Below are 72,089 nucleotides of genomic sequence, written 5' to 3'. Positions count from 1 at the left end.
CAACCAGCAAAAGCCGAGGTTCCAGCCCACATTATAGTTCAAAGCCTCCGGATCTCAACCGACCCAGCAGGCTCCAACTTGCCGGAGCCAGGGCTCCATGAACCAGCAAAAGGACAACAATGGTGGGGCAAGTTAATTGGCGAGCACGGACAGGACCTGTTTCAACTGTCGAGAGCTTGGCCACTATGCCACCAACTACCCCTAAAAACTTACCAAATAAATCACACGCTAAAAATAATTTTAAAAATAATTTTCATCGTTGACCTCAGTTCACCCTAAACCCTAATCTGAATTTTCCACCGTCCCAACCCCTGAGTTCATTCAACGTTCTGTCTTTCCTTTTCCTTTATTTCCGCCGACCGTACCCCTCCCCTTTTTCCTCGTCGTCGTCCCGTCCCGTGCCGCTCGGCGGCTTGTCGCCCATGCGCGACCACCCACCACGATCGGCGCCGGCGCACTCGCTCTCTCTCTTTCTCTCCCCCTCCTTTTCTTTTTCCCTCCTTTTTTCTTTTTTTCATTTTTCTTTTCTTTTCCTTTTTCTTTTTCTTTTCCTTTTCTCCTCCCTCCTCCCTTCTCCTTCTCCCTCCTCTGCCCCGCTCCGGCACGCCTCCGAGTGCCGCGCTCAGCCCGCGCTCACGCCCGGCCCGGCTCACCCTCCCCTCTTCCGCGCGCCGCGCCGGCCCGGCCTGCCCGCACGCGCACGCACGCACACGCGCGGCGCTCGGCGCGCCAGGACGCGACGCCCGCACCATGCCACGGCCGCCCACGCGCCGTCCCTGCTCCTCAGCCCACACGCGCGCGCGCACCGCCCCGGCCGACCCCTCGCGCGGCCGCACCGCAGCTGCCGCCCGCTGCCCACACCGCACGAGCCGCGGCAGCGCGCGCACGATCTCTCCGCGCTCGGCACGCCGTGCCGCGCACGCCGCGACATGCCGCACACCTCGCCTCGCTGAGCCGCCGTGCCGCTCGCCGCCTCGACGCGCGGGAGCGCACGCGCGCGCGCGCCGCTCGACGGCCGCCCCGATCCCGCTCGTCCTGCTCCCGGGCCCGCCCACGCACTGCTCCCACGTGCGCTCGCCGCGCCGCCGTCGTCTAGCAACAGCGCCGCCTGCACGCCGAGCCCCACACCGCCGCTGCCCCTCCACGTGCTCGCCCACTGTGCCGCTGCCCGTGACGTCGCGTCGATGCCGCGAATCGCGCGTCACGCCGCTCCGCGACGCCTGGGCCCCATTAATGGCCGCCGAGCCCGACCACCGGCGTCCTCCCCTCGCCACCGCCATTCCACGCCTATAAACAGGCACTCCGCGCACCTCCGCTCCTCCACAAACCTGCCCAGCCCCGCGCGCCCCCTCCTCGGCCTTGCAGCACCGCCGCCACAGCCACCTCTGCCCATCGCCGCCTGCCACCGTGGACCGACCTCCACGTTGCGCCCCGGCCCAAATCAAGGTGGGGAACGGGTTCCCAGAGGTCTTCTCTCCCTTTTAACCATCCCCATGGCCGCCGCCGAGCCCCAGGTCCGCCGCTCGGGCGCCGCCGGCGACGCGCCGCCCCCTCCCCTGTTTCTTAGCGCGAGGGGAGGAAGAAGACAGGGCAAATATGCCCATACCCCCCTGCCCTTTGTCGTTTTTATTTAAGAACCCCTCCACCCTTTAGCCCTTTTGCTAATTAAGCCCTGCCCTTTATAATATATACAAAGAAAACCCCCCACTATATAAACTTATTTATAAATAAAACCCTACCCTTTTCCAGAGTAACCCAAACCTTCCCCGAAATTCTAATCAAGTCCTTTCACTAATTACAAATAGGTCCCTGACTCCTTATTTAACCCCTAAACCTTTATATAACCCATCATTTCATGCGCCAAACGATCTCAGACCAACCTGAAACTTTACCACGCCTCTCATAACTTAGTTTTGTCCATGCCATTAGGAAACCGCCCTAAAATATTACTTCTATCTCCATATCTTAATTGTTTCCGATTCGAGCTCAACGATAAAACTTTTATTTGTTTTTCTTGATTGTGTGCTTGTTTGTATACGACGTAGATCACGGTGTGAACGAAGGAGAGCCCGCCGGCGAACAGTTCTATGAGCAAGCGAACGAGGACCAGTTCCGCGACCCCGAGCCCGAACGACAGTACTTCGACCAGGACCTCCCGGAAGGCTTCGAAGACAGCAAGTTCAATCCCGCCCTTTGATGCATGTTTTGTCCTAGTTTTTATAAAAACAACCTATTGGCCTGTTTTATAAAGTTGCATATGCTTTGCCTGCTGAAAACATGGTTGGATAGCCACCCCTTGATTTGTTATAACCATTCCTTGACCACCTAGATTAATGTCTGAATGCGTTTGGACGTTAATCGCTGCTAGAACGCTTAGGACCTTAAACACAATACAACTTGTCTTATAAAGAAAATGTGTGTGTGGGGGGGAAGGGAAAATGTGGAAATTTCGAAAGATAAATTTTAGACGAGATGGATGGCATTTCTGTGTGATTTGTCGATTGGTGTGCTCGTGCCTATGTGGCAGGGCAAGGAAGGGAGATATCCATCTTGTCACAACTAAGGACCGAGTTGGTGTGTCATCTCATCTAACTCCACTATCGTGCAAACCACTCGACCGTTGAATGGGCAACGGCTTAGCATAAACCCCACTAGTTAGTCTGATAGCCATCAGGAGAGCTGAGAGCAATGGGTGATCAAGGAGAAGGGATTAGCTCTGTGTGACTTATGCCCCGGTTAAAACCTCTGTGATAGGTCAATGACCCCTTGGTAGATCCCGTGATGGCTGGTCAGGTCTAGCTAAGGTGGGTAATGGCTTTGTTGGGATCTGCACCAACAATACGGTGATCAAGTTGCGGTACCCCGCTTGTGGGTAAAGTTGCACACCTCTGCAGAGTTAAAAACCTATTCGAATAGCCGTGCCCACGGTATTGGGCGAGTTACGGTGTGGTCACATAACTAGTGTTTATTTTGGGACGGGTTGGCGTGAGTTATTTTGGAAGTGTGTTCGGTAGTTGTGTCGTGTGCTATGGCGGATGAGGAGTCCGGTAGCAGCTGAAAACTTGGATACTGTGTGGATCAACACTTTGTGTCACTCGGTACAAGAAAACTGGCTTCGGAAATCCTTTCTTTCAAATGAACCCCTGCATAAAATATTGCTTTCCTCAAAATAAGCCCTAGCCTTATCCTTGATTTACCCTGTGCATTATATTATGTTTATACCCCCTCCATGGGTGTGGTTGGACTTGCTGAGTATGTCTGTACTCACCCCATTCTTAATTTTTACAGAGGAAGACCCAGACTTCGTTCCCGAGGACGTCGAGTAGGGTACCGTCCTGCACCCAACCTTACCTGTGGATTAGGGTCACCCGCAGGAGGTTCCGCATGGCGCAAGACTCTGATGACCCCCTTTTCGTATTCAATATCGTTGTGTGGGTGTGGGTTGTAATCCTCGCGATAGTGGCGCTCCACTGCCCATTACCGCGTAGAGTTGTACGGTTATGAACCATCTGATGTAATAAATGTGTCGTCAGCCTTCTGGGACTGATGTTGGTATCACATTTAAGTCTTCTCTTATGAGGGGACGCTTCAGGTGGTATCAGAGCCGTAGGTTGGCCGCAGGACGTGACCCTAGGAGCGAAACCCTTTTTCAGGCCCTTTCACACTAGGACTTTTCCTTCCGTAATACTTCTTTCACACAAACACTCACCACTGGTTCTTGCCCTGTTCCAGATGGCTGACAATGGATGGATTGGCGGAATCTGTCACGCAGAGCCCGGCCTTCCTAAGTTATTGATACTCAGCCTAGAACGCATTGGAGTGGTGGACCCACCATAGTACGTCTACCGGGAGTACGACTCCAAGGGCACTCTTCAGTGCGACGTAATGATTTTCATGGGAAAGAGCGCCCGCTACTCTGATGTGGATCCCTGGTTCATCTCCACCACCGGATTTCGCTTCCCGGACACCTACTGAAAAGCCGCCCGTAAAGCCCTCCGACATCTGCATGTGATCTACAAGCACCACCTTCAGCAGACTCCTATGGGATTTTTCCCGCCTACCGAAGGAAGAGGACGCACATGGATTGCCCGGATGAGAGGACTCGGAAGAGAAGAAGAAGATCTGGAAGATACGGTCTTCCACCTGTCCATCTACCTCACCGGCCTGGATGAACTTTACCGCGAGCAGTGTGGGTGTGGGTTGTAATCCTCACAATAGTGGTGCTGCACTGCCATTACCGCGTAGAGTTGTACGGTTATGAACCATCTAATGTAATAAATGTGTCGTCAGCCTCCTGGGAGTGATGTTGGTATCACATTTAAGTCTTCTCTTACCGCGTAGAGTTGTACCAAAACCCACTCGCCTGGGGCAAGTATTAAGTGCTATTTGGGATGTCCCCGGGTTAGAATTATGATAAAGAGGATAGAGTTCCTAGCGAACTTAGTAGTCCTCCAGTCTGAAGGAATCAACGTAATCCTTGGAATGGACTGGTTAGGCAAATACAAAGGCACCATATCCTGTGGTGACCGAACCATAACCTTGGTTAACCACAAAGGGAAGCAAGTGACATGCCAGCCATAGGGACCAAAACCCAAACCCATGGTATGCAACATGGAGACCACAACTCGAGAAGTTGTGCCCGTAGTATGTGAATACCCCGATGTATTCCCAGAGGAGTTGCCGGGAATGCCACCCGACAGAGACATAGAGTTTATTATCGACCTCTTACCCGAAACCGGACCTATAGCAAAAAGGCCCTATAGGATGGCAACTGATGAACTGAAGGAATTAAAGGAACAACTCCAAGAGCTATAGGAGAAAGGATATATAAGACCAAGTTCATCACCCTAGGGATCACCGGTTTTGTTCATAAGGAAGAAGGATGGTAGTCTCAGGATGTGCATAGACTACAGATCGCTGAACGAAGTCACCATCAAGAATAAGTACCCACTGCCCAGAATAGATGACCTATTTGATCAGTTGCAAGAAGCCAAACACTTTTCCAAGATTGACCTAAGGTCTGGGTACTATCAGCTAAGAATAAGACCAAGTGATGTGCCGAAAATGGCATTCGTGACTCGTTATGGCCAGTACGAGTTCGCCGTGATGCCATTTGGGTTAACTAATGCCCCGGCATATTTCATGAACCTAATGAATAAAGTGTTCATAGAAGAGTTAGATAAGTTCGTCGTAGTATTCATTGACGACATACTTATCTACTCTAAGAGTGCCGAAGAGCATGAACAGCACCTGAGGACAGTATTAGAAAGATTGAGAGCCCATGAGCTATATGCCAAGTTCAGCAAATGTGAATTTTGGCTTACAAAAATTGCCTTTCTCGGCCATATATTATCCGAGGAAGGAGCAGCCGTGGATCCGGCAAAGGTAGAAGCTGTCACCAATTGGAAGCAACCGACGACAGTAACAGAAGTCCGTAGCTTCCTGGGTCTAGCAGGATACTATCGCAGGTTTATTGAAGGATTTTTGAAGATAGCCAGACCTATGACAGAGCTAACAAGGAAGGATAAGAAATTTGTGTGGACAGAAGCATGTGAGAAGAGTTTTCAAGAGTTAAAGAAAAGATTGACTACAGCCCCAGTGCTGACACTGCCGGACATCCACAAGGATTTTGTAGTGTTTTGAGACGCATCTCGGCAAGGTCTAGGATGCGTACTGATGCAAGATAGAAGAGTAGTGGCGTACGCATCGAGACAACTTAAGGTGCATGAAAAAAACTACCCCACGCATGACTTGGAGTTAGCCGTGGTAGTTCATGCACTCAAGATTTGGAGGCATTACTTGATTGGGAACAAATGTGAGATATATACAGACCATAAGAGTCTGAAATACATTTTCACCCAATCGTACCTGAACTTAAGGTAAAGGAGATGGTTGGAGTTGATAAAGGATTACAACCTAGATCTGCAGTACCATCCAGGAAAGGCGAATGTGGTAGCAGACGCATTGAGCCGCAAAGCCCACTGCAATGCCTTGAGGCTGAAAACGCACCAACCTGAGCTAGCCAGAGAGCTAAAGCACCTCAATCTGCACATAGTCAGGTAAGGAACGACAAATACATTACGGATACAGCCTAATCTAGAAGAGCAGATCGGACAAGCCCAGAAGGAGGATCAATATCTCAATACCATGAAAAGTAACACGGGAAAAGGCAAAGCCCCATGATTCCGAGTTGATGGGAAGGGAACCTTATGGTACAAGAATCGGATATGCGTGCCAAAGAAAGGCGATTTATGCCAAGTCATCATGGACGAGGCACACAACTCTGCATACTCCATTCACCCTAGAGCCACGAAAATGTTTATGGCTTTGAGAAAGAAATACCGGTGGCGTGGAATGAAAAGAGACATCGCCGAGTTCGTCATCAAGTGCGACGTATGTAGGAGAGTCAAGGCAGAACATCAGAGGCCTGCCGAACTCTTGCAACCCCTGCATATCCTCGTATGGAAATTTGACGAGGTAGGAATGAACTTCGTCGTTGGACTACCTCGCTCCCCGAGTGGCCATAATGCTATATGGGTAATAGTTGACCGGCTCACCAAGGTAGCCCATTTCATACCAGTCAACACTACCTACACCGGGGACAAGCTAGCTCAGCTATACATTGACAGGATTATCAAATTGCATGGAGTGCCAAGTAGGATCCTGTCCGATCGTGACACCAAGTTCACTTCAAGGTTTTGGAAGAAATTGCATGAAGCCTTGGGAACTCAGTTGGATTTTAGTTCGGCTTATCACCCACAAACAGACGGTCAAACCGAATGAGTGAATCAGATACTGGAGGATATGCTGAGAGCTTGTGTGCTCACCTATGGAAGCAACTAGGAGAAGAGTCTGCCTTTTGTAGAATTCTCCTACAACAATAGCTACCAAGCTAGCTTAAAAATATCACCTTTTAATGCCCTTTACGGGAGGAAATGCAGAACACCACTCATGTGGTCTGAAGTGGGTGAAAGGTCGTACTTTGGGCCTGAGTGCATTCAAGAAGCTGAAGAGCAAGTGGCTAAGATTCGAGAAAATTTGAAGGCTGCCCAGAGCAGATAGAAGAACTATGCTGACACCTGCAGACACGATCTAGAATTCGAGGAAAGAGACTACGTGTATCTGAAGGTGTCACCAATAAGAGGAACCCAAAGATTTCAGGTCCGAGGAAAGCTAGCACCTAGGTATATCGGACCCTTCAAGATAATAAAGAAAATAGGAGCTGTGGCATACCGTCTAGAGCTACTGGAAGAGATGTCAGATATACACAATGTCTTTCATGTGTCTCAACTGAAAAAGTGTCTGAGAGTGCCCGAGGAGCAAGTTCTGATGGAAGTCATGGACCTGCAACCAGATCTACAATATCAAGAGAAACCTATTAAGATCTTGGACGTAGCCAATCGGCAAACAAGACGGACTTCCGTAAGGTTTTGCCGAGTTCAATGGAGCAACAACACGGAAGCCGTAGAAACTTGGGAACGAGAAGACGATTTGAAGAAAGAATTCCCCTATCTATTCGAGAATTAGCCGGAATCTCGAGGACGAGATTCTTTTAAGGGGGGGTAGGTTTTGTAACACCCTATTTTTGCTTTCCTTCCAAAATTGTGAAATAAAATTTTGAATTTTCAAAGTTCGAATAAATGCTATCTAAACCCGCTAGTAGTTTTAAATCTCTTTTGAAATAAAAACCTTTCAAAAAGTTTTCCAAAAGTTTTTGAGTGCCCCATTAGGTTGTAGTGGTTCTAATCGAATTTTTGTTATTCATGTTGTGCCCCAAACTTTTCAAATTCCACTTAAATTTGAATCCAAAACCATTTAAAAATTGTTTGAATCTTTAAACCCTAAACGGGCCGCCCTTTCTTCTTTTCTCCAGCGCGGCCCGACTATCCCTGGCCCGACCCACCTCCTCTCCTTCCCTCTTGGGCCGACGCCCGGCCCACCCCGCGCGGGCGCCGCTGCCGCCAGCCCGCGCCGCGCAAACCTACCTCCACTGCTTCCCCGTTCCGCCTTCTCCCTCGCGTCCGCGCCCCCGCGCCTAAACGCTGTCGCTGTCTCCCCCCCTTCTTCTTCCTCCCGACCGGCCCCTACCCGCTCCCGGGCCACGTGGCCGCCGAGCGCGAGCTCGTCCCCGCCCTCACCTCGCAAGGCCCCCACTCCCCTCTCCCGGCCCCTACCCCGCTCAAGCCGTGCGCCCCTCTCTCTCCCTCTCTATTCGCCCCCGACCCCTACCGCCACCACCATTGGCGCTCGGGAGAAGCTTCCCGAGCTGCCCCTCCCCGAACCGACATAACTCATCCTATAAATGGGACCCCAGGGCTTCTGCGCCCCTTTTCGCCACAACTGAGCAACTCCACCACTTCCTGTCGAGCCCAATCGCATGCGCCACCGTCTTACCTCTCTCCGGCTGCCTCTGCTCCGCCGTGCAATTGGCCACCGCTGACCCCACATTGCCCAGTCCAGCCTGCAGGTGAGCTTCGCCGTGACCCCACCTTGCTTCTAGGCTAGACCCAGAGCCATCTAGGGCCCTTCCCAGGCCGGAACACCAGCATGCCACCGCCGCGCACAGCCGAGGCCTCGTTGTGGCGAGCTCGCTGCTGCGTAGTAGGGCACCGTGCAGGCCTTGCTTAGACTTGCTGTTGCTTTGCTCTCGCTCCCTGACCTGTTTAACCTCAGTGCCGAGCCCCAGCGTCGCTCGAACGCGCGCGCCAGTGAGCTCCGCCACCGCAACGCCGCCTCCACTGCTGCGCCCACCGCCACACCCCCTGCAGCCCTCAGCTAAGACCCTAGGTGGGTTATGCGTATCGCGTACTCCATCCCAGACCCAAACCCGAGTTGATTCGACCCACGGAGCACCGAAATTGGTGAGCTCCAACGAGTTTTGATAGCGCGCCGCCGCGGGGAAGAAACCCCGGCGGCCGAGCGCCGCCGCCCCGCGTGCGGGAACGACCGAAGCCGCCCGATCTGAAATCAACGGCCCAGATTAGAAGATACCGGTTCGTCCGGGTAGTTTTCTAAAAGAGCCCTTGAGTTTCTAGGAATCAACCAGCAGTCTAGCGTAGTTCAAAAATAATTATGAATCGGCCCCTGACTTTATGGTTTAGCCCCTGGAGTTTTAAAATATTGAACCCGTTGTCCCCGGGTGTATGTTTTCACGAGCAGGCCCCTGGAAATTTAGTTTTATCATGATTTAGCCCCTAGTTTTGCAGATAGGCCCCTGGACCGAGGATATTCTTCGGAATATTCTCTGGTTTCACAATTTTTAGGTTTTTAAACTTCTACAAGCCATAACTTTCTCATTTTTCATCCAAATTCGATGATTCTTGTTCCTAAAATTTTCTAAAATCAAGATCTACGCAACCATACCAAATTTACTCAAATCAAAGTTCATTTCAAAATGTTGTTTGTTTGATTGTTGTGTTTGAGCGCCATCATCCGATCCATTAGTGACGCTCTCAACGTATGTACGTAGGTTTGAACGACGCCGCGTTCGATGACGACCCCAAAGACCCGGACTACGAGGAAGAACCCGTCGACGAACCTGAAGGCAAGTCCTATCGCCCCTCCTTGATCATGTTGAACCCAGAGTTTTTGCAAACATAAAATATGACCAACATTTAAACCGGACTTTTATTTTATGCATGGTGTGACTTTTTAAATATTTTTCTCAGTGATAGTAATTACCCAAATTTGTCAATTACGCCGATCCTTGAGCTTCGAGCACCTTGATTCCTTGATAATCCTAGGATAAAAGAATTAATTTGAATGCTTAGGCTAGAGCTTCGCTAATGCATAGCTTTCAAAATAACATTTTTCTCATGATGGATCATGAATGGTTTGAAAACTATTTTGAGCTGGGAAAGACATGGCTATGTACCTACTTTGTACATATGCTACAGAGAGTCTGCCCTAGCGCATAAGGATTGTCATTGTGGTTATCATCTAGCATTTGTTTCGTGCAACCACATGTCCGACCTAGGACGGACTTGGTCACGAATCCATAGGCTTAGAGCCGCAATTCACCTGGAGGCAGGGTGCAACGGACACCAGGAGCGGACCCGGGACCTGTGTGGCGTACCGGAGTCTGGCCCCGGCACGGGACCTGTGTGCCGTACCGTGTCGTGAACTAAATTAAATATCCTTGATTAGCTGTGTGCTAGTTGGGCCCCTGGTTGTTCCGTGGTGGTTGTGGGCTATATGTCCTATGCGTGTACGAGATAAAGTTGTACTTGACGCAACTCAAGTACATCGTGTGGGGAAAGTGTACAAACTCTGCAGAGATAAAATCTATCCGAATAGCCGTGCCTGCGGTCTCAGGCATGCTATGGTGGAGTCACAGTGATTAGATTTTTAATAGCTTTGTGTGTGTGTGTGTGTGTGTGTGTTAATGGAAAAGATTCCTGAACTCGGACACCAAGAAGTTGGGCAAAGATGTGTGAGAATGCCAATGTGTGGCAGCGTGCTTTGAAGCACGGGAACTGGCGGGATGGAAGTATCTCCCCCAGGGCCAAACCCATTATGATGAAATATACTCCTTTCGTACCTTTCTTCTTTCAAAAGAAACATGGCAAAATAACACTCTTGCATCAAACACAGCATTTCCGCAAAATAAACCCTGAGCCATCCCTTGCCTTATCCTATGCATCTAAATAACCTTTGCTTTAAAAGATAGGACTTGCTGAGTACATTATGTACTCACCCCATCCAACATCATGCTTTTCAGCAGAAGATGCAGAAGGCGACTTCGACGTAGACGAGGACGCGTAGTTAGGGTTTCGCCTGCACCCAAACTTTTGCCTGTGGTTTTGGGTGATCGCGTAGTGCCTCCGCTGTGTAATAAAGTTTACGGCCTACGAGCCGTTATGAATGTTTATATAAGATTCTGTTCTATGCATATTGTTTGATGTAAGGCTTTTTGTACCATTTCTGTTTCTCTGTGCGTATCAGCTACTGATCCAGGGACTAATACGGTAAGCATAGTGGATCTCGGAGACGGGGTCTGACAATCACCCAGGGTGACATATAGACTTATATATATATATATATATATATATATATACATACATACATACATACATACTAGAAACACTAGGTGAGTTACAACTTACAACAGCATGGATTCAAAAGCTTGATACCAAGTTATGGTGGAATGAAGTAAGAAGCCAGTTACAGTTACGTATAAAGCTCAGAAAGGCATATTTTTATTTGGGCAGTTCTAACACTCCACACTCCACCTCAGCTGGTATCTAGACCGCTATATTATAAAAAATCTGAGGTGGTAAGGAAATTAACGAGGGGATTTAAGGAAAAATGTAGACACCGTTTCTTGTCCACGAGACATTATCGGTGCGAACTCCGACGAACGAAGAAACCGGCGAAAACACATTGGGGGCGACACTGGTTTCTTCAGAATGTAATCTGTGGGGCCCGCACCAGCACCCACTAGACCTCGCCGTCGAATCTTGCTGGCATCGGAAGAGGAGTGCCTTTCCGCTCCCGCGCACGCTCATTCCAGCGCCCTGCTGGTGCGCGATGCCCCGGCCATCGTCCCGCCGGTGTCCCGCTACCACCCGCACATGAGGTTCCTGCCGCTGACCGAACGCATCAGACTCCACTGTCCCTACACGCGCTCCCTGCCGCGGCACGCGCGCGGAGGCCTCGCTGCCGGCCGGCCACACGAGACCCGCCACCGGCTGAGCAAGCATAAAATTTGATCAAGTTTCTCTAGAAATTAAATCTTTCTCAAGCACCCATCTTGAATCCTAAAGGAAATATTTGGAATTGAGAGCTTGCAGCTTGAAGAATCGCTTTCTTACAGCAAAGCAAGCAAGAAAGTCCAGTTCCAAACTTCCAATCTGGATCTAACAGCACAAGCAAATCTACCAGAATGGGTGGTAGTTTTCATTTGATTTGAATGAACAATATGTAACCGGGGTGTTCTAGTGCAGAATCTAGGTAATTTAGTGTATGTCTGGAAAGCATTTATATCAAATTTATAAGCAATTTGTATATAGGCTAATAATAGGAATTTGTGGTTATGCAACTAGGGTAGTCTACTTTTTGTGTACAAATGTCAAGCTTTTGCTTTTCATCAGGCTTTGTTTTTCTTGTTTTTCTGTTGAATCCTTTTGGTATTATAGTAAGCAACAATATGATCTATGTTAGGCAATACCATGGTCATTTGGGACAATAATGTGCTTCTGGTTTAGGGAATAAGGCACTTCTGTAGCTAGCACAATTTATTCGATCATACATGTGCTTTTTATGCTGCCTTCAGAACTTTTTTAACATGCCGTTTAGCACGTGCATTGTGTTATCAGATCAATTTACTACATTATATTTGTAGGTCATGTGCAGCAAAGCTAAAGTTAACTATACGCAGGGGTGTATCTAGTGGTTACGTGATGAAACATTATTATTGTGAATATGTTTTATTTGTTTATATATTTATTCTAATTTGCTTGGGATCAATCTGTTTTATTTACTTGTACATTTATTCTAAATTACTTCGAAGTTTATTATGAAATGCTTTCAACTTTTAACAAAAGTGCTTTTGGAACTATATGAGAAAAATAGCATCGAAACATATTGAAATGAGATCTTGTTTTGATCTTTTTGTTGGGGCAACACAATGGTGCAATCAGATTTTAATTTCGATACTCAGTTGTAAAATTATAGTTTTTTTAAACTTGAGATTGTTTTTGCATGAGCTGACACTATGTTTTATTTTTTGCTAAAAACAAGGAAAGAACAGATCGCGTTGTGTTTTGCCTTCCCAAAATAGACAGGCCGTAGTGAAAGCCCGGCCGTAATTTAGCCGTAATTTAGTGATGCCGCGTGATCAGTAAATTAATGACAAAAATAAAAGAGAATGCAAATGGCGTAGAACAGTAGCCATGCCGCGTGATCACCCCTGCCCCTGCCGATCTATGTGTTAACAGAAAGCAGAATTCTTTGGTGATGAGCAAAGACTGCCTGACAACACGCAAAGGGTTATACTCACTCCAGGACACAAAAGTGTAAAGCATCCAAAGTCTGCCCATATTAAAAACCTAGCTTATCCGTACTCTCGAGCGCATGTCGTTTTCCATCAGAAGAACGAGGAAACATTGCAGCGTTCAGAGAAGGCAGCAGCCTAACTCTGGAGGCAAGAAGCCGGCAGGAAGGTTGAGCTGAAAAAAACAGAAGCAGGAGAAAAATAAGGTAACGCTGCTGAACTGATTTAGCATCATGTATTTTTTTATTAAGCCAAAAATACTTGCACTATATATCTAGGAATAATTCGAACTTGTTCTTAGTCATACTGAGCTTTTACAGAAGCAAATTAGATGGGCCTTTTTTCCCCGATATGTTTTGGTAGCTCCCTCCCCTCCCTAAATCCGACCATGAATGTGATATTAGTTTTTTATATTTAGAAAACATATGTTGGATTTGGACATAAGTTCCAAACAAAAAAACTGCTAATAATTATGCACTCAAAACATTAGAGTTGCAGCATAAGCTCTATTTGTTCTGTAGGAACTAGGATTCTACGTAGTGTATATCCTAGTCATCTCCAAGGTCTGAGCCACATTGCATCCCTAATTTGGATGCTCATTTCTTTTTTTAGAATAGGGATTAGCTATCTACTTCTAATAGATTAGTCTATTCTTTTACCCCCTACAAAAGCTATGTCTATAGCTAAATGGGCAGTCCAGTTTTTATGACACATCTTCTTATCCCAAGGTGCACTACATTACCACAAAAACGATTTGTACAAATGCCTACTTTTCTCTCCATATCCATATTGCTTTCAAACTCCACTACGAACTTGTGTCTCCCTTTCCCGAGGGTTCAGATCTTCAGGCCAAAAGAATTACACCAGGTAGGCTCCTTGGCTGCCCAGCTGGATTGTGTTGACATGGACAGACATAGGGGAGAGAACCTTCCCTACAAGGCTACAGCTTCCCATTCCATCAAAGGTATCTCTCCATCGTTGTCAAAAAAAAAAGTATCTCTCCATCACCTTCATCATCACTGAAATCCACCACAGCTACTTCCTTCTCCGTGAGGTTGAGTCACCGCCGCCCCGCCGTCCCGCCACTTGCTCCGCAAGCCTGTTCCTCCTCCACTCCTCGGCTTCCCCATCGCCACCGCCCGCCTCGGCGCGCTCCTCCCCGTCTGCGCCGCGGGATAGGGAGGGGACGCGGCAAGGACGCCGGCGGCTGCAGCCGGAGATGGTGGAGGTGGTCGCGCTGCACCAGTGTATCGAAAATGGCCTCTCATGCCATATTTCAATATAATGGTTTGGCGATTGATGACACACACAACACTTGGACTAATATATGTGTTAAGATGATCACTATCAGGTTTATAGGTCCAAGGGATGAAAAAATCAAAGACACTAAAGAAACCAAGTCGAAAAGATCAAAACAGAGACAAATTGCTATCACCGGTTAAACCGACGATAGGCAAATTGTACTCACCGGTGCAATGGACTCAGAAAAGGCCAAATCAGGAGAGTACACCGGATGAACCGACGAGGAGCGGAGTGAAGGCGTCGGTGCAATAAACCCAGAAGCTGAGGCTAGGGTTTTGCGTCGGATGAACCGACGATGCCTGAAGACAACGCGTCGGTGCAATGACTTGAAGTGAAGACAGACCCAGAGGCACCGGTTGAACCGACGATAAAGAAAAAGTGAGCGTCGGTGCAGTTGTCCAGAGACTCCATTTTTCGGGGGGGGGGGGGGGTTCTGAACTTGCACTCACCGGTTAAACCGACGAAGAATTCAAGAGCGTCGGTGCAAATTGATCAAGTAGCCGTTGGAGCAGTAACGGCTAGTTGCTGGGAAATAGCATTCACCGGTTGAACCGGTGTTGACAAAACTGGAGCGTCGGTTTAACCGGCGTTAAGGAATTTCATCAGCCTTTCCCAACGGCTAGTTTTGGAGGTGTGGGTTATATATACCCCTCCAACCGGCCACAACCTAGTGTGGATGACCTCTCAAGCTGAAGAACAAGTGAAGAACTCATAGAGAGCATACCCAATCCACCAAAGTGCTTGAATTGACCATTCGGCAATTTGCACACTCTTGCGAGAGTTGCTTAGTGCTTGTATAGGGTTTAGTTCTTGCGAGAGCTCCCTTAAGCAAAGTCTTGCTGCGGCAAGCAATCGTGTACTCGTCGTGTGATCCTCCGACTTGGTGTGGAGAGGCAATGACACTTTGTGCGGGGAAGGAGACCCCTCTTGGTGAGAAGCTCGAATAGTGAAGACGGTGCCGTTGGTGACGCTTTGAGAGAGACGGTGGCGGTGGCCTTGTCTTGGTGACTTAGCGCCACTTAGCCTTTGCTTGCCGGAAGCCTTGGTGGCGAACGCAAGACGGTGATCAAGCAAAGAGACTCGGCATCACACTTGTTCTTGTTGGACAAGTGGCCGTGGACGTAGGGAGGGACTTGGTGTCCTAACCGAACCACGTTAAATCGTGTGTCTTGGTGTCTGCACAGGAGTTTGCATATTCTCTCCCTTACCTCTTTACTTACCGTATTACGTTTCCGCATTTACTCTATCTTGCGTGCCTTTACTTTCCTAGTTAGTTTGACTAGGATTGGCTATAGGTTGCAAGTCTTTTAGGGGTAAATAGAGAGTAGCATAGATAAACCTTAGTTATAACTAGCATGTATAGGACGTGTTAGGTTTACCTTATGCAAATAGATTGAGCCCTAGGTTAGAAAGCGATTAGCGACCCTATTCACCCCCTCCCCCTCTAGAGTCGGACACCCCGGTGATCCTTACAGCCAGTTCGTCGGCCAGGTGCAGGAGCTCTGGGACCTCTATGGCGCCAACGCCCACCCATTCCCCAGGCAACAAAACCTCCCTCCCTCTCGTCCCCTTGGTCACTACTCCGTAGTGCTCCCCCTCTACCTCTCGTTCTCATTCGCGCCCTTCGTCCCCCTCCCCCCGCTTCGCTCGGATCTGCTTGCGGTGGGGTTTACCTGGCGGGTGCCACGGGAATTTGCTGGCCTCGCGGGTTGTTTCTGTTTGTTTGTTGATCCATCTATCAGAATCGGATAGGCACCTCGGTTTTGTTCTGGGGAAATTTGGCTGCGCAGATCTCTTGCATCTTTGTGTTGCCTACTTTGCTAGATTTGTCCGTACTTCCCGGGTAACTGGACGAACATGCCGTGCGCCGTAGAAATGGACAATCCCGTGACTCCTTTAATTTTAGATTAGACTTGCTGTTACTAGTTAATTATTATCCGGGCTCCCAAAAAAAGTTAATTATTACCCGGTTTCTGCGGTCTCAAGTTTTGGAATTACCCGGTGTCACGGTTTCGTGGTCACAAGTTTCAGCATTGCCCCAGGAATAGGACAGGATTGGGAATATGAAATCTAAAAACTTTCTAGTTCAAGTTAATTTGGATGCATACACCTAAATCATAAAATTTGTTAAACTTCCTTTCAAACAATCTATCCAATTGAATCAGGATTGGTTGCATATGTTTTATAATATACTCCGCTTGTGTTTTCTGTAAAATAAAGCAAATTGATTACATCATTTTTTTTCAAAGGACTATGATATAATGATCACTGAATAACTGCAATTACGGAATTTTTTCCATACAATATATGACTATAGTCTATAAATGCACCTCCACACCTAAATTTTCGGTCGTCCTCCGCCACTGGATAGAAACAATCCCAAAACTATGACCTAAGCGGCGCTCAGACCCTAGCGCTGGGAATTAGGGTTTTGAAACAATCTGCGGATGGCGATGCCAAGAATGGCTAACTGATGATTAATTTGCGACGGTCGGCGTTGACTAGGAGTCGGTGAGCAGGGCGTAGAGGCTGTGGACAGAGGGGACAGTGACGGAGAAGGGCCTAGGATCCACCGGTGAAGTGGCATAGATTGGAGAAGGGATCAACATCGCCTACGAGGGGGGCTCCAGAAATCACGGACATTATTATTCCTAAGGGTCGCAGGACCAAAATAGTTGTGTCAATTTTTGTTTCTTTGTAGTGCTGTCCTAAAATGATTGAGATTACTTGAAATGGTTCTTTATTATAAAGTAATAAGGGCAAGCTCCGTGGTGAGTGTCATCGCATAGTTAGGGGGTGTTTGGTTCATGGGAGTTATCCAAAAGTCCCTGGTACTTTAGTCACTAAATAACCAAACAGTAGAGACTTTTGGGGGTTAAAGTGCTAGTTGAAGCTAAAGAATCAGAAGTCCCTCTTAATGAGCTTTTTGGGACTAAAAGCCTACATGAGGTCTACTATTCCATCCCCTACCCCCGGTCCCTACCTCTTGGATGCATGCAGATTAAGGGTAATATGATACTTTATGCACTCATTTAATGATCTCTGATCCATTTTAGTCCCTAGAACCAAACAAGTAGGGACTAAAGTTTTTAGTCCAGGGACTAAAATTAGTCTAGGGACTTTTGGTAAGCAAACACCACCTTAGAAAAACTATAAACTAAGTAATTGAGTCGGAGAAGTGTTATAGTGATGACACTTGCCCTTCTCTCACTTCATAATGACTCTATCAAGTTAGCAAATTTAATGCTCATGATGCTCCTATGATACTCTCACTGAGATTGGTCTAAATAATCAAAATCCAAGATTATTTATTTCCTAAGATTCAGGAAAGTGGATCACCGTTTAATCTTTTTCACTCTAATTGGCGTAAGCGTAATTAAGTAGTAATAATCAAGTAGTTTACACAAATCAAGTTGTAATTTACATAACTGGTCTCTGAACTAGTAAGATTTTTCTCTACTCTCAAACCAAAACCGTAAAACACTGATAGGGCACTAACTTTGGAGTAGTACTTTGGTGCTTTTACAATAAAAATCAGTGAGAAGAAAGCAAAAATAAAATACTAACAATTCCTGGTTGTATCGGTAATATATTACACTTGAATATATGGTGTAGTCTACCCCGCCTGTACAAATGCTTATGATTACCCGCCTGAACAAAGCCTTCTCTGCAGTAATGTTACGGTCGTCTAATGGGGAATAATATGGGTCGTCATCAACTATACTCGGTAATAAATGCAACATCAAGAAGCTTCTCGCATGAGCTGAGGGATCTGTGGAATAGTCCAAGGGGAACAGTGCTCCGAATTGAGACAATAGCCCTAGTGGCCATGGTTCTCTCCTTCTTTCTTGCTGCCTTCGGGTCCTGCTGCCGCTGGTCCAACAGTTGGTTCATACAAAAGGGCTTCTTGGCTGCGAATGCATTGTTTCTATCCCTAGGAACCTACTGCATTGGCCTAATGCAATCTTCTCAAGTGAAGAGCGAGATGTACCCCTTATGGGCAGTATCCTTGATGGCCCTCCTTTGCTGCGTTGATTCAGCCGCCGGATCCAGCCTCGACAGCAGGAGTCAGCTCTGGAAGATGTTGTATCAGCTCTGCCTCTACTTTGGATATGTTCTTTTGATGAGCATCTCGACCATCACCAGTGATGTTGGTAACATAGCCATTTGCTTGCTAGCCGCTGTGACCTTCTTCAAGGGATTCCATAGGTCAATGGCGCTGGTGCTACCAAGTTCTATGCGGAACATGGTCAAAGAGATTCGAAAATCCAGCCAGAATTTCTCTTTCATGAATCCAGATGAAGAAAAAAATCTACTTGTCGATGCCGACCTAGACATAGTGATGAGAGCTTGGCGTAGGGGATTTACTGAAATGGGTTAGATAGCTTCCATGAGGTTCCAAGACAGTAGGCTCAATGCCTGCAAGGACATGTGCGTCTCCCTCTCTCTATCTCATCTGTTGCACCGGCGTTTCCTTGGGTTAAACAGTGCTCAACCAACAATGGATAATAGGGAGCCCTTGGTTAAGAACTACGAGAGGGCCTTGAAGCTGGTTGAGACTGAGCTAGCTTTTTGATGGACGAAGCCGGCGACCAGAGGGGGGTGAATGGGAGCCGATCAAAATTTCTTCGAAATTCGAATCGTCGGCCTATTTTCCAAAATCACCGCAAACCCTCGAACCTAGGTCAGCGAGAATAGCTATGGACAAGCTATCTCGAAGCAGAAGACCCAGGTCGCAAAGCGGAAGCAAAAGCGAGAGAAACTTCTCAAATCGCAGCACAGCACACACAAACCGGTCTGACCGGTTCCCTGGACCGGTCTGACCGGTCGGGCAATTCAAACCCTGACTGACTGGTCTGATCGGTCTCGTCCAGAAAACCCGCAAACAAACCTTCAAACCACGGATTTTGAGCAAACGAAGTCCAAATCCAACCAAACTTGGTGGAAAGCTCCGTACCTACCCCGTGAACATATCCCCAAAAGATCTCACTCAAAAGATTCACGGATCAAGAGAAATCGAGGAGAGATCAAAGAGGATTGGTGCCTCCACGACTTGGCGTCTTCAACCGCCGTCCGCCTCCTTGGTTTTGTGGCGCAAACCAAGAAACCCGCCTTCCGTCGCCGCTTGCGCCTTCGATCCAGGAGTGGACGCCACAGCTGCCGCCCGGTCCGAGCTCCGGTCCCGGCTGCCCTTCACCGCCGTCCACCGCACGGTCCATCGGCCACAGCACCTCCACGGCAGCTCTCCGTCGACACTCGACGCCCGTGTACCTGCAATCCAAAGACCAAGCGCACGATCACACCGCACGGTTGATAATTCACTCATCACAGGCAGAATAGAGTACTCACATTCCTCACTTTTGTATATGATGTCTTGTACACCAGCAATGCATTCCTCCATTACTACGAAGCGAGGAGTGCTAGCATCTGGGCGTTTGCTTCGCTTATTGGGATATGTTTTGTTGGGACGACAGTGGCTGTCATACCTAGGTCGAGGGCTACTCCTCGTCATGCTTCTTCTCCTGGCAACACCTTTGTGGACACCACGGTAGCGGACTTTGTCATTACTGGAGTGATACTGGCGTCTCTAGCTCTACTGCAGGTGTTGCAGTTGCTACGCTGCTGGACCTCAAACTGGGCCAAAGTCTCCTTTGCCCGCGACTGCAAAAGGATCTTCCGTCACCGTAACGACGTACCAGTTATAGAAAATGAGGATTTAATTATAAAAAATGAGGATTTGGGTTGGGGAATGAGATTGAGAGCATCTCTTATCAAGATTGACTGGTCTGACAAATACCAATACCTCTGGCAGAATAAGCTCGGGCAGCATTCATTAATGGAATCAATCACTGTGGGCGGCATTCGTCACTGTGTCGACACTTGCTGCTTTTCAGGGAAACTGTGTCTTTGCTGTTGCCTTTACTTACCCATTTGTTTCTTGGTATTCCTGATCGTTAGCATCCGGAAAGTTTTGGAGTTGTTTGGACTGCACTACATACATCGAGAGGTGCGAGAAATGTTTTGGGGCAGCTGCAACACAGGGGGTGGTGCCATTGAGTTTCACGCTGATGTGAAGGCATCAATTATTGGTGATTTTGTAAGTGAGAAGATGAGGGGCGATGAGATAAGTGGTTGGGCATCCTCCAAGGTTGAGATCAGTTTAGGTTACCTACTCTCGGAATATGCTGTTAAAGAGTTGCGCCATTGTTTATCTGATGTGGCGTGCCTTGTATTCTGACGTGGCACATTGCGACATGCTACTGCGAGCTTGCACAGCAGCAGCACGACGACGACAACAATGGTGGTTGTTCGCAGCGCATGGACACGGACGGTGGTGACGGCAAGAAGAATCGTCGCGTGGCCATGGCTCTGTCCAAGTATTGCGCATACTTGGTAGTCTCAGCGCCGCATGCTCCCTGGGCGCTCCGACAATACAAAGAAACTGTACGTTGGAGTTAGAGACGTGGCAATTTGGAGTGTCAAGTCCACTGCTACTGGAGACAATAAGCTGCAGGCACTGGAAAGTTTTGACCCGTTCAAGTATTGCGATTATTGTGAGCACAAGTATGGAATGTACTCCGCCGAGTACGGTGTGTTGATGGGATCCTCCACCATCTATGGCGCGGGTGTGGTGTTGGGGAAGGTACTCCGAAGCATGCCTGCTGCTGATCGGTGGGAGATGCTGGCAGAGTTCTGGGTGAAGGCGTTGCTGTACGCGGCGCCGTCGGACATGGTGGAGGAGCACATGCAGCACCTCTCGCAGGGCGGCGAGCTCATCACCCATCTCTGGGCTCTGCTCTATCACACCGGCGTTCACAGGTGGCACCTTGACCCGTCGTCATCAGGATGGGGTGGGACTACATCTTCCGGATCCGCTCATGGAAAGACGTCGATCCACCTGCTCAGGTACGCTGCTGCATACAGTTATATTGTACACAACACCAACTAGTAAGTATATTTATTTGTCAGGGCCAAGCATGGATGCAACAATCAACAGGTCAAGAGGTTATCATCCACGTCGTGCGCATGAAGACCAACTAGTAAGTATATACACTGCATGCGCTGCTTTCTCAGCCGTGGATGCAACAATCAACAATCAACGACGGCGCTTCTTCCTCTAGCCAGCCGCCGCCGTCTCATGAATGAAGCTCTTCTCCCCTTCATCACTACTTTGCTCCCGGTAAAGATTGTGTTATCGAATCTTTTCACATTTAAAGTATTAAACATAAACTAATTATAAAATTAATTACAAAACTCATCTGTAAACAACGAGATGAATTTGTTAAGACTAATTAATCCATCATTAGCATATATTTACTGTAGCAATTTATTATCTAATCACGGACTAATTAGGCTCAAAAGATTCATCTCGAAATTTACAGTCAATTTGTGAAAACCAATTTTTTCGTCTACATTTAATATGTCATGCATGTGTCCCAACATTGATGTGTAAAGTTTTTAACTAGCAGCTAAACAAGGAGGATCCAAGAGGGAATGAATATATGTAGCGCTAGCTTTTATTTGCTATTGTCGGTCCCCAACGGGGGATTTATATCCACTGGTACACAACCTTTAATTTGTCCTAGCTGGAAAACCTTTTTTATCCCGGTTTTCCAACCGGGACCACCAGCTAGGACTAAAGATAAGGTCCTTTGATCCTGGCTCAGGCACCGAGACTAAAAATAACTTTATATCCCGGTTGAACTTTCAAGACGGGACAAAAGACAAAAAAAAATGTCGCATCCGCTCGTCCCGTCGCAGCTCTACTCCACCACTCCATCACAACACATGCTCAACTCCCTCACAAAGATACAATCGCACTTAGAAAAAATTTCAGATTGAAGCTAGAAACATTCTTATCTTACATGACCGTCACACATCACACAAGTAAAAAAAGCAAAAATCTAATTCACAACACGAGGGATAGATTTGATTCATCATGCAAGGATCCACCAGAACAATCACAAACCAAAAAACACACAAAAAAAATACACAACCTCGCCCGTCCTTGCCCTCGCCGGCCCACAACAGCGGGCGTGCCCGCCCCCTGCGCCTGGCCAAGCCATCGGATGTGCAAGGGGCCAAGAGTAACCCTGAGCATCACAAATTCAGCAGACTAGCAGAGTCAAAGCCGGAGGGGCGTACTTTTCATACTTTGTCATGCAACTTAATTAGCTCTTTAGTGTTCGTTCGTCGTCGTCACTGTTATAAAATGCTTACTTTTGACTTCTTTTAAAAAAGATACTTTTGACTTAGAAGTCTCAATTGTTCACTTCCAGTCATTACTCCTGCCCACACTCCACGGCACACGAAAATACTGCTAGCCAGTCTTCCATTGGCAACGTTCCTTTTCGGCTGAACAAATTTTACTTGCAGCTTTAGTACTAGAAGTCCGTAACGCGTTGAAAGATACTCCCTCTGTTCCAAATTGTAAGTCATTCCAACTTTATTGCAGAGTCAAAATATTTCAAGTTTGACAAAGTTTATACAATAAAGTACTAATATTTATGATACCAAATAAGTATCATTAGATTCTTCAATAAATATACTCTCACAGTATATCTATTTGACACAATAAATCTTTGTAATCTTTTCTATAATTTTAGTCAAAGTACAAAATACAAATAGTTTAACTCTCTAGAGAAGTTGGAGTGGTTTACAATTTGAAACGGAGGGAGTACGAAAGAGCCCGCCACAACCTTATTGCTACTGCTACTTGGCGTCCACATTAACTACAAAGACCACTCAGAAAATCCTAAAAAATCTTATAAAAATCGAAAACACACTGTCATCAATTTGGTTATGTAGATTCTAATAATTGTTAGTATAATAGCTATTAGACCTATTATTTTTTTAATATGAAAAAATACTATCCCAACGTAGCCACATATAATGTGCGCCACCATACAGGCCACATATACATACAAAAAAGCGATGAGTATGTGGATTCCCATGTCAAACACACTATTCAAGTTAAAGTTTTAATAGTGTTTATGGGTAATATCTAAACTTAGTGGTGGATGACGGATAAAAGCTGAGGTGCGGTGGAGTGAATGGATCTTTGATTGTGCAAACTTTGCTATATGTTATGCGGATGTTTGATTGTGCAGGCCACTTGAACACTCCTGCATGCTGAGCAAGGCTCCATCTTTTTCTTCCATCCACTAGCATCAAATGCTCATTACTTAATTCTCATCCATGGCAGTGCTGTAGGACAAGTGCTGAACTAAACTGATAGAGACTGAGAATTAAGAGGAGTAGGCTGCCGTAGAAAACAACAAGATATAAATTCTCAGTCTTAGTGTTCCGTGGATCACGCGAAGATCTGATTTTTACGACCTCATCGTAGCTGGTAGGTAAAACACGTACTTTTAACTTAGGGCACCTGCAACATGCAGCGGCTATATATTGCTTGTGCTATAAAATTGCCGCCGGAGCTGCTTGGTGGGGATCCACCCGACAGGGCCTTCCACGGCGACTCCGGAGTGTCGCCGTTCTTGCCGCCGCTGCTGGTGCCGCCCGAGGTCTTGCCGGCGGTCGAGGAGGAGGTTGCAGTGGGGGAGGCCTTCATCCGCGACGTTGCCGTCGCATCCCACCAGCTGCAACACTCGTCAAAGCTGGAGGAGCCGATGGTTGCGCCGAACAGGAGGATCTTCAGGTCCTCCTCGGTGCTGGTAAGAGGCGATGGCGTGAAGCAGAGCGGGTTGCTGTAGCTCCACGACTTGCCGTCATCCTCATATCACGGCGGGAGCTCCGACCTCTGAGGGGAGAACCCTGGTGGGTACTCTGGGGTCGATGGTCGAGGAGAAGGAGAAGATGAGGGACTCGGTGTGGAAGATGGAGAGGAAGGAGGAGTGTTGTTGCTATCGACGGAGGAAGCCATTGGGTAGACGAATAGTGAATTGGAAAGAGGAGAAATTTCTCTACCGATGGAAGAACTGTGTGGAAGCAGGGTGATGGTAATAGATTATAAAGGCACTGAGAGGAAAGTGAAGAGGCGATGGACTCGGTATCCGAGGAGTTCACAAAAGTCAAGATGGCGTTGTGGGTTTCCAAGGCGTCTTTCTGGTTTCGCAATAATTCTTATTGACGAAACCAAGGGGCATGTGTTATTGTCAAGATTTGACCGAGATGGAATTGGGCCAAGATTGTCTACTGGGCTGATTCGGGTCGTCCAAGGAAGAGACGATTACAGCCCGCGCGTGCGTGCAAAGGAGCTGACTGGGCTCTGTGTACTGTGCATGCGTGCGTGCGTGCGTGCAAGGCTCCACTTTTTCTTCCATCCACTAGCATCAAATGCTCATTACTTAATTCTCATCCATGGCAGTGCTGTAGGACAAGTGCTGAACTAAACTGATAGAGACTGAGAATCAAGAGGAGTAGGCTGCCGTAGAAAACAACAAGATATAAATTCTCAGTCTTAGTGTTCCGTGGATCACACGAAGATCTGATTTTTACGACCTCATCGTAGCCGGTAGGTAAAACGCATACTTTTAACTTAGGGCACCTGCAACATGCAGCGGCTAAATACTGCTTGTGCTATTAGAATTCAGCTCTATGAGCTTTTCCGTCTTGTTTTCTGTTTCCCATGGCCCATTCAGCTCAATATAGCTGTCTTCCATGCGAAACCCGTTGCTGTCCTGTTGGGCTGTTGCGATTACCCTGCACACACACGACATACTGAAGTGATATGGCCTCAAGTTCCCGTTCTTTTTTCTCCGCTTTAATTTTCTTCCGTTTCGGGTACCTTTTTCTACCGTTGCTTGTTCCCTCTTCTTCCGTCAAATTCTTCCTACCGTTACTTCTCTTTTTCGTTTGGCTAATCTATTTAGTATACTTCTTTTTCTATTTATTTCTTCATATTTTCTCAAATTTTTTTATAATTCACATTCAGATACTTCTGCATTCTATAATTAATTAGTTCATGCTATTCTTTTTATAGTTGGATGTATACAAAATCATAATGGATTATTTTGATAGTAACAATCTAACAATTCATGCTGTTCTTTGTTTATTTTTATTTTAGTTTTGTTAAGTTTTCATACTTCTTTTGCTCTATATAATTTGTCCGTACACATTTTTTTCTCCATGAGTTCGTAGGATTTATTTTAGACTTAGACATATTTATTAATTGAGTTTATTCACATTTAAGAGTATGTCATGCTCCGTGACTAAATGTATATTAATTTATTTATAATGTGGATTTATAAATTAGAGTGTAAAATAATTTTTTTCCTTAATATGCTAACTTGTTTAGCACGTGTATATATGTTTATAAGAATATTTTTTGTGATATAGATGCATTTATCATTCATGTAGCATTATATATCTGCGGGTTACTAATTTGTTCGCAATAATAAATATGTGTTCGCTTTGTAGGCTGAATTGTTCAGTAATATTGACTCATTTGTTCGCAATACTCATTTTCCATTATTTATTCTGAGCAATCAAATATTCACAATGTTTGATGTTTTATTCGTTGTACATTATTATTTGTTCATTAGATTTATTTTTTTTTCATAAAAATAATTATTTGTTTGTCTTGTTAAACCCAGTATCCAAAACTAATTATTTGGTTTAAAAAATATGTTTTAGAAAATATCGTGTAAATATAGGCAAGTGTGGTTTTGTTTTGAAGATCTTGTTATAAAAAAGATAATGACACAATCTACCAGTTTTGGATTTGCATTGACATGGGTGACATCAGCATCGTTGTCTTCTTCTGCACACATGTACATATTGTCTCTCCTATTTAAGAGGTAAAAGCACAAACAGTATCGTGTTCGACACGGCGTCGCCATCTCTGCAACTTCTGAACAACTGCAAGGAGGATAGCCGGTTGTGGGCATGGAGAGTCCCAACTCCCAAGAGCTGACGCTTCTATGATGTAATCCTGGTGCACTGCTTTGTCTGCGTAAAACCCCCTAAATGTTGTATCATTTGGCTATTTGAGGGCCACCTTTAATGAACTGGATGTATCCAGGTGGACTTGTCAATATACTCCGTAAACCACCCCCCCCCCCCCCCCCCCCCCCGGTAAAAAGACGACGACTTAGCAATTTCAACAAGACTTGTCCACTTCAGATCCACTACCGTGCCAGCAATTCATTATATAAGTGCACGTCTATGGAGCTATGGGCACAGCCTCTTTCTCGCATCCTTTTGTTACCAGACAATAGTCCATGGCTTCCATTGTCTGGGCATTGCTGCTCTGCCTTGTCCAGCTCCACTCACTCGTCGCCTCCAGCGCCCATCCTGATGGCAATCTCACTCACCACTCTAGTACTCCTCTGTGCCGCCCGGATCAGGCTAACGCTCTGCTTAAACTCAAGCAGTCTTTCATGTTCCACTCAAACTCCGAGTCGGAGGACTCATTATTAGACTCCATCACCACTCTTCCTTCTTGGCAAGCTGGCACAGACTGTTGTATCTGGGAGGGCGTCGGCTGCAGCAACTCCACGGGCCATGTCACCTCGCTCAACCTCGGTGGTTTTGGCTTGTACAGCAATGGCATCGACCCAGCGCTCTTTAATCTCACCTCCCTCAGGCTGCTTGACCTGAGCGCCAATAACTTTGGTGGCAAGAGGATCCCGTCAGTTTGTTTCGAGAGGCTCGCTTTGCTTACCCATCTCAACCTCTCAGGTTCAGGCATCAGCGGTCAGGTACCTGTTGGCATTAGCAAACTCACGAATCTTGTATCCTTAGACCTTTCCAACGGTATTATTTATACCGATGACGACCCAGGCTCCTATGCCTGGAGCGGCACACCTAATGCCCTTTGGGAACCCAATTTCCCGACCCTAGTGGCAAATCTTAGCAATTTGAGAGAGCTGTACCTTAGTGATGTGAACATATCACATTCTACTGCAGAAGATTGCTTCAAAGCTCTAGCTAAATCTTAGTTTGGAGGACTGCCGGCTCCAAGGTCATATTGGTCGTTCTCTCTCGAGGCTACACTTTCTGGTCGTGATCAACCTCAGCATCAATCCTGATATCACCCCTGGTCCATTTCCTGAGTTCGTCATGAATTTTCTTAATCTCAGAGTACTCCAGCTGTCTGATATTAATCTTGAAGGGTGGTTCCCTCGAGGAATGTTTCAATCAAAGAATCTTAGGGTGCTGGAACTGTTCTTCAATCCAAATCTCTCAGGGCATATGCCAAACTTTTCTAATGCCACTTCTTTGGAGACACTGAGGATAGAGTGGACCAACTTTTCCTTTGTTAAATCAAGCTATTTTAGCGATTTCACAGCATTGACGGAATTAGGTCTTGATGGAAAAATTATTTCCAGGTATTTCCTCTCTTCATTTGGTATGCTTGAGTCTTTGCGCATATTAGTCCTGACCCGACTGGATTTACCAAGAGAATCGGAGTCATTTTTTTCTTGGTTTGAAGGCATCAAAAACCTGAGAAGCTTACAATTCTATGGTTGTGATTTATCCATGACAATACGTTCATCCATTGGAAATTTTAAAAACCTGACAAGTTTAGTTAGTGTTGGTAGCAATCTCACAACGCAAACATTATCAGCAGTTGCCAATATTAGGAGCTTGAACTTATTGGACATTGAAGACTGTGGTTGCTTTGTGGGGCAACTGCCATCCGCAATTGGGAATATGACTAGCTTGGAAACATAGCACATCTCTGGCTGTCAGCTTTCTGGAAGAATACCAAGTTCAACGGCTAATTTGACTTGGCTGACTGTGTTGACGCTTAGCGGGAATTATCTCAGCGGTAAGGATAGCTCCTGGCCCTGCTCCGTCACTTTGAGAGTTTATGAACCTTTGTAATAATCTCTCATGCATTTTAATCTTTCTCTTATAATAATCTGTAAGCAAACACACTTGTAGTGTGGTGGTTGGACTCTAGGTGAGGAATCGGCTAGGGTTCAAACCCTGGTCTTGCAAAAAGGCCCCTTTAGCGGCATGCACACAGGTTAAGAGCCATCCAATGGGTAGTGGTTCCTTGTGCGGGCTGATATTTGGGATTTTTTATGACTTGGTAGTTGAGTTTCTCCCAATCTTAAACCAAAACTTGGGGGAGGTCTTTCCTTATGGGTCGATTTTTTGGATAGCGTGCCCTTAGCTGCTGTTGATATTAATTGTTTTAGTAGAGTCAAGGTTGTAAATGAAAGCACCATCTATTCCACCATTGTAGCCAATTGAAACTAATATAAATATATCTTTCTTACCCCTTGTAAATTGAACCTTTAACCATAAAGGGATTTAGTACTACCTAGTATCTGTACAAACTCAAAAAACCAAATTGTTTCTAGAAAAGCTGTGCCCGTTAGATTGCTAAACGAATGGTTATGTGAAAAATAGCCTGATGCGAGTGTGAAAAATAACAGATGAAAACTTCTTAAACTACTAAATTTGAACCTTTAAATCGCAAAGGGATTTAGCATTACCTAGTTTTTGTATCATTGGACTCAGAACTTCTTAAACTACTAAATTTTCAGTAGAAAATTTATGCCTGTTGGATTGCTAAACGAATGGTTATACGAACATAGCATAATGAGAGTGTATAACACTCTTTGTCTGATCGCTCTCAACTTATATAAAGCCTGAACTTTCTGGTACTCAGATTTCTCTTCTTTGTGCAGGAGAAATCCCAACCTCTCTTTTCACCCTTCCAACGCTACAATATATGGATCTATCATGGAACCGACTTTCTGGTCCTATACATGAATTCGAAGGAGTATCTTCATGCTTGGTGAGCGTACGATTACAGATGAATGAATTGACAGGGCAGATTCCCCGGTCATTGCTAGTCCTCTCGAATTTGATGCTTCTCGACATTGAAGGGAACAACTTGATGGGCTCAGTTGATCTTGCATCATCATTATGGAGGTTAGAGAACCTCACTTACTTATATCTGTCACACAATAAGCTGACTGTAACGGAAGGGGAAGGTAGTAACTCTTCATCTACGTATCCATCTCGGCTTGTGGGACTAGGACTTGCTAGTTGCAATATGACAAAAATACCAAACTTATTGATGCGTCTTAAGAACATGGATGATTTGGACCTTTCAAGTAATAAAATAAGTGGGGATATACCAAACTGCATATGGAACAATGATCTCTGTAGATTAAATCTTTCAAATAACATGTTCACCAGTATGGAACTCAATTCGTCACATGTTATCCCACTCAGTAGAGTCTTGGATTTTTTTGACCTTAGGTCCAACAAGCTTTAGGGACAGATTCCTATGCCAAGCTTGTCAGCTCTCTTCATGGATTATTCAAATAATATGTTCTCTTCTTTTCTTCCAAACTTCACATTATACCTTAGCTCTACCTGGTATCTTAAGTTGTCCAACAACAACATAAGTGCTCATTTACCGCATTCAATTTGCGATTCACTGGTGGAAATCCTTGACCTGTCATTTAACAATTTTAGCGGACCACTGCCACCATGCCTGATGGAAAATGGGGGTTTGAGTATATTAAATTTGAGGGAGAATCAATTCGAAGGGATGTTACCTACAAATATTTCAAGTGGATGCTTTGTTGAGACAATAGATTTGCATGGCAATAAGATTGAAGGCCAGCTTCCGAGGGCACTCCTTAATTGCCCTAACTTGGAGGTTCTTGATGTTGGAAGAAATCAAATTGCAGATACCTTTCCATCTTGGCTAGGGAGGCTTTTGAATCTTCGTGTCCTTGTCTTGAGATCCAACCAGTTTCATGGCTCAATAGATTATCTCCAAAATGAGAAATCTGGAGAACAGTTCTCTAGCTTGCAAATCATTGATCTAGCTTCAAATAATTTCTCTTGGAATTTGCATCCACAGTGGTTTGAAAATTTGAAATCAATGAAGAAGTATAACAATACAGGACAAATCATAGACCATCAAAAACTAACACATAGGTTTGGATCTTTTGGATTTTACCAAGACTCAGTCTCGATATCATACAAAGGGTTCATTGTGACATTTGATAGAATCTTAACTACCTTAACAGCAATAGACATATCAGATAATGCACTGGAAGGTATCATTCCTGCGTCAATTGGAAATCTTATTTCACTACATGTACTAAACATGTCTCACAATGCCTTCAGTGGAGAAATTCCACCTCAGCTTGGCAGCATGACTACTTTGGAGTCCCTTGACCTATCTTCAAACATGCTATCAGGTGAGATTCCACAAGAGCTAACGAACCTCACATTCCTCGGTACCTTGAACCTGAGCAACAACCAATTCGATGGAAGGATACCGCAATCACGTCAATTCGGGACGTTCCAAAATAGCTCATTTGAAGGCAATGTGGGGCTCTGTGGAACCCCTCTATCCAAACAATGTAGCTCTATGGATACTCGAAGTGAAACAAATCTGAAAAGCTCCTCTCATAGTGTCGATGTTGTCTTGTTTCTCTTCGTTGGTGTGGGCTTTGGAGTGGGATTTGCAGCAGCTATTCTAGTGAAACTTGATTGGATCAGCAAGTGGTTCCATAATCTGAGGATTCTATGAACTTGCCAAGAAGGAGCCCAGTTGTCAGCAGTGTAACATGTCATGCACGCACAACTTGGTACTTTATATTCTTCGGTTGCTGCTCGATTATACACTATGGCCGTGTTATCCTTAGCTCATAAAGATAGTGTTGTTGTCCGTAATCTTCCAGAACCTTGTTAAGTTGTTATTAGTTTGCACTTTGGCTTACTCTTACTTGCTGGTCATATATGTGATCAGTGATCAGAATTATTCATCACATTGGCATCCTCGACCTTGAGACAGTCACCTTCCGTCTGCCGATTCCACACGTTTCTACAGCCGCATTATTGCGTCATCCTTGACAGAATAGAGTTCCGGAAGCGTCTAGAATTTTTTTATACGTAAGCAGCCAGTTGTGCCACACCTTTACTGGCCCGATCAAATTCTTCATTCTGTGGAATTTGCATCCAAAAACTCCGTAGAACTGCATTAACGGCTATCTGCTGACAATAATATGTAGCGTACAGTTCAATAACATCAGCGCACTACTATTATGCTATGCTTCCTGACTAGCCTGGTTCACAGACGGCCATAGAATATTTCACAAGAACGAAAAACAAATCAAAACCATTGTTCCATGCTACGATTTGCCGCATTACGGTAGGCCTACTATGATATAAGCACCATATAGTGCTACAAACGATTGTTAATGTGGTGTGTGAACAGATGTAGCTGCTCAAGGGTTGAGCCAGCCCCATTCCTCATAGCCTCGATGGCCTCCCTGCAAGTTCCAACAATCAAAGGAAACCGGCCTGTTCATAGAGATGATATATAGAAAAATGAATGGGAAGAGATGGGATCTAGGTGTTCCCGTTCCCATGTACAATGGACTCAACTACCACTACGGGAAACAGCACATATGCCGTGCGCCAGAAAATTTGCCGTGTGTCCAATGTCGGGCACACGGCAAACAATACTTTTGCCGTGTGCCTTGGATTCAGAACACGGCACACAAGGGGCACACGGCGAACAACACTTTTGCCGTGTGTCGATAAAAAAGACACACGGCAAACTTCAAACACTCGGCAAAATTTTGAATCCCGTTACACCTGTCCCATATTTGCCGTGTGCTTACGGATTAAACCCATGGCAAACACTAAATACTCGGCAAACATTTGAAACACATAACGGAAATTTTTTTTGCCGTGTGCCGTCCGTGGGCACTCGGCAAACAAACACATTTGCCGTGTGCCTTGGACGTAGCACACGGCAAAGTATTGATAAAAATGTGAAATTAGCACTCCCAAATTTTTCAGAAATACACTTATTGTGCATGGACCTTGATGTTAACATCTGGTATTTTTCCAATTCTCTTTGCTATATTTAATCATTTAAATTCATTAACCACTTTTCTTAGATTTAAGTCTTATTTGTACTGCTAGTGACTTCAGCAATGTAGAAAAATTCATCGAAAAATCATATTCTTGTTGTTGAGTCCAATTTGAGGCCGTATCCATGAAATCATAGGCAATATCGACTACCCTTGTCCTGAACCTTGATCGGTAACATGAGGCCGAATCATTTTAAAATTTTATAAATAGAATATGAAGTCCGGAAATCATAAAAAATTTCATGATAGAATAATTTCCTGTGCTTAGGCTATGGTAAAAAATTTAGTAGTTTTCTCGCATATTTGATGCACACTCCTTACTAACGCGAAGCATGTATGGAGAAGATCCATAGTGGTTTAAACATGATCGTTCATATTTCAAGTCAAACTGATGGTTGAGATGGGTTTTCACATTAAAAAAATTTCTATATGCAATATCGTACTTAGATTCCTTAATGCCAAAATTTGGTCATTTTTTGGATCCATTTCTAAATTTTAAATTCTTTTTGCAATTAAACCATATCAACGTATAGTACATTAAAATTAAGCTATGACCACATGAAACAATGTTTTTTTGAAAATAATCATCAAACATGTAATATTTATGCAATTTGACAAAAAAAGACAATAAAGTTTGATAAATTAGTTTTGGTTAAACACACACCGGAAACGATTTGGTTTATACAATTTGAAACGCATGAAATAATAGAATTTTTTGTTTAGAATCGTAAAACATGAGTTGTTCAGTGTATTGGGCAATGCGTTTTCAATGCTCATTCAATAAAATGTCATGAAACAATTTTTTAAATGCAATTAGCTCAGTAAAAAAATTTGTAGAAAAAGGTTTGTCGTGGGCCTAGGCCCAGGACACACGGCAAAGGCATTGTTTGCCGTGTGCCTTGGATCTGGGCACACGGCAAAAATTGCCTTTGCCGTGTACCCTGGATCGTGGCGCACGGCAAACAGGCGGCACCCACACTTAGCCAAACCGGCCGGCCCTCCACACACACGCGCGCTCGCCCCACAGCCCCACGCCCGCTCGGCGCGCCGCCACCCGCTCGCCGCGCCGCCTCCCTCCCGCCGCGCCGCCACAGAACCGTAGCGCCGACACCCGCCCGCACGCCCACCGCGCCGCCGCCCGCACGGCCGCCGCTCGCCCGCCGCACCGCCACCCGTCCGCACGCCCGCCGCGCCGCCGCTCGCAGCCACACGGCCCCGCCTTCCGCTCCACCACGCCGGCGCGCCGCGGTCACACCTCCACCACGCCGGCGCCGCAGCCCCGCCACCACCCGGCAGCCCGGAGGCATGGCGCCCCGCCACACCCGTGGGCGTTCTTCGGGGAGGGGCGCTAGCCCGGCCCCCCGGCGGTCTGTGCCCCGCCGTGAGGCACGCTCGCCGCACCGCCAGCTGCCAGGCGCCGCCGTCCGGCTCCACCACGCCGGCACTCGCAGCTCCGTCACCCGGCCCCACCTCGTCCACTGTGCTGTGTTTGTTCAGATTTGCCCCGCACTGGCGCCCCGCCGCGGCGCTCCACCGCTCCACCGACGCTTTGTTTTCCCGCTGTGGCTCAACATCCCATAGGCGAGCCAGTGCATTGATGCTTTTTTTTGCGGGGTTAGAAAACTTCAATTTCGTGGGGAGAGGTGGTACTAAAATTTTCAATTGACACCATTCTGTATCTGTTTTGGCAAGAGAGGCTATTGTGCACACCGTCCTCGAGCCGTCCGCACCGACACGCGCGACATCGCCTAGGCCACCGTCGAGCCCTAGGTGAGGACGATGCAAACAACACTTCATTCCATTTCATGTTCGTATAGGAGTAACCGAGTTAGGCGTCACCCGTTCGAAGGAGATACGGTTGGATATATGAAGATCTTTGCATATGTATGATCGTATCTGTTTCGAATTGTCCACATTTTTTGGACAGCCTGATAGGGTGCGTAGATGGGGTTAGTTCTCATGGTCTACGCCGATTCGAGACAGAGTCTCGGCATCATCTCCTCGTTGTTCTCTGGATACACAATCTCCTTTTTCGAGATGTGTATTTGGAGAACAGCGGGGAGGTGCTGCCGAAATTCTGCCTCGGATCGATGTAGAGCATGAGAACCAACCCCAGCTACGCATCCTCTCGGGTGGGATTAGGACCTATCTTAACCTATTAGAATTGGTAGACATCGTGTAGATGCAGGGATGATCTTTTATATTATATTACTCATTGATATGATAGAGGATGGATGACCGTGCGTGGATGTATACTGTATGGAAATGTGGGGGTCAGTTGTTCGGGGAGTGGATTGACAAGACCGAGGCTTTCTTGGACGGAGCATTTGCAAAGCTCAAAGGAGGCAATACCACCTGGTGTCCGTGCAACAAATGTGCAAACACGCGTCGACAAACACGCGAAGTCATGACGAATCATCTTTGCAATTATGGATTTACGAGAAATTATACCCTGTGGACCTACCATGGCGAAGCCAATCGTATGAGAGACGAAGTTGTTAGGCAACGCATCGAAGAATATGACGCTGATGCCGGGGTTGCAGACATGTTAGATGATTTTCATGAAGCACATTTTGATGAAGGACGTAGGGAGGAGGAGGAGCCAGAGGCAACAGCGAAGGCGTACTATGACATGTTGGCTGCAGCCCAGCAACCCCTTCACGGTCATACTAAGGTTTCACAATTGGATGCCATTGGCCGCCTAATGGCCGTGAAGTCCCAATTTACCTTGAGTCGAGACGCCTTTGATGTTATGTTACAAGTTATTGGCAGCATGCTTCCAGAAGGGCACATTCTTCCAAAGAGCATGTATGAGGCACAGAAACTCCTTCGTGCACTGAAGATGCCATATGAACAGATACATGCTTGTCCCAAGGGATGCATCTTATTTAGAAAAGAACACGCTGAAGCAAAGTACTGTCCAAAGTGTGAATCCTCTCGGTTCCTGGAGGTAGACTCTGGTGATGGTCAGAAGAGGCAGCTCGCGGTACCCGTGAAAGTCCTACGGTACCTGCCGCCCATACCAAGAATCCAACGTCTGTTCATGACCGAGGAATCCGCGAAGCAGATGACATGGCACAAAATGGGAACTCATTACAATCCTGATAAGCTTGTGCATCCATCCGATGCTCAATCATGGACCCATTTCGATGGGATTCATCATCACAAAGCTTTGGAGGCTCGTAATGTACGTGTTGCGCTGGCGACAGATGGCTTCAATCCCTATGGAATGTCGGCTGCCCCTTACACTTGTTTGCCCGTGTTCGTTATCCCACTGAATCTCCCACCTGGCGTTATTTTTCAACAACAGAACATATTCTTGTCATTGATAATTCCTGGACACCCTGGAAATAATATGAGTGTGTACATGGAGCCCCTGATTAACGATTTGCTCCGTGCTTGGGACGATGGGGTTTGGACATATGATCGAGCTACAAAGACAAACTTCAGAATGTATGTTTGGTACCACTATTCCCTACATGATCTGCCGGCGTATGGGATATTCTGTGGCTGGTGTGTCCACCGGAAGTTCCCTTGTCCAGTATGCAAGGCAGCATTGATGTTCATTTGGTTACGGAAGGGTGGCAAGTGTTCTTCGTTCGACAAACATCGACAATTCCTACCTCTTGACCATCCATTCAGACGAGATAAGAAGAACTTTACAAAAGGTATTGAAGTTAAAGACCATCCACCGCAGATGATGACGGGTGCCGGCATTCATGCTCAATTAGATGGTCTCGTGATCAATGCTGAAGGTGGGGGTTTTGTGGGATATGGTGAGCAACATGCTTGGGCGCAGAAGTCGGGCTTGTGGAGGCTCCCCTATATGGCTGACCTTCTTCTTCCACATAACATTGATATGATGCACTCCGAAAAGAATGTCGACGAGGCATTGTTCGGAACAATCATGGACATTTCAGATAAGACAAAGGATAATGTTAAGGCCAGAGTGGATCAGGCAATGTTATGCGATAGACCAAAGCTAGAAATGAGGCATCCCAGATCAGGCAAGGCGTGGAGAAAGCCTAAGGCCGATTTCGTTCTGACGAGGCCCCAGAGGAGACAAGTCCTAGAATGGTTCCAAACCTTGATGTTCCCTGATGGGTATGCGGCGAATCTGAGAAGGGGAGTGAACTTGACCACTATGCGAATCAACGGGCTCAAGAGTCATGACTACCATATATGGATCGAGCGGCTACTTCCAGTTATGGTTAGAGGCTACCTCCCTGATCAAATCTGGAAAGTGCTGGCATAGTTGAGCTTTTTCTTCCGCCAGCTTTGTGCTAAGGAGTTATCTCTAAAAGTAGTTGAAGAAATGTAAAGAATGGCACCTGTGTTACTCTTAAGCTGGAGAAGATTTTTCCACCCAGCTTCTTCAATCCGATGCAGCATATGATTTTGCACCTCCCGTACGAGGCACGAATGGGTGGGCCCATGCAGCACCGTTGGTGCTATTCAATTGAGAGATGTCAAAAGATACTTAGAACTAAATGTAAAAATAAATGCAAAATTGAAGCTTCCATCGCAGAGGCATATATTCTGGAGGAGGTATCAAACTTCACATCAAAATACTATGCTGACAACCTTCCTAGCGTCCACAATCCACTCCCTCGTTACAATACTGCGGAATCTAACTCCATCCTGAGTCTTTTCCGAGGCCAACTCGGAAGTGCAAGTGCTGCAACCATCAAGACCTTGGATATTCAAGAGTGGCGTGCTATCATGCTATATGTGTTGACCAATCTTTCCGAAGTTTTGCCCTACATAGAGTAAGTTCTCAGCATTCATTTAGTTCTCAAGTCATTTCCCTTTTCTGCATCCAACCCTATCATTCGTCTTTTGATTAGAGAATTTCATATGCAATTCTGGCGTCGATCAAGGGCGCCTAGCCTCCATGAAACTGAGACCCTACTTAGACAGGGCGTGGGAAATGGAAGTCCTGATTTCATTTCTTGGTTCAAACAGAAGGTAATGTCCAATTCTACTCGTTTGTAGTATATGACATTACAAGTTGTTCGTACGTGCGAATAATATGACGAACTTTCAGGCACAAAACGATGCGTCGATGAGTGCCGAGTTGCGGCAGGTTGCCAATGGCTGTGCCTATAGGGTCAAGTCGTTTGGAGCTTATGACGTGAATGGATATAGATTTCATACAACAAAGCACGAGCAGATTCGGCCCAATCGAAGAACAACAAATACCGGAGTTTTCACGCCAGGAGATGATGGGCTCGAGTACTACGGAACACTTGAAGAAATATACGAACTATCATTTCATGGGTCCGTACCTCTGAAACCTGTCATATTCAAATGTCATTGGTTTGATCCTCATGCTGTGAGATGTACCCCGAATATTGGGTTAGTCGAAATTCAGCGGTCATCCGTGTACCCAGGAGATGATGTGTATGTTGTAGCTCAACAGGTGACACAAGTTTATTATTTGTCATACCCGTGCCAAACCGACAATCGTCTCAAGGGTTGGGATGTTGTGTATAAGGTGTCCCCTCACGGTAAACTACCTGTCCCGAATAATGAAGATTACAATATAGACCCAAACACATATACAGGAGAGTTCTTTCAAGAAGATGGGCTACAAGGGACTTTCCAAATAGATTTAACCGAAGCAATCGGAATGGAAGTAGACAATGAAAGTTTTGTTCACGAGGATGCCGGGGATGAGGTTCATAATGCGAAGGACTTGGAATTACTTGAGCGATTACGTTTAGGCAATGACAGTGATGATGAAAGCGTTCCTCCTTTGGAGCACGTCGTTGATGATATCGACGGACGTGATAGCGATGATGAGACTTACGATCCAGCTAATCCCGATCTTGAAGAGTATTTCTAATACGTGTAAGATCCGTATTTGCAACAATTATATCAGTTTTTCACTTGTTCTAATTATGTTTATTTTTTACTACTTGCAACAATTAATTTGTAATACATGTTCGGATTATGTTTATTTTTGTACTACTTGCATTAATTAATTTCTAAATATTGTTCTGATTGGTTTGCCCCTTTTAATTTCAGGTGATAGATCAAAGATGGTGGGGCGCGGCGGAGGTATGATGCAGTCGTTGGAGGCTGTGCTGCGTAGAGTTGCTGGGAGAGGTGAGTCCTCCCAGATGGCTGGAGGGAGGACGAGGAGGAGGAGGAGGGGTGAGGCAAGTTCGTCGGTGCCTCCACTAGATGAGGACGCCGGCACGTCACAGACGACGAGGAGCCGCATGAGTAGTAGGAGGATGAGGGGGCCTCGTGCGAGGTCACCCTCCCCTGAGGACGAGGAGGAGCAGGAGCAGGACCAGGAGGAGGACCACCAGGAGCAGGAGGAGGAGGACCAGGAGGAGGACCAGCAGCAGCAGGAGCAGGACCAGGAGGAGGAGGCCTCTAGTGAGGAGGACGACGACCAGGGAGGGGTGGCAGGAGACATACCTGCCGTCTGGATGCGAGGCCCCGCTCGTCTCCCGAACCGACCTATACCGCTCGAGCAACGGCCGATTATTCGGCCGGACGGTAAAAGGTAAGTAAATTTAGCCTATTTCATTAGTTTCGTACTTATATATTTCAATTCCAATTTTACACAAATATTTTTTGCAGGAATTTTGTAATCGTTGTTCCAGGTGTTCACAAACGCATCCCCAATGGCATTCTGGGCCTGCTTTGCAAGGACCACTACCCTGGATGCATCGAGATTGATGGCCGTCTTCAGCCGGCGTCGGCTTGGGAGCACTACATCCAAGCCATCGATAGACCGGACCGGGAAGGCAGGTGCTTTGAGAGCAAAGCAGAGCGGGTGCTGCAGGAATTGTGGGTAAGTCTTGTATGCGCTATAATTGTCAATACATCTCATTAATTGGACATTCTTGATATAATGGCTTCGTTCATCATCATGTGCAGGATTTCTACAGGTGTGAGGAGGGAATGATGACCGTGGCAAGCGAGGTGGCAAACACGGCCTGTCACAAGCTGGTGGCGGATATGCTCTACGTTGCGCGCATCCAGGCCAACTGTGATTACAAACGTCGCATCGAAAAAGTGAAGACCAACAAAGGGGCTGTGCGAAACCTTAGGCTCACTCGGGAACAATATATGAGGGTAAATATACAATATTATTAATATTGACTTTTACTAAAATGAAGTACGCTACAGTTGATCTTCTTATATGTCATGTATGACCTGCAGGTGATTCCTTGGTGGTTAGCCGGGAATGAACAGTGCTGGGACATGATAATCGACAGGTGGTATGCGGAAGGTTGGGTGGAGATGCACGAGTCTTGCCGGCAGCGGCATTTGATGATGCCAGGTGCACCGCACCATCAGGACAACAGTCACCTATGACAGTACGCGGCCAGATGGGTAAGTGAATTCATCTCTTCATTTTAACACTCAACCTACACAATTTGTAATCATCTTTCTTTTTTCACAGTCGGCCTCACATGGAGGCAAGCCTTGCCCCCCGATCAAGGCGTGGGCTTTGGCCCACAAAGGGAAGGCGACATCGGATGTCAACTACAACCCGGCGGACCCCCCAGAAGCGTACAGCCACGCGACTATCCACAGTCGCCTCAGTGAGTACAACTCGATGGCAACGGAGGTGCATGGGCCGGACTTTGATCCGAGCACGGAGCCCATTGATGGAGAAGTCGTGATGAGGGTGGGAGGAGGGAAGAAGCATGGCCGGTACTGGATTGGAGACAGCTTGATTGACACCGCCAGTACTCCTACTCTCACACAGATTCGAGCCAGGAGCACCAGCTCTAGCCCGGCTATACGCCCACGTCAGAGCACTACAGAGATTCAGATGGAGGCACTGAAGGTTATTTCTGTTACAACAAAGGTTTATTAATTTTGACATATGTTTCTTGGTACTCTAACCATGCAATCTAATTTTGTAGGCCCAGATGCAACTGGACTTTGAAGCACAGCTCCTAGCACAGCAGCAGGCGTGGGCGGCACAGCAGCAGGCACAGCAGCAGGCGTGGGCGGCCGAGCGGGAGAGGATGCAGCAAGACCTTCGGCAGACACAGGAAGCCTCCCAACAGAATCAGATGCAGCTGGCCCTGGCTTTTCAGTTCATGCAGACTCTGGGCTCGCAAATGGGTCTTTCGCCACCGCAATTCACTCAGACTAATATCTCTACGCGTGCAGCTACCCCTACTCCTGTGAGCGATTTCACAACCTTCTAATTTCATTTATCGTTATTTGACTAATAGACAATTCTATCATGACTTAGAAACAAAGACTTAGAAACAAAGACTTCAAATTAATGACTTTGAATTTGCAGCCTCAATCGGCGGCATCAAATGATGGGCCAACAGAAATGTCCCCTTCGCCGATGCCTCAGAATGTGTGGCCGCCTCCTCATTGGGTGACTTACATGCAGCAGTTCCAGCACCCGCCGCCACCGCCACCGCAGTCGTGAGTTGTGGTTGTATGGACATGCACTCTTTGTATAGACTATCGTTTGAACTTGTGCTTGCATGGACATGTATGAACTACCAGTGCTTGATGGACTTGTATCGACTACATTTGGGTTTGTATGCATTGCGATATTTGTATTTGGACTTCTATGAATTGAAAGTGATGCAAATTGTGATATATGAAATGATCGTGACATTTGATGCAATATATATGAATTGCCTGTGATGTTAATTTGATTAGAATCTGAAATATTTGTGATTAAACAAAAAAAATGAATCTGAAAAATAATTTTGCTGTGTGCCGCCATTTTTTGCCGTGTGCCACGGCACGGCACACGGCAAATCTGCCATTCTTTGCCGTGTGCATGTCCACGTGGCACACGGCAAAGCGGCTTTGTTTGCCGTGTGCCTGGGACAGGGCACACGGCAAACAGACTGTGCCACATGGTGTTTGACACTGCACTTTATTTTGCCGTCGGCCTAATATTGCACACGGCAAACTGTTTGCCGTGTGCCCGAGATGTAGCACACGGCAAACTAGCTCTTTGCCGGCCGTTGTTTGCCGTGAGCTGTTTGCCGTGTGTTACACTCGGCAAACACTTTGCCGAGTGTAAACCGGCCTTTGCCGTGTGCCCTTGGCACACGGCAAATAGGCACAGTCCCGTAGTGTACAGTATTAGTTGGACGTGGCAATAATAGGGAACAAAAGCACTTGCGTTAATGATTTCTTGATCTCGTCACTTGCAGGATAGAGAGCTTCTAGGAAGGCATCGACAGTGCCTTTGTAATTCGGGGCAGAGAGATACCAGGGTGAGATACAAAATTAGATTAGATTGCAGGGCTGAGTCTGATGCAGCTGCTATATTGCGCATCATACCTTAATCAAAGCCGAGAGCCTTGCCCTCACGGTCACGGTACCATGCCTTCGACAAACGAGGGCACATCATTCTACATTGGACAGCTTCTGCAAGAGCTAGATTTCGTTCTCCCATCCGCAAACAGCATAGGCTCCGGTTGGCAAACAAAGTGGCATCAGGTGGGTCCATCTCTGTTGCCTGCATTAGTAACGAGCAAGAACTCTGTTGATATCATGCTGATCGATTTAACAGGTTCTTTGGCATGAACAAAACATCTATTGTGAGCAAACCATAAAGAACCTAATCATCTTGAACAAACAAAGGCCACTCCAATACCTATCACATAGAGAATATAGACTATATGCCATCCTATCTTGTGAGTTATCATTCAGAAAATAGCTTTGGCTACAAGAAAAACTGAGGTCCATTCATATCTTCCAAGCATGATGTCCCGGAACTAACCATCTATCATGCAGCAGTTTGTGTGGTTACAAACAAATAGGCACTTAACATTATCTTGAGAGTTTACCAGGTTATAGAAGTATATTGCTCAAAGGGATTCCCCCTTCGTAAATAACTCCTTTCTTTTTGCCTTGGTGTTAGCGATATCATCTTCCACAGAAATCTCATCCCAAACAAATCATCTTCCACAGAAATCTCATCCCAAACAAAGTAGCATATTAGGTTACACAGATAATTTATCACTAGAGCTGCCATCCATGGATGGAACATCTTAAGCTAGATCACTGAGATTTGATGCAAACTCAAAAGGATGGAGAATACAGTCATACATACAGACAGTACATTATGTACTTGACGCATGAACATTCTCTAATCCCTGTTACGCTCTCAAGGGGGGAAGGGACCACGATTTTCTATTGCTATCAAGCTATCAGATATGCAAGGGGCTAGGAGTAATCCTCAGGGCATCACAAGTAAATAAGAAGCATATTAGCAGAGACAAAGCCAGAGGAATACTTACATGGTCAGGAATGTTTGGGTCAGCTCCAAACCTCTAGCCAGAAATCGACAATGTCAGTTAAGTCACCAGCAGCAGCATACATCGAAGCCGATGGCCCGGAGGAGCATCTGACGTACACATCTGCAGCAGCCTACATAATCAGGGGAAGAAATAGTTAGATTTTGGTGTCACGCATCACACCATACTCCACCGCATTGTGGCGCCGCCGGGTATTAGAGAATGCTACTCTGCCACACATTGTGCAATATTAGAGAATCACTGCGCACGTGCCTTGGAACCCCAATTCCTCGACCAGAAACCTGCAGATGTCCAGGCGGTGTGGAGCGCGTTCCACACCTTGTCGTTATTCACTCCCCACAAGCCCACCCTGTTCGACATCAGGCGAGATTGCAGAAATAAGAAAAACAACAATTATAAAAATCAAATAGCACAATCATGAGGTTGGTCGGACGAACTGATCAGAAGAGGGAAATTTCCAATGAGAAATTTGCGGAAGCTAGAGCCAGTTTAGCCTCCCGGTTAACCGCAGTAAGCGATTTTGTCCGTCCTGCACGTACTGCACCAGCATCTCCGCATTGCCAAGTGAGAAGATGGAAGCAAAACAAACCCGGTTTCCTCGGGAACAAACCATGGAGGGCACGAGATTCACAATGACCGATTAGCACGAGATGAACAAACCTTTTTTTTCATTTTTCTTCTTAGGGGGCGGACGGTCCGACTTTAGGTGGCGAACAGTCCGCTAGTTCGGACGTTCGAACTTCACAGCACGAGGTCAAAAGAGGGCGGACAGTCCGCAAGTTCGGACATCCGAACTTCACTGCATAAAGGTTAAAAAGGGGCGGATGGTCCGGCATAAGGGGACGTCTGAACTTCACTGCATGAGGTGAAAAAGGGACGGACGGTCCGGCATCAGGGGGCGGACAGTCCGCTAATTTAGACGTCCGGACTTCACTGCATGAGGTTCGGATGTCCGAACGTCATTATAGACGGACGGTCTGCCGGCCACTGTCGGCATTATGTAATTGCACTTAATAAATTAAAATTATCAAATAGTTCCAGAAAATTATCAAAATTTTACATGAAATAATTTATATTATCTATTGTCTATAGAAAAAATTTTGAATTCATACCCAAATTTGATCGTCACTTTCACCCCAAACCTAACCTCATCCTTCTCAACTCTCTGATTCTTCTTTGCATATGTTTCCATTTGTAAGCATCGTACGTGACAAAATTGCAAAACCGACTCAAATTTTTACCACAACCTCCACTTATGATATCATGAGATATTGACAAATCTCATAATTTTCAAACTTAATTTGCTTTTTTTAAAATTTTAAAATTATTCGGGCACACATTCGTTGTCGTGTTTCGTGGAAAAAATGTTCAAAATTTCTTTTCATTTGATGGGTAAGTCTCAAACTAGGTTAAATAACATGAATATCATTTTCCACGCATTTTATTCTATTATTTGAACCACTTGCAATTCAAATTTGACTTGATTTAAAAAATTATTTGAAATGCAATTAATTAGTTAAAAATAGAAAATAAATATAAAAATATACTAAATTTTAACATGGAGTACCAAATGTTGTATGTAAAGAGTAGAAAAAATTCGAGGTGAGAAGAGAAAAATATTTTATTACTTTGCCGTGTGGCAAAAAAAATACATGGCAATTTTATAACTTTGCCATGCGCTAAAAAAAGCACACGCAAAGTATAGCTTTGTAGTGTGCCAAGAAAAAGCATACGGCAAAGCTTGATTAGCCGTGTGTTATATCTTTGCCACGTGTGCATACGGCAAAAAGATTCTTTGCCATGTACTCGATAGAAGCACACGACAAACTACCGGGCATATGGCAAAAAGTCGGATTCTGGTAGTGCACGCTACTACACGATCGTTCCGACCAACGGGCAAAACGATTGCACCCGAGGGAGGGAGTAGTGATGGCAACGGGTATATACCCGCCGGGTAGTTCCATCCCATACCCGTACCCGCGAAAAAAAATTATACCTGTTACAATACCTATACCCACGTGCGGGTACGAAATCGTTCCCATACCCGTACCCGTCGGGTAAAATAAACCCGATGGGTAACCCGTACCCGATTAGATACCCGCTATGCACATATTAAATAACACAAAACTAATAAATATATGATATAAATACAATCACAAATCATCAAATATAAATAAATAAGAGGAAGACAATAATTAATAACATAGCAACAAACAAATTGATCAATTTTTTGAATATATATACCTATATGGATCTAATTTATTATGTTCTATGCATGATTGTTGCGGGTATAAATTACCCATGGGTACGCAGGTATGGGTAGTTCACACCCGTACCCGCACCCAACTACCCGACGGGTAGAGGATTGTTCCCATTAACATACCCACGGGTGAAAAATTCATTCCATACATGTCTTTATATCGGGTAAAACCCGTCGGGTATCCGGGTACCTATTGCCATCTCCAGCAAGGAGGGTAGCGGCGGGACAGCAGGCGGTGCTTACTCGTGAGGAGGCGGAGGTTGCCGTGGAGCACGGCCTGCAGGGCGGCGGCCTTGGAGCCGGAGGGGGCGGGGGCCATGGCCGCGGCCCGCGGCGGCGGCAGGTCCGAGATGGGTGGTCGGTGGCTTAGGGTTTGGCGGGTTTGCCGTTTCGGTTCGGGCGGCTGGCGGGAATGCACGAGGGGGGCAGCGTGCAAGGGAAGACGAGGAGGACAGGACACGCCAATGCGGCGGAGCCCAGCCCAGTCTTCAAACGATTCGAATACAGCCCAGCCCAAAGAGCCATGGGCCCTTAGAAATCCAAGTTGTTCCCAGGGAGGGAAACGGAGTCCAATAATCCAGTTCACTGAATGGTTCCTGCTTAAGTTTACCCATAGCCACCCACAAAACAATCTTAACAGCTAGCTCATCACGAAGGAGCAGAACTAGTCTTCGCGGCAGCACATTTTTTCCCCCCTCGAGCACCCTTGCAGCAGCACATTTTGGCAACATCTTGTACCAGTCCCATACAGACTGATAAAGAGGATTGATATAATTATGAAAGTTTGTCAATTTGTGAATGGATGCGTCGGCTCAGGGGCTCTCTTCATTGGGCGCGAGCAGAGCTCCGGAGTCCGGATGTAACAATAGATGGAGTCGAACAAGAGCGCTGCTACTACCTTATCGCCTTCTTGATATTGTCATTCGTGGGGTCAAGTTTTAGTGCTTCCTCAAACACGTCAACTGCTTTCTTGTAGACCTATGTCGACCAAGCAATGACGATCGATAGAGTGAAATACATACCGGATCACAGGTGCAGAGATTAGAATAGGTTCGTTTGCAAAGATGAATTTGATGTAATAAACTAATAAAGAAAGCTATACCTTGAGCAAAACGAGAGCCGTGCCCTCGCGGTACCATGCCTTGGCCCACCGAGGACGCAGCGCTTTGCATCGCTGAGCGTCTGACAGAGCTAGCTCCCCGTCTCCCAGCCGCTGCCAGCATAGGCTCCGGTTGGCAAACAAGGTGGCGTCAAGCGGGTCTACCTCCATTGCCTGCATTAACAATGGGCGAGAACTCAGTATCTCAGGGTTGTTTTGCTCAACGGAAAACCGATTCAGCAGGTTCTGTTAGCATTAGTTTGATAGCTCTGTCATCTCATGCCAAGGCAAAATGAAGGACCGTCCTTCATGTCTGATATTTCAGAACTACATATCTAACATGCAGCATTCTGTATTATCCCAACAAGTACACTGTATATTTGGGTTCAAGGATATACCAGAGTATAGGAGTAGACTGCAGCAATGTAGTCCCCCTTTGCAAACGCTTCCTTTTCTTCTGAGTTGGCATCAGCTATCTGTTCCGCCACCGCTCCCTAAACACAGTAGCACATGTTCAGTTCCATGCACGAACCGTAATTCAAGAGGTTCCGAGTTCCAAAATTTGCTTATATATTCAAATTCATAGAATCATAATCATGTGTGGGGCTGGTGAGCCCGAGTGGCTCCTGGAGCCAGCCCCCAGGCCGGCGACCGGGGTTCGATCCCCCGCGTTGGCACCAGGGAGGCCCTTTGTTACCTTTCCTAGTGAAAAAAAAAGAAAAAAAATAATCATGTATGTTTTCTTCAATTAACTTAGCTTTGGAAAAGCATACCAGCATACCTGAGGCTCAAACTGTAGATATTTCATAGTTCTGATAATCCCATCAACGCTCCAGTCTGGCATAGATGGAATTGATTTTGTCCGAGGAAGTAGAATTTGGACAAGCTCACGTTGCTCAGAAGCAGCTGCTAGCATGACTGGGAATTTCCCATCCTGCATTATAGTAATAAAACATGGAAATGGTGATACAGTCACTATGGGAAACCGCCAGTTTGCCATGTGTCTAAACTTTTGTCGTGTGCAAATTTTTGAGCACCGTTTGCCGTGTGTCGAGCAAAAAACACACGGTAAACTGTTTGCCGTGTGCCCAGATCTGGGGCACACGGCAAACAACCCACCCACCCCACCAACCCACCCACCCACACACTTAACCGGCACCACCTCCCTACCTCTCCTCCCTCAGATCCACCGCCGCCACCTCCTGGCCTCCACTCCTGCCTAGTCGCCTCCCCTCCCCTACTCTCTTCTCCTCCCCTCCCCTCCCCTCCCCTCCCCTCTCCTGCCAGGCCGGGCGGCCCCTCCTCTGCCTCCCCTCCCCCCTCTGCTCGCCCCTGACCGGTAGTGAGGAGCAGAGGCGGGGCGAGGAGCGGCGGCGGCGTACTGGGAGCGCCCCCTGCCGGCAGTGAGCTCCAGGCGCGGCGCGAGCTTCGGCAGCGGCGGCGGACTGCGCGGCGCGAGCTCCGGCAGCGACGGCGGACGACGCGAGCTCCGGCAGCGGCGGCGGACGGCGCAAGGTCCGGCAGCCCCCTCCCGGCGCGGCCCTCTCACGGTGCGGCGGCCCCTGCTCCTCCTCTGGCGCGCGGCCCTCTCCTTCTCCTCTCCGGCCACCGGATCTGCGGCCCCTGCTCCTCCTCCGCAGCGCGGCCCCTTTCCTCTCCTCTCCCGCCGCCGGATCTGTGGGCCCGGACCCTTCTTCCCCGGCTGGAGGCCGGATCCGGCCCATCGCCGTTGGATCCCGCCGCTGGAGCCACCACGTGCCGGCCCTTCCCTTCTTCCCCGCCGGGAGGGCGCACTGGGGGACAGCGACGGCGACGAACTCTTCCTCCGGTGCTCGACGTCGACGGTGGAGGGGGATATGGCTCCTGCGGCGGCGGCTTCTAGTGGTAGCGGTGGTGACGGTCTGTTCGTGGCAGCAGCGTGCGACGGCCGGCAGGGCAGCAGCGGCGGGGGTGCGAGTGGCGGCGGGGGTGTGGCCGGGCCCAATTTTTTATTTACTGTTCATTTATTTTGCCGTGTGTCAGAAGCTTCGCCGTGTGCCATGAGCACTTTACCGACACATGTATGCCGTGTGCGCGTTGCCGTGTGTTGCACACGGCAAAGCTTTTGCCGTGTGCAATATGGGCTTTGCCGTGTGCCCCAGGCACACGGCAAACTACTCGATTCCGGTAGTGAGTCCAGCAAGAAAGGTGACACATATACCAACAGTACAAATTTTCCTTTTCTCTTAACAGAAATAATGATTTTCTAAAGTTACGACATTCCTAAATTCATACCAATGGCATTGATAGCCCCATATATTGTTCATACATGGAGCAGAATTTGAACGCAAACCAGCAAAATTGGTGTCTTAAAATCCAGTCAGTGATCAAGTTCTTGAAAAAAGACAGTAGATTTTCCTAGACAAATGTTTTAATAGTAGAATAATTTCAATTGATATGCTATGGACCTATTGAGACCACAAAAGGCTAACAACTAATTGCTGAAAATACATATGAAAAGAATAAAAAAATTAGAGGGAAGTGAAACTAGCTCAGCATCTCAAAACCTTGGTTTTATTCTACCACTCACCAGCCATCAGATATGCAAAGTGTGATGAGATTGTACAGCTTAGATTAGAGCATGAAAGTAAACAAGAGGCAGAGACAAGCCATGAGTACCCCATCATGAATATTAGGGTCAGCTCCAGCCTCTAGCGAGAACTTGACAATGTCGGTTAAACCATCAACTGCATTGAATAACACAGGTTGCCCTGATGGACCTTTCAGGTTCACATCGGCACCAGCCTGCAGAATTGAGAATGCAAGTAGCTTTAGAAAACATGCGCATGATTGTAACAGCCCAAAAAATCATATTAAAAAATCACTCGAATTCAAAAACTATTTTCAAAACTTATTACAAAATTGATCTCTTGAGCTCAACTCCTTTGACACCTAATGTCCATCATATTCCTAATCACCTCCCAATTATTTTTCTCTCATAATTTTCCAAGCAACCAATCACCTTCCACCTCTTCTAGTCTCTCTCCTCTCACTAACCTGCACATGCACGCACACCATCAAGCAAGCTTGTCGTGCTTAACTCTCCCTGCTCGAGCTGCTGCTGCAGCGTCCACGGCCCTGTGGACGGCAAGCAAGCTTGCCGTGCTCAGCTTGCCCTGCTCGAGCTGCTGCTGCGCCCACGCTCTGCGTCGCTCGCGCTCGCGACGCACGCGGACCCACTGGCCCCGCGACGGGACCGCGCAGTGCCGCCGGCACCACACCGTGCCGCCCATCGCCGCGTCCCCACCTCGCCCACGCTGCAGCAGCATCCTCGCCGGCTTTGCAGCCTCGACGCTCGCGCCGTCAACGCTGTCATCGCCTCAACTACAAGCTCGCTGTTGTGCATGTTGACGCCGAGATGCCGCAGCCCACGCCGTCATCCTCGCCGCCCGTCCTTACGCAACGCCACCGCTGCCCTCCACGCCTATAAAGGGACGAGGCCGTGCCGAGCTTCGCCACCAGCCCAAGCTCATCCAGCCGCTTTGCTCCACTAGCTGAACCACTCCTCACGAGCCCAGCTCGATCGCTCTATCTCTCTCTCTGCTCCACTCACGAGAGGAAGCTCCAGCGGTTGACCCTCTCCCTCAAGCTGTTCTGCGCCAAGGTGAGATGGCAGGGAGCTTCCCCACCGTTAGCTCCACACACCCATCGTCCCCATCCTAAGCTCAGGAAGCTACGGCCATAGTTGCCATGCGGCCGGAGCTGACCTGCAAGTTCCGTGTTCGAAGTCGCCAAAATGGAACCCCTCGTTCTTCCCCTTCCTCCCCATATGCTCAGTTTCCGTATGGTTGCCCGAGCTGCCGTGCGGCAAGCTCCAGAGAGCTCGGTCTGCCCCATGCATAGTGACCAAAGCTAGGAGCCTAGGAGCACGAAGCCCCTGTATGCACCTGTCCCCTTCTATTCCCTTTCTTCCTGGGCCCACAACATTAATGAAGTCCAAAGACCCATCCATGACATCATGGGAAGAGGCTAATTCAATTACGTAGCTTAACTATCAGCCCACTTTGTCATCCACTATCTTAGCCATCCAAACTCTGATTCAATTGATTTTTTTCTAAATTCTTCTAAAAACATATACTATCTATTCCTCCTATTTTCATCTCCCTTTTGAGCTCATTTTATTTTATGTTGATTTTTGCTTGTGTTTGCTTGCCGGTTGTGCCGTTTCCGCCCGTAGACGATGGAGTGATCGAGGAGGAGCGCGCCGAGGAGTACGAAGGCCAGTACCGCGAGCCGGAGCCAGAAGACCCGTACCGCGAGCAGGAGCTACCTGAAGGCTTTGAAGACGGCAAGTCCAACCTATTCCCTTTTGATCATATTTATCCCAGTTTTTAAACACAACCCGTAGAAGCCTAATACTGCTTACATCCAGTTATAAATATATATGCATGAATTATTTTACTACTTGATCTAGTTATGAACCCGGTTGGATAGCCACTCCTTGTTTGCCATTACCTCGCTGATGATATATAAAACCTAGGATTTACTGCAAGACAGGATACGCTCTATTTATGCGAATGCCTTGATATTAGCTAAATGCTTAGGACCTTTTATTTAACAACTTTACTACTCATTTTACGAATACAATTGTTTTCAAACAAGAAAAAGTGTGAGTGTGTTGTTGGAGAAAAATGGGTTGGGACTTTGAAAAAGTGTTAATGAATAGCTAAGTGTTGGTGATTACCTTGAGATGGAGAGGATCAAGGTTCCTTGTGTGGGGCACCTGGGAGTTTTGGCTCGTGCCTGTGTGGCTGAGTATGGAAGATGTTCGTCTTATCTTATTTAAGGACCGAGTCGATGTGTCATCTTGCCTAACCCAATTTATCGTGCAACCACTCAACCCTTTTGTGTGGCAAGGGCTTAGTCTAAATCCCACTAGTTAGTCTGTCAGTCGTCTGGTGGTAGGTGTGCAACGAGAGGCTAAGGAGCAGGCATAAGCAAGTGCAGGCTTATTCGTGGCCCGGTTGGAGATCTCATTGGAAAGTCATGAACCCCTTAGTTTGCTCTCGTGGATGACTAGCATGATGAAGCTAGGGTGGGTAATGGCTTTGATGGATCCGCGCTGGCACTAAGGTGATCATGTTGCGGTACCCTCATTTTGAGTAAAGCGTGAGTTGGATTTTGGAAATGCCGGCAAGTTTGCCGTGTGCTGCTGCAGATAGGGTGTCCGGTAGCAACTAAAATTTGGATCCTTTGTGTAGGATCAAACCCCCACTCTTTCGTAACTATTACCTTTATGGTAACAAATTGTTTTGCAAAAAAAAAAGAGTTACTAAACAACCCTTGCATGTGTATAAAAATTGGCTTTATGCAAAATGAAACCTCAGCCTATTCATTGATTTACCCTTATGCATGTATTCTTATACCCCCTCCGTAGGGCAGGGTTGGACTTGTTGAGTACTTTTGTACTCACCCCTATTTTGTTGCTTCAGAGGAAGACCCAGACTACGTTGTCACACCCTGAAATTTTCGAATTTCAGGATGTGACTAAAATAAAATAATAAAACAACAATTTTCTCATAATTTTAAAATTTTCGCAACATTTACTTTTGTTTATAGGGAATTTAGAGAAAATAAATGATAATTGGTTGTTTTATAAAATTAAACGAGAATGTTTTGAGTTATTTGCACTCATGCAGGTTTGCATTGTTTTATTCTTTGTGGTTCAACTCGAATTCAAATTCTCGAATTTGAATTTGATTTGAATTGGTTTGAGTGGTCCGCCTGGCAGTGTCCATGTATGCGCACGAGAGATCAAAATCCAACTTTCTGGACCTGGAGATAGTATTGTTTAACTGCTAGAATCCGGGCTCCTCTTTTGCTTGCGGATATAAATAGATAAGCTCGTTAGTTAGAGATAAGAGTCCTGTTCGGTTTTAAATGCCTTGGATTTTTGCTTCGCCGAGGGTTCAAGCTCTGCCCTTCGCTGCCTATATAAAGCAACCGAGACCCCAGGCCGTGAGGGTCCACGCTCATGCACATACGCACCCAAGCCAGAGGCTCGCACGCACGCACCTGGAGCCTTCGCCGTCGACAACGCAGCAAGCAAGCGCCACGTTGTGCAAGCAGCCGCCGGCGACAAGCAAATTGATCTACGTGCTCGTACGCCCCCGCGTCCTCAACCTGCGCACACTCAGAACGCCGCCGCCCCAGCCCTGCGTGCGCTCCTCTCCCCTGCGCTCGCCCGGTGCCCAGAGCCGCCGCCGCTTCCTTGCTGTGCGCCGCAAACAGAGCGCCGCCGCTCCCTGTCCGGCTTCAATTCGGCCGCCATGGTGAGTCTCCGGCGTGGGTAAGCCATCAAATCGGACCCCCTCTCCCTCCTCTCCGTTTTCCCCCACTCCCCGCGCGCTATCGTGGCCGAAATCGCCGCCGATTTGGGCCACCAGAGGCGCCGGCCACCATGTCTGTGTGTTTTTGAGCTTTTGCAGAAAACCCCTTAGACAAGCCTCTAATCAATTTTTTATTTCTTGTGTCTAGCAAAAAATTCCAGAAAATCCCTTAGATCTATTAGTTCTTTTCAGTCCAGACCCACCCATGAACTTTTTTCAGATCTAACCCTAGTTTTTCCCTATTTTGCGAGCACTATTTTCTGTGTCTTGCAAAAGTTTTCTGCTAGCCCTTCACGTCTACGGTTAATCGTGTTTAGGTCCCTACTATCTTGTTTCATGCGCAGTTTCCGCGTTTTAGATCCGTTTCTACCCGTTCTTATTGCGTTAGTCTTGTTTTGGCGTAATCTATTGTTTAAAAGCGTTGTTGCTCTATAGTTCCTATGTTTAAAATTTAAATATAGATTTAAAATGATTAATGTTCTCTTATCTAGTGTTTTCTATTAAAATCAATTTAAGTTTTTACTCCGGTTTTCTTAATTAATGTTAATTTGATTAATATCAACTCAAATGCTTTTATAATTTAATTTGCTAGTTCAACATAAATCATATAAGGATGTGCGTTTAGATGCTTTCATAAGTTTGTTCTCTAATTAAATTATTAATTAGAGTTAATTTCTACGTAGATAATTATATATAAAATTTGACTAAGTTCAACCTCGCCTTTACAAATAAAAATATAATATGAGTTAATTAAATTAAGGATATTTCTTTTTAATAAAATTTACCGGTGGTTTCTAATTAAAATAAATGAAGTTTATATTTCTTTTATAATGCAAAACTCCCGATAGTTGTTTTTGTTAACCCTAGTTCTGTTTTCGCGTCTCTTGCGTTCTCGTAACCGTTCCAGCGAGCCTCGTACGTTAGTACGCTCTTTTAAAAACATTTCTTTTGTTTCGGTGTATTGTTCTTAGTTGTTCTTGTTGTTTGTTTTGTATGGTTGCTCGATGTTTGCTTCGAGTAGATGGATCGGTGTTCGAAGCTTGAAGAATCAAGTTTTTCAAGTGAGCAAGAGCTGAAAGGCAATAAAAGTAGCTTTTCATTGGAGAAAGGTAAGTGACCCTAACTATCTTTCTATCTATACTTTATTTACAAGAATACTTTATTTAATTGGAACATGGAGAACCACCCAAGAAAACAGTACAACCCCAATACCATAATGGCATCTGGTCTTGGCTGATTAATTAGAGACTCTAGCTTGTGACAATCTTACCGAAAGGGCAAGAGGGGTTGCATCGACGGGGTATAACTCGGTCGTAAGGTACCTCCTCATTAGGAAGTGTTATAACCGCTTTGACTTGAAACCTTAGCGGATTGTCATAAGTTAGGGAATCTTTGTAAAGGCCTCGTAGCGTCCCTATACAATCACACCTCGGAAGTGTGGTATTGTGCCTAGCTAGCACAGCGTGGTTGGGTTCAAAGTTCTTCGGAACTTTTACGCGAATTGTGGGTAAAGTGTACAACTTCTACAGAGTGAAAACTTATATATCAGTCGTGTTCACGATTACGAGCGGCTTTGACCCTCACAAGATTAATTGAATTAAAGATGGAGTTAAATCATCTTCTGGTTATTTCTTGTGGCCTTGCTGAGTACCAACCATAAGTGTACTCACCCTTTCTTACTGCTGTTTAGAAGAGAAAGTTGATGGGAAGTTCATTGAAGATGATGCCGAGTTCTAGGCATACGCAACTCCCAGTCGATTGCCTGTGAAGTTTGAAGCCTTCGTTTTCAAGATAAGCTGTATAACTCTGATAGTCTTTTAATTATTTTAGTTTCTCTTTTTCATGATACTGTTGCTGATTATTCACTTATGATGTCTCTATATGTATGAAACTTGACCCTGGCATACATATAGTTATGCATTCGATTTTGTCCATAAAATCGGGTGTGACATACGTGGTCGAAGACATCGATTAGGAGGTTGTGTCCGCACCCAACGTTGCCTGTGGTGTTGGCCCTTTGCAAGATGCTTCCGTTGGCTCGATATTCTGATGAGCCCGATCTGGACCCTGTTCTGATCGTGCTTTGGTGTATCGTTGTAGCCTTTTTAGTTCTTATTATCGTGTGTATCGAGTGCCCGCCTCCACGGAGGTTGTACGGTAACTAAACTATCTATTGAATAAATATGTTATCAGTCTTTTGGGACTGATATTTGTATCACATTTAGTCTCTACTTAAGTGGAGACGCTTCAATGATTTACATATATCAACTACCACCAAGCACTTAAAGTCAACAAGTTACTAGACCTCAACCAGTAGCTTCATGCATTTCAAAGAGTGACCAAAGCATGGCATGGCAAGTGGTCAAAGTACACGATGGCCAACTCTATTGGGCTGCAAATGGAAGTGAATAACAGTCATGAGAGCTAATCAGATCACTGAAAAATGATGCAAAAAAATGCTGCCATCAAGTATTCTGCTAAAGCTGCTACAACAAACGAGAAATTTCATCACCTGTGAAGCCAGACCAAAAATTTTAACTGGTGCCTCTTCAAGGTATATTACTATGTGCCGAATTGCCAATGCACCAAGGCAACTGTGATACATGCAACTTACATCAGCGCCATGTTCTAGCAGAGAAATTTCAGAAATTGGGTCTCAATTCGCAAGCCTTTCAGAATTTGACCCCCTAATCCACATGTCAGTGACTCAAGTTGACCCCACATGTCATTGTGATAAGGGGGTTAAATTCTGAAAGGCTTGTGAATTTAGACCCAAATTCTGAAATCTCTCGTTCTAGCAGGATCTTCACAGCCTGATCACGGTCCTTTGCTGCAGCCAAGTGCAGTAGTGCAGGGGCGTCCCTAGGGCCCGTGCGGGCCGTGCGACCGCACGGGGCCCCCAAATTTGAAGAACCCCTAAAATACGAAGTATATCTTATGTATAGACTTCAATTTTATTAATTTTCAGTTCAATCCGTAGTAAAAAGAGACCCAAATTGCACCCAGAAGTCATATCGTATCACTGATTGTCGATCGTCCGACTCCTAGCCTTCCGCTCGGCGGCCATCTTGGCGCTCGACTGGATCACCAACATCGAAGGCAATACCGACGCTGTTTCCCTTCTATTACGCACCGACACTCGTGCCCCAGTCTTCCGGAGGCAGAGCAGACTCACGTCTGGCGGTCATAGTGTCAACTCGCCGATGCCGACGCCGGTCGCCAAATGCACGGCCACGGACCACGGCAACTCCTAGATGGTTACCGGAGCCTAAACGCCAAGTAAGACTTAAGAGCATCGTGCTATTTTTCTTAGTTCATCATTTAATTATACTGATAATTAAAATACATCTATTAATTTTGTTCTTTCCATTGCAAGTCATGTCATTAGCAAATTAGTCTAGAAAATATGAAGAACAGGTACGGTAATTCTAAAAATATCTCATTTATATGTAATACATTATATATATATATATATATATATATATCATATATGTTATGTTGTTACTTGTTACTATTATTTAATTTTACTAGATCACTAGATTCCATGTTAATATTTCGCACTGGACCCCCAATTTGACCAGGACGCCCCACGGTTGAGAGGATCCACAGGTACACCCTTTGATAGCAGCACTCTTACAGCCTCATGGTGCCCTGGAGGAAGAAAGAGATACATAGCAAGCAGAAATTTTAAATCAAACAGCACCAGAGCACTTCCAGAGAGCATTGATAGTTAGGGTCTGTTTAGTTTGCAAACATAAAAATTTTTGAAAAGGAATCTTGCTATTTCGGAGTACTAAATGAAGTCTATTTACAAATTTTTTTTGCACGGATGGATTGGAAATCACGAGATGAATTTAATGAGCCTAACTAATCCATAAATAGCGGATGATTACTGTAGCATCACTGTTGCAAATCATGAATTAAGTAGGCTCATTAGATTCGTCTCGCAATTTACAACTCATCCGTGCAAAAAAATTTGCAAATAGATTTTATTTAGTACTTTATACATATGTCCAAACATTCGATGTGATGTTTTTTGAAAAACTTTTTAGGAACTAAATAGAGCCTTAATGAGTATACTAGTGTCCCATATATATATATGAATGTCATTCCACGAAATTCCTGAGACAGAGGGCAAGCAACGCACCATGCTCCGCGGCGTTGTGCAGCGGCGTGTACCCCTTGTCATTGGGTGCTTCCGGGTCGCCACCACGGTCGAGAAGGTACCTCAGAACAGGGACGATGTCGTCTGTCCTGTTCTCCACAGTGTTGGTGGCAACAAGGATCGCCGTCTCGCCTGCAAGAAATCTAGAATCTCAGCGATGGTCATTTGACACCGAAGGACAGCTGCGTCCCTACCGCCCAAACCATAAGACAAGATTTACGGAGCATCGGATTACCTTCTGCTGAGGTGGAGTTGGCGTCAAAACCTAACTCCTCGACCAGGAACCTACAGAGGTCGAGCCGTCCTGCGGCTGACGCATAGTGGAGCAGGTTTCGGCCCTTGAAGCCCCTCACTTGCTGCAAGTCCATAGTGATTGCCATTTCTACCAAAAACAGGGGAAGTGATTTTTTTTCGAACTACACAGGAAAGCTGCGCGTTATTTCGTTAAGATAGGAAAAAATAATAAAGGATAAAGGGGAGGAGCACACCCCCCCTCTCAACACAAGCCAACACTAACTCAACCCTCTAACAACCAACAAAAACGACCAAACAGGAACAGCCTGCAAGGGGAGAACCTCGCTGATAGCACGCAGACACAGCCTACAGGTAAAGAGGGGAAGAATCCCAGGTACTGACCGTCCGCGGAGGCGGAGTTGACGTCGAGCCCCGATTCCTCCACCAGGAACCTGCAGAGCGCCACGGCAAGGTGGAGCGCGTTCCGGCCCTCCACGTACTTGGATTCCCGCAGGTTCACCTTCTTCCCATCTCTAACCAAGGCTGTGTTTAGATCCGTAAAATAGTAGTAAAAAAATCACATCGGACATTGTAGCACATTATAGCACTTTTCGTTTGTTTGTGGTAATTATTGTCCTACCATGACATAACTAGGCTCAAAAAATTCGTCTCGTCGTGTACATCAAAATTATGCAATTAGTTTTTTTATTTACCTATATTTAATGCTCCATGTATGATACAAAAGATTTGATATGATAGGTGAATAGTGAAGTTTGGAGTGAGAAATTTTGGAACTAAACACAGCCCAAGAGAAATTGCAGATGCAGAAATGCGACAGTGAAATTTTGGGGAAATGGGGGAAAGGGTTCGTGGAACTAAGAGCCCAGATCGGCAAGCAAAACGCCCGACTAATCGTGGTCCTCAAATGCGAGAACTCGTGAGCGGATGGATTGGAATTATCACCGGATCTCCACCCAGAAAATAATCATGGAAACCAGAGACACGGACAGAGAGAGATGGGCTGGCGAGATTACTTTTGAGGAGGCGGAGCTTGCCGTCGATGGCCGCCTGAAGAGCGACTGGCGGGAGACGCGAGGAGCGGACGGGACAAGACGATGGCGGCCACGTGGCACAGTGGAGGAGCGTGCACGGATGGGACGCACTCTCTGACAGGGTGGGCCCAGGAGGGTCATGTTTGCAGGTTGCAGCAACAGGCGCACGCCTCGTCACTTCACTTGGCAGGTGAACCGTGGTGGGTTCTTTTTCCATTAAAATTTTTATAAATACAGGGGGAAACGCAAGTGAATCTTCCCGCACATGTCCATAAATAATAGAAATATGATGTATATAAATCATTTTTGTTTACCTCGAGTCAAACAATTGCAAGTCTAACTAGGTTTATACAAATAGCAATGATATTTATGATTTCAATAGATATTATTAGATCCAATATGATGTATATTTTAATAATTTAAGACTACGACGTTCAGAGCTTGCAGTTTCTCATCTATGCAGAGGGGCTTTTTTTTGATAAAGTATTTGTGCAGAGTTCATTAAGGCCCTTTCCCAGTTCGTTCCAGATGTGCTGTCAGAATGCAATTGCTGAAAGCACTTGGATTCTAGGATCAGTATGATGCAGTTATGGACATCTCCACCAAAATTACCAGGGTAAAATTAACGACGCTCCCTTTTCCATCATGTTCTATTCTCTGAAGATTATACATACTTGTAGCAGTGAAAAACGATTTGACCTTCACCCATTTGACTCAACGAGGAAAGCTTTCGTTTCTTCTCCAGGGAAGACAAAAGGAGCAAAGCAGTATATATATGTACAATACTGGCTCAGTCAAGTGCACTGCTATGCCTTCCTGCAGACACAAAACACCTTCACATCTAGTCACGAAAGAGCCAACACGCAATCTACATATCACTACGTCCAGAGTCTATACAGTGGCTTGGTTGGGGCTACACATTCTATAAAGCCCCAATTAGTGCTCTTGAGGATCATTAATTATTGTTGCGAGCAGCAGCGCTCTTCATAACATCAATGGTCTCCCTGCGGAAAGAGTGGGATCAGATGCTCATGTTCCCGTGGATGATCGAATCAATTTAGGTATTAATTAAAAGTAGAACTAGAAGAGAGCAAGAACATTTGCCTTAACGCCTTCCTGATCTCGTCGCTCGCAGGGTCAAGTTTCCATGCTTGCATGAACGCATCGACCGCTCCTTTGTAGTCCTGCGGATAAGGGGGAGAGATTGTATTGGGTTGAAGACTATATTAGCTGTGGTCACTAGCTGACTGCTATACCTTCAGCAAGCTGAGAGCGGCACCCTCACGGTACCATGCCTTGGACCAATGAGGACTCATCATTTTGCATTCCCGAGCATCTAACAGCGCTCGGTCCCCTTCTCCCAGCCGTAGCCAGCATAAGCTCCTGTTGGCTAACAAGGTGGCATCAAGTGGATCTTTCTCCATTGCCTGCACTAAAAATAAAAACAAGCACTGTTTTGTTGAATTTTGGGGGGGTCAATGAACTGGTTCCGTAGCTCATAGCACTGCTCCCTTGCATAAGTTTTAGAGTTCAGTTTTGAACCTGCACCAGTTATTTTTAACAACATTCTCTCAAAAATGGTTCAAATGAGGGCCAAAACCGACTGCACGAATTTGAAATATTCTTTGATGTCCTGAGGATATGTTTAATTGAAGTAAAATCTTGCTGGCACTTCTCACCCACTTGTTCGTTTCTAAACCTTTTAAAAACAACATATTACTTTCCTATCATTCTGTTGCTATTAGAAATTCCAAACAAATATTATATTTACAATTCAAATATCTTCATGAGTTTCCAATTTTTCCATAATTTTAAAATAGTGACTCTATTTTTAACTATAAAATGAATTCAGCACACCTTCTAAGTTGGAGTAAATCCATGCCCCCCAGCCAAACTGCCCTCAAGGAAGTTGTGGACCTTCATCGAATTAGTATCGAAGTACAGGCTACTAACCGGTTTTGGTATAGGGGGTAAATTGGACCGACTTAATAGTACAGGTACCAAAAGTGGACGTTTCATTTAGCTTAACAGGTCTGAGAAAACAAAAGTGTAGCATCAGATTTACGCAAACATTTGGTAATAATCCAATTTCTGGTAAACTATACAGAATGAAGAGAAATTGCTCCGCCACCTATTGTAAGGGATTATAGAGAAATCAGCATGAACTGTTGTAAGGATCGATGGCACAAGAGGGGGGGTGAAATGGACGTTTTTTTTAATTTCTAAAACAATATAAATCAACCTTAGCCTATGCAAAAACTAGAAGGTCACAATTCACAAACCGGTCTAGCTAAGCTAATTACCCAAGCTACAAGATATGTCTAGATTGTGAGACTAAGCTAGGTTTGCTTCATATATAAGATTTGGGCACAACATACACCGGCCGCTATATATTTCGCTTTCGTGGTGGACAAAGCCACGGAATTTTGTTTCTTACTTGACCATGAAACTAGAGAACGCCCAAACAAGTGGCAACCCCCGGAGGTACTCTTGGGATCCACACGGCTCCCGGCAAAATCCGAGTCCGAGTATCCCAAGAGGTCTAAGCTAGCGTCTTTGGAGTACCACAAGACTATGCTTGGGGTGTGCTTGAGATACCGAAGGATCCTATTCACAGCTGTGAGGTGTGATTCCTTTGGATTTGCTTGAAAGCGAGCACACAAGCACACACTAAACATTATGTCGGGCCTAGATACGGTAAGGAAAAGCAAAGACCCTATCATAAAATGATAGATGGATTGATCAACTGGTTTACCGTCCACATCCAAGTCTTTAATATATCTTTGGTATATTTCTCTTGATAGATGAATGTCCCTTACTTCAATTGTTTGACTTGAAAACCAAGGAAGAAGGTCAATTCGCCGATCATGGACATCTCGAATTCCCTAGACATCATAGTAGAAAACTCATGGCTTAGTGAATCATTAGTTAAACTAAAGATAATATCGTCAACATAAATTTGACAAATGAAAAGATCACCGTTGACGTCTTTTGTGAACAAAGTGGTATCCACCCTCCCGATCTTGAAGCCTTGCATGATTAGGAAGTCATGAAGCCTCCCATACCAAGCACATGGAGCTTGTTTGAGCTCATAGAGTACCTTGTGCAACCTATAAACATGATTATGATTCCTCGGATTTTCAAACCCGGGAAGTTGCTCAACATAAACAAGTTTATTAATAAAGTCATTTAAGAATGCACTTTTCACATCCATTTGATATAATTTGATGTTATGATGTGAAGAGTAAGCAAGAAGTATGCGGATAGCTTCAAGTCTTGCGACCGGAGCAAAAGTTTCACCAAAATCCAAACCTTCGACTTGCGAAAACCCTTTTGCCACAAATCTTGTTTTGTTACGTACCACCACCACATGTTTATCTTGCTTGTTTCGGAAGACCCACTTGGTGCCGATGATGTTCTTATTTTTCGAAGGAGCTTCGAGGACCCAAACTTGATTGCGGGTGAAATTGTTTAATTCTTCTTGCATAGCCATCACCCAATCCGAGTTCTCAAGTGCTTACTCTATGCTAGTAGGTTCAACACAAGAAACAAACGAGTAATGTTCGCAAAATGAAACATGTTTGGAACCAGTTCTTACTCCCTTGTAAGGATTATCAATGACTTGATCAATTGAATGATCCTTAGAGATACGTCCATACTTCACTAGCGGTATTTTCGTTTATGCTTGTTGGGGTGGGTCATTGATGACTTGTGCTTGTGGTGGAACATTTTGCTCGTGTTGATCTTGTACTTGGGGTGTTGGCATTGGATTATTTGCTTGTGACGGTGGATCTTCTTTCTCTTTATGTTCGTCCATTTGGGGTGCCATGGAGGTGCTTGGTGTAGATGAGGAAGATCCTCCCCCGTGATCATTGTTTTCATGCATCTCTTCCGGCTTGATGTCTCTAATGGATATTTTCTTCAATGCTTCATCAATTTATTCGTCACCTACATCATCATAGCCAACAACCTGCTCTTAGAAGCCGTTAGATTCATCAAACTCCACATCACATGTTTCTTCAACTAACCCGGAGGTTTGATTGAATACTCTATATGGTTTGGAGTTTGATGCATAACCAAGGAAGAATCCTTCATCACACCTACTTTCAAACTTACCGAACATTTTCTTTTTATAGATGAAGCATTTGCAACCAAAGACTCGAAAATAGAAGATGTTTGGCTTCTTCTCGGTGAGGAGCTCATATGGCGTCTTCTTGAGCAGTCGGTGGAGATACACCCGGTTAGACGCATGGCACGCCGTGTTGATTGCTTCCGCCCAAAACCTCTCGGACGTACCATAGTCATCCAACCTTGCTCTTGCAAGGATGATCCATGTCTTGTTCTTTCTCTCCACCACTCCATTTTGTTGAGGCGTGTAGGTGGCGGAGAACTCATACTTGACGCCCTCTTCATCGCACCATTCTTCAATTTTCATATTCTTGAACTCGGTGCCGTTGTCACTCCGGATCTTCACAATTGGCGAGTTGTATTCCCTTTGAGCTCTTCTTACAAATGTCTTAAAGATTTCCAGATTTCACCCTTATCGCCTAAGAACATAATCCAAGTGTACCATGAAAAATTATCAATAAATACTAGGCAATAGAGGTTACCACCAACACTTTTGTATATAGTTGGACCGAAGAGATCCATTTGAAGTAGATCGAGCGGCTTGGAGGTTGATAACATCGTCTTGATGGGATGATGAGTTGCAACTTGATTCCCGGCTTGACATGCACTACATAATTTGTTCTTGTCGAATGTGACATCCTTCGAGCCGGTGATCATCCCTTTCTTGTGGGCTTTCTTGAGATTGCTCATGCCGATATGAGCAATTCTTTTATGCCAAAGCCACCCAAGAGACGACTTGGTGAAGAGTCATGTCATGGGACTTGTTTGCTTTGAAGAGAAATCTACCAAATAAATGTTTCCATGCCTAAACCCCGTGAATACCAATGACTCCTTCAAGAGTTACTACAACACCATTCTTGGTAAAGGTACACGTTATTCCAAGATCACACAATTGACCATTAGAAATGAGATTAAAACTAAGTGATTCTACAAACAATACATTAGAAATAGATAAATCTTTTGAAATAGCTATTCTATCCAAACCTAAAACTTTCTCCCTTGAGTTATCACCATAGGTGATATGTTCATGATCGCCGGGGTCTTCAAGAGAGATGAACATGCTATCATTACCGGTCATATGTTGATAGCAACCGCTATCAAGCACCTAATATTTTTCACCGACTTTGTAGTTCACCTACACACATGAAAATTATTTTTGAGCTTTTGGAACCCAAATAAGCTTTGGACCATGCACATATGTGACAAGAGCTTTGGGGACCCAAAGTTGCTTGGGGAGCTTCTTCTTTCCCTCCCTAGTGAGTTTGCCAATAAATTTAACCTTCACCTTGCCCTTCACCATACTCAAAAGAAAGTGGTTATTTTCATACATGGATGAATAATTTTTAGGTAAGGTGGGAAGAGGGCGTGATGGCAAAGGACACTCCCTAGTGTGGTGCTCAGTGACTTGACAATGTTGGCAATATGAACCAACTTCTTTGATGAAGCTAGTCTTGATCTCTGAAGATAGAGTGATGCCTTTGTTTGACTCCGGAAATGAACCAAGACCTCTCTTGCCATTGTCACGGGCATTGTTGAATAGAATCTCATTGTGGATGTATTCTCCTCTTTAGAACTTCTCCACACTAATCTTTAGGCTTGCCACTTGATCCATCAACTCTTTTTAACTAGAAGGGGCAAGCTTGAGCAAAATATTAGTAGCATTTTCATTAAAGAATAGATCATCACATAAAGTAGAGGCATTGACCTTTATCACATTTTTATTGATAGAGTTTTCAATACTCGGGTCAATTGCTTCATAGCCAAATTCAAACTCTTGGTATTTGTGAGCCAACTCCCTATGCCCTTGTTTAAATTTCTTGTGGCTCTCTTCAGTGCAAGTGACTCATTGTGCTTTTTGAGCAAGTTATTGTATTTGCCAAACAAATTGGAGTGGACTAGCTCTAACTTGGCATGAGTGCTCTCAAGAAGTTTGACTTTGCGTTTTTCCCTCTGGATGACGAATGTATGCTCATTAATGAGGTTAGCAAACTCATTAGGATCAAACTCGTCATCACTATCACTATCACATATCTTGGTGTTACCTTTGGCCATGAGACACACAGGAGGTTGAGGTAGTGATGGTTCATCATTGGTGAGGGCGATGGTAACGATGTCTTTTTCTTCATCACTTGAATCTTCGCTTGATGAAACATCGGTCACCCATTCTTGTTTTTTCCACCAAGCTTCTCTTGGTATTGTCCTTTTTCTTTGGGAAGAGCTTGGTCTTCTTTTTGGTCTTCTTTTCATGACTCTTCTTCTTCCCACTTTTCTTGCTTCTGTTTTTCTTTTCTTCTTCATCATCGCTCGAATCATGGCAATGCTTGTTATTACTTTCCTTCTTCCTTTTGTCCGGCTTAGGACAATTTGGAGATATGTGACTTTTTTCTCCATAATTATAACAAGTTTTGTTCTTGAGGTCTCCCCTTGGCCGGAACATCTTCCTTTTGAGGTCAAAATTATACCCATTCTTGTTGATCTTCTCACTAAAGCGGTTGAATCTCTTCATCATGAGAAAGAGCTCTCCATCGTCATCTATATCATCGGATGTTCTTTCTTGATGATCTTCATCTTTGATTGAGCTTGATTCTTGTTTTACAATCTTGTGCTTGCGGGGCTTGTTAACCTTGATCTTGAGAGTAATTGATTTGCTATCTTGTGCTTGCGGGGCTTGTTAACCTTGATCTTGAGAGTAATTGATTTGCATGTTGTAGGCTCTTCGCTCATACCAAGGATCCCTATTTCATGGCGCGGATTTCGTCCACAAGCTCTCCCACTTCCAACTTCTCAAGATCCTTCTTTGGACACATCCTTCTCAAGATCCACTCCCACTGCATTGATAATGTTGTATTTTGGCTTCGGAAGGAGCATGATGATCTTGCGGTTAATTGCACCACTGTCAATTTTGGACACATCAAGTGCATTAATATCCTTGACAATAACATTCAAGCGGGAGTACATTTCATTGCAATTTTCATTTGCAAGCATTTTGAAAGCATCATATTTAGCTCTAAGCACATGATATTTTTGCTCACGGACCTTAGTGGAGCCTTCATATATTTCAATGAGCTCCTTCCAAATGTCACTTGCTAGGTCTATTCCATTGACTCTAGCAAAAACATCATCACTAATGGCTTCGAAAATAACATTTCTAGCATTTGCATTCCATCTAATTTGTTCTGGAGTGAGGTCTCCGGTGAACCCGGTCATTGTTGTCGTCCACACTTTGAGGGAAATTGCATCTAAGTATGCGCCAATGCGAACTTTCCAATAGGCGAAGTTCTTTCCCTCGAAGTGAGGAGACGAACCACCCATTCTTACCATAGCTCTAAGCGGTGAAGCTTAACGATCCAATGAGCAACAAGACTCTGATACCAATTATAAGTATCGATGGCACAAGAAAGAGGTGAATTGGGCTTTTTTTTTAGTTTTTAAAAACAATATAAATCAACCTTAGCCTATGCAAAAACCTAGAAGGCCACCATTCACAAACCGGTCTAGCTAAGCTAGTTACCCAAGCTACAAAGATATGTCTAGATTGTGAGACTAAAATAGGTAGAGCTAAGCTATGATCTCTAATGTCAAGCATATGAATAAATTGCAAGAAAATAAATGCTTGAATGTAAAGAGAGTGCAAGAGACGACCGGATTTTTTCCTATGGTATCGATGTGTTGGCACACACCCCTAATTCACGTTGTGACATTCACTAAGAGTCTTGTCACCTCCCAAGTCACCAAGACGAGGGTGCTCACTGAGAGTCTCCGCTCGCTGTCCCAGCGTTGTGGAGCTCAAGCCATGTACAATTTTCTTTTTCGAGCTCCCACAACCCTTGGCAAGTTCCGAGAGAAGCACCCCGATCATCAAGATCGCCTAGGTGATACCAATCACCAAGAGTAACAAACTTAGACCTTCAGTTGAGCAAGAACCGATTACCAAGAACGAATGCACACAAACTTCTCCCTACTCAAGTCCTTAGCCTTACTTCTTGGATGATTGTATGAACAATGTGTGAAATATGAAGCTCAAGGTGGCTCTCAACAATAGAATGTGTGTATGTATGCTTCAGAGTGTCAAGAGTATTGAGAATGACCCACTGGAGGGGTATATATAGACAGCAACCAAGAATAGAGCCGTTGGAGAAAAGCTGCCAGAAAAAGTACGCAACGCCGGTTAATCCGACGGTCCTCCAAAAATCATCGTCGGTTCAACCGATGAATGTAACTGCCCCTTTGAAAAACTAGCCGTTACAGTATGAGCAATTTAACCGACGTATCATCGGTTCAACCGGTGAATGTAGTTGTCTTATGATCAACTGAAAAACTAACTCTCTGGACAACTACACCGACGCAAACTCAAATCCATCGTCGGTTTAACCTGTGAGTATAAGCTCAGAAACCCCCGAAAAACCAACGTTCTGGACAACTGCACCGATGCTGATTTCAAACATCGTCGGTTAATCCGGTGAACTCTGTGTCCAGTCTTCAGTAACAGCGTTTAACCGACCTATAGAAATTTGAAGTCGTCGGTTAAACCGGTGATAAGACTTTTTCTTGATTTTGCTTGTTTTGATTTGAGTCTTAAATGAAATTCAATTTTGCTTGATATATAAGTTAAGTAGCACTTGTTTGAGCTTCCAAGAACCTAAGTGACCAATGTGTGCATCCATTTTTGATAGACCATGTCTTATACTCAAGTTACTTGGCCTTAACCCCTCTTAATAGTGCGATCTCTACAAAACTATAAAAACCTATACTAACCTAAGTGTCCTTCTCCACCTTGTGACACTTAGGACTAGAAAGATCCTTAGTCTTGATAAATATGTGAATTTGAATACCGAGACCGCCTTTTTGAGTGATGAAATTTAGGGGCTTCCATAACCATATAATCCAATGAGCGATATGAAATCTTTAAGCTGCACAAACTCATTAATCACATTAATGGTTATCATTAATCACATTAATGGTTATCATTAATCACCGAAACATACCTTGAGGACCTAGATGCTTTCAACTGTTGGCCTCCATCATTCAAGTGAGGAGACAACTTAAAGGCTACTACTGCTACATTTTGTATTATTCCAATTTCCCAGCAAGTATATAGTTTAGATTAGCTCAAGCATTACCAGGCAATAGAAGTAAATGGCTGCAAGGTACTCCCCCTTTGCAAAAGCCTCCTTTCCTTGTGACTGGCTCAAGATACAGAGCAATACAAGACAGGGTCAAAGACAAGGTGAGTCATCTTTGGGCCTAATATAGATTCAATCTGGCTAAGCAAATTCACTTGCAGAAAAAGGTAAGATCTAATATGCTAGCTTCTTTTAGCTCTGCTTATTATATAGTATATTAACCTAAACTGTCGATCCACTTATTTATAGATTGGCATCAGCTATCTTTTTCCCCACCAGAGCAGCATCCTAAAACAATAGCATGTGCAACACAAAAGGATATGGCCTTCAAAGGGTTCAAATATCATACTTTTACTGTTAACATATGTGGGCTACTGCAAATTTGTCTGAGAGAGTAGTGCCCATAAGAAATTACTTAGATACCTGTACCCTAAAACGCAGATATTTCATACTTCTAATTATCCCATCAACGCTCCAGTCTGGCACATGGAATTGGTCTTGTCTTAGGAAGCAGAATTTCAACAAGCTCACGATGCCCATGAACTGCTGCACACATGATTGGGAGTTTCCCATCCTGCACACATGATTGGGAGTTTCCCATCCTGCATTGTAAAGAAAAACCAAAAACATTAATACAATCTGGCATGAAACACCAAAAAGTTATCAACAAGTTTTGTGAAAGAAAAAGTTTTTTTCCCAAAGCAAGGAAAGATAAAAACTGAGATTTTCCTTAATTTATTACAAGTAGTAGTTCTAGATAATGCTAAATGAGTAAAGCATAATTTGAGTGAAAGCTAGCCAAATTACTCCCTGCAAAATTCTAAATTTGTAATTGGCGATCAAGTGCTGGAGACAATATTAGGTGTGCCTAGAATAATACTCTAACAGTGGGTGGTCTGTTCCAGACAATCTGGTACCATGGTTCTCACGAACTCAAAATGAATGACGAAAATATTCATAGATGTACGCAGAGGTAACTATCACTAGAGCAACAATCACAGTATGACCAGATCACTGCAGTCCAAAGCTAAAAAACTGGACTAGAATACACACCAAGTGCAATGTAAATTCAATACAATGCACCCCTGCTCTCAAGAAACCTTGATTTTAAATTATCACCAAGCCAAATTATAGCCCTCTAAGTATCAAACTAGATACAACAACAACAACAACAACAACAACAACAACAACATAGCCTTTTTTCCCAAGCAAGTTGGGGTAAAAAAAGGCTATGTTGTTGTTGTTGTTGTTGTTGTAGTATCTAGTTTGATACTTAGAGGGCTATAATTTGGCTTGGTGATAATTACCTCGTCAAACTAGATATAAAGCCAAAAAAAATAGAACCGAAATTACCTCGTCGGCAATGTTAGGATCAGCTCCAGCCTCTAGCAAGAACTTGACAATGTCAGTTAAGCCATCATCAACTGCCTCCATTAAAATGGATGGTCCAGAGGAACTTATAAAGTTCACATCAGCACCAGCCTATATAATTGAACATACAAAGTTTAGGCAACCATACAGAGAACTGTCATATGCAGTCATGACAACAAATTCTACAGAAATAGAAAGGTGATAGAGTTAGGGCACATTAAGTCAAGAAATTAACTGGACCTGAACCAGTAGCTTCATGCATTTCAAGGAATGCCCACAGCATGCCATCATGAGCGGTGAGAAGACATGATTGACAACTTTGTTTGGCTGCATAATAAAACATCACAATTTCCATAACTAGCCAAGATCATGTAAAATACTTGGAAAGACAAGGTCATCATGTATTTTGTGGCCCATTGGGAAAACGAACAATTTGACAATTAGGAAAGCAACCCATCCAATCCATAAGCAGCAAAGCAATGAGGAAACAGCAAAACTAGCAGCTTACATCAGCACCATGTTCCAGCAGGATCTTGACAACCTGATCCCTGTCCTTAGCGGCAGTGGCGGAATCAGGATTGGGCTAAGTCCCAGACCGACTTTTTAGCACATTACTTACAAAAACACGCCGAAAAAAATTATAATTTAAAAGGTACATGAATTAAAGTTAGAAAACATACGAAAACGCCATGGGGAAGAAATATCTTTATTGTTCTTAAACGATTGATCCAAGTCCAGAGGTAGAACCTACTACAAGAATGAAAAAAGTATAATAAATATTTCAAACGGGTAATAAAGATAATGTACGACACTCTGCTCTCCCTACCGTCGGTATGCTCCCCCCTCTATCTTTCTCGACATGCTCAGTTTGCTGATCAGCACCAAGAAACCTGTAATGACATCTCGTCGAGTTCTTAAAATTCCACACGCGATAAGTTCTCTACAAATTAGTCTCATCTTCTCCTGGAATACTTTGTTCTGCTTGCTTCGATGAGGGTGCTAATTCTGCCATTCCAGGAGCCATTGACCTCCTCAGACAAGTAGACAAATGGCTGTTTCTTGACGTCATTGATCATTCAGTCATTTGCTCAGCTGCTCTTTCCCCACCCCAGTTATCTGAACTCTGAACGACATGGCCATCGGAATCTCTTTACCCTTTCTAAGTGGAATCATAGTTCTCCGAGCCGGGACGGAGGAGGCCGCCGGGGCGCACGCCCCGGGCCATGGACCGGGTGGCCTAGGGCGTGGTTCCGCCACAGCCTAGCGGCAGCCAGGTGCAGCGGCGTCCCGCGGTGATTGACTGGATCCACATCAACACCCTTGGACAGCAGCAGCCTTACAGCCTCGCAGTGCCCTGGAAGCGCGAAGAGGTATTGGCGCAAGCTCCAATCCAAGCACAACATGGAGAGCAAAGACAATTCGGGCCCAATTCAGAGCGCACCTTGCTCTGCCGCGTCGTGCAGCGGCGTGGAGCCCTTGGCGTCAGGCAACCCTGGGTCGCCGCCACGGTCGAGCAGGTACTCCAGAACTCTCTCATGTCCTCCAACCGCGGCGAAGTGAACCGGCGTGTTCTGGAGTACCTGCTCGACCGTGGCGAAGTGAACCGGCGTTCCACCTGCAATGGGAGAATGTCAGTGACACTGGCACGCTTGCACTGCTCCAGAAGCGCAGGATTCGCAAGCACTCCCTGAGGCGGTGGAGTTGACATCGAGCCCCAATTCCTCCACCAGGAACCTGCAGACCTCCAAGTGGCCCTTCCCCGCGGCGAAGTGGAGCGCGTTCCGGCCGACGTCGTCCTTGGCTTCCCGCAGGCTCGCCTCGCTCGCCTTCTCTGACAAGAGAAATTGCAAAAACAAAAAATCATTTTTTAAAAGAAAAAACGAGAAACAACAATCGATTTTCGTAAATCCGTAAGACTCAAACAAGGGAACATCCTGTCTCACTGCCTAAACTAGTGAACAGATTGCGAGGGTTCATCCGAGACGAGAGCGAGAGATTGGGGCGGTTACTCTTGAGGAGGCGGAGGTCGCCGTCGATGGCGGCCTGGAGCGCGACGTCGGAGTCCGAGAGCTTGGAGACCGGGGCCATCGCGGGGGGGGGGGGGGGGGGGGGGGGGGGTGGGGTCCAGGGAGCGGGCGTGGGGTGCGATGGAGAGGGGAGGCTTCCCATGGAGGAAGGAAGAGGAAACGGGGGCGGCGGCAACGGAGCGAAACCCGAGGAGCAGACGGGAAGGGACGTCGGCGGCCACGTGGCACTGGAGGAGCGTACTGTGATGGGACCGGACACCTGACGTGGTCACGTGTGTCCATCTGTTCATCTTTGTCCGGTCCAGCAGAAAGAGAAAAGTCTTTTTTTCACCGTCACCGAATCTCAAAATTAACTTTGAACTTAAAAATAGAAATCTTGCATATCCTAGCTTTCAATACGGATTGTTTTAAAGCAGTTTTCTGCAATGATTTTACTTACATAACAGTATGTTCCGCTCATCGAATCGTGTGGCAGTATACCGACTTGTTAGAAATTGATCCATTCATTCTCTCCCTCTCTTCTGCTCTAGAACGGTGATCGTCGTGGCGGAGAGCTCCAGAGCAGCACTGGTGGAAAACGGGCAGCTAACGGATAAAAGCATATGGCTATTGGTTCCGCCACCGGCGGGGGAACGAGGTGGCATGTCACTAAGTTTTTTAGAAAGTTATTTCGTACAGTAGACAGGCCTACAAGAATTAAGGCTTGCATATTCTAGTAGGGCGTGTTTGGATGCCTGGGTGAGGCTTGGGCCTGTCCCTGCTCATGCAGCTTGCTCTTGTTTGGATACCTGAATGTGGTGTTGGGCCTGGCTGACGGCATGCAAGATTCCATCTCCAGCCAGGCTCGCGCTTTTTTCATTTTTATATTTAAAAAAAACAAAATTTCAAAAATATATGCCGAAATGGGAAATTTTCAAAAATGGGTGTCTGTCGCCTTCTTAATGGGCGACATGGTGCCTGTCGCCCACTGGATGGGCGACAGGACCTAAATGTAAAAAAAAATTATATTTAGGTCCTGGCGCCCAGGGCGCATTAAACAGTGAACTTGTAAATTGATATAAAATCGTAGAAAAATATAAAAAATACAAACTCAACTGTTCTGGATTCTATGAAACAAGATCTACAATTTTTGTTACATAAAGTTTTTCATTTGATCAATGTATCTTGCTCTATTTTAAATACCAGTTTAATGCATTTTTATTTAAATCTCAAGATCCATCCTTTGTATGCATATCATCTTTAGCCAGAGTGTTGCATATGGTGAGCATAGACTTGTACAAAATTGGTAGGCCCAGAAAACATTTCTAGAATAAGTTTTTAAATTAGAACTTGCAATATGTCTAGTTTAAATGGGTTATTTATCCATGCTGCTATACTGAGTATTAGAAGCCATAACTTTTATAGTACCATTATTTTATTTCCTAAGAGCTATAAAAAAAGTTTGGTAAATTTTAGATAAGCACAACTAGACCAAATGAATTATTTCAGATTTTTCTTGGTACAAGAACTATTTTTCTTGATTTAGATACATTGATCAAATGAAAAACTTTATGTAACAAAAGTTGTAGATCTTGTTTCATAGAATCCAGAACAGTTGAGTTTGTATTTTTCTGATTTTTCTATAATTTTATATCGATTTTACAAGTTCACTGTTTAATGCGCCCTAGGCGCCAGGACCTAAATATAATTTTTTTTTACATTTAGGTCCTGTCGCCCATCCAGTGGGCGACAGACACCCATTTTTGAAAATTTCCTTATTCAACATATATTTTTGAAATTTTGTTTTTTTAAAATATAAAAATGAAAAAGGTCCGCCAGGCTGCGCGCGTACGCTGGAATCGGCCGTTTCCAGCGGGCCTGG

The 72,089-nt window shown here is 45.4% G+C and overlaps 1 protein-coding gene and 3 pseudogenes across 1 annotated transcript; 2 read left to right on the top strand and 2 right to left on the bottom strand.

Moving 5' to 3' along the window:
* Positions 1-17,987: 17,987 nt before the first annotated feature.
* LOC120701127 lies at positions 17,988-21,245 on the top strand. Its single transcript, XM_039985279.1, has 4 exons — positions 17,988-18,545; positions 18,678-18,870; positions 19,660-20,147; positions 20,694-21,245. Exons 1-4 carry the CDS (start codon positions 17,988-17,990, stop codon positions 21,243-21,245), a joined length of 1,791 nt encoding a protein of 596 aa, XP_039841213.1.
* A 5,233-nt stretch (positions 21,246-26,478) lies between these two features.
* On the top strand, positions 26,479-30,792 carry LOC120701126 (annotated as a pseudogene).
* Positions 30,793-31,427: 635 nt separating this feature from the next.
* Positions 31,428-57,796, bottom strand: LOC120701125 (annotated as a pseudogene).
* A 400-nt stretch (positions 57,797-58,196) lies between these two features.
* Positions 58,197-70,289, bottom strand: LOC120700034 (annotated as a pseudogene).
* Positions 70,290-72,089: the final 1,800 nt, after the last annotated feature.

This window comes from Panicum virgatum, chromosome 3K (assembly GCF_016808335.1).
Source record: "Panicum virgatum strain AP13 chromosome 3K, P.virgatum_v5, whole genome shotgun sequence".
Lineage (NCBI taxonomy): Eukaryota > Viridiplantae > Streptophyta > Magnoliopsida > Poales > Poaceae > Panicum > Panicum virgatum.
This window is presented reverse-complemented; position numbering and strand designations above follow the sequence as displayed.

What these genes read in the sequence shown, in the direction of transcription:
- LOC120701127 (XM_039985279.1), top strand. Translation starts at nt 17,988, where the DNA reads ATGGGGAATAATATGGGTCGTCATCAACTATACTCGGTAATAAATGCA. An exon ending in CAAGTTCTATGCGGAACATG is followed by an intron (nt 18,546 to 18,677) that starts GTCAAAGAGATT and finishes GAAATGGGTTAG; the next exon opens with ATAGCTTCCATGAGGTTCCA. An exon ending in CATTAATGGAATCAATCACT is followed by an intron (nt 20,148 to 20,693) that starts GTGGGCGGCATT and finishes CATACTTGGTAG; the next exon opens with TCTCAGCGCCGCATGCTCCC.